The sequence below is a fragment of the Neomonachus schauinslandi genome, chromosome 4 (assembly GCF_002201575.2).
Source record: "Neomonachus schauinslandi chromosome 4, ASM220157v2, whole genome shotgun sequence".
In the NCBI taxonomy this organism is placed as follows: domain Eukaryota; kingdom Metazoa; phylum Chordata; class Mammalia; order Carnivora; family Phocidae; genus Neomonachus; species Neomonachus schauinslandi.
The window spans coordinates 27,482,630-27,547,770 of record NC_058406.1 but is presented as its reverse complement, the minus strand read 5'-3'; the positions used below and the strand labels follow the sequence as shown (position 1 = coordinate 27,547,770).

Below are 65,141 nucleotides of genomic sequence, written 5' to 3'. Positions count from 1 at the left end.
GATGGGTGGATGGGTGGATGGGTGGATGGGTGGATGGGTGGATGGGTGGATGGATGGATGGGTGGATGGATGGATGGATGGATGGGTGGATGGATGGATGGGTGGGTGGATGGATGGATGACTGAGTAAGGGGGTGAACAGAAAAAAGAGTGAGAAGGTAGGGCATAGGGGTGAGTGAATCAACAAATGCCTGAATTAAATAAACTGGGCATTCCAGGAAACATGAGAGGCCAGCCAGGGAGGTCAGAAAGGTGACAGAGGGCACCCGGGTGGCTCAGTCGTTAAATGTCTGTCTTCGGCTCAGGTCATGAGCCCAGGGTCCTGGGATCGAGCCCCACATTGGGCTCCCTGCTCTGCAGGAAGCCTGCTTCTCCCTCTCCCACTCCCTCTGCTTATATTCCCTCTCTTGCTATGTCTCTCTCTGTCAAATAAATAAAAATCTTAAAAAAAAAAAAGACAAGAAAGAAAGGTGACAGAGATGATACGTCAGGCCCTTCCCTAGCAGTCCAAACCACTCATAAGAACAGTTACAAGCACAAGGAGGTTGCAAAAGCCGCCACCCCTCTGCTCCCTGGTGCCCCACAGCCCAAAGGCTTATCTGTGGCCAGAAGCCCCCATCTGTGGCCCATGCATCTAGATTGGTGGGGCAGAGGACATGGCACAAGGGAGCACTGGATACCGCTGGGGACACTCTTCCCTCTCAGGATCCAGATGGAGAACCCCAGGAAGCAGGGGAGAATGCAGACCCCAGTTCTCATCACAGAAGTTATGGATCTGCCTTCACCTCTCTCTTGCCTTAAACGGGTTATCTGGTTTCTCCTGGACACTCTTCCTGGCAAGATTTTTTAGGAAAAATGCCCCTGTCTTGTCCCTTCCATGAGCCTACCCCAGTGCTGTAAGAAGGTGAACTAGCTGCCTGATCTAGCTCCCCCCATCCAAGGAAGCCCAGGATGAGGGCAGTTGCTGGCCTGGCTTGTGGACTCTCCCCTTTATCTGGCTGCCCCCCACCCTGCCTGCCAGCCACAGGGTTGCAGAAGGAATAGGTTTCCTCCAAGCCAAGATAAGTATCTGAGCTTTATCTCCCCTCAGCCTCTGATCTTCCCACACCCTGCCCAGGACTGAACCTCCTCCCCAGCCACACCATGGAGAGCAGAGATAAGGCCCTCCTGGCCAGCAGACCACAAGGGAGGATGGGGGGGAGGTCCTCCCTTTTGCCCACCCAAAGCTCGAATTCTGCTTCCTTCCCTAGAGGCAGGCCCCAAGAGAGCATCTGGACAGCCATCCCAGCCCCTTCACAGCCTGGGCCCTGCACTCTGCACTCTAGCATCCAGCACTGATTACATCCTAACTGACTCATTTCTCATTTGGGGGCACCAATCAAAGGGAGAAAATCCAGCCAATCTGAGCACCAGGGAAGCAGAATAGTGGAGTGCTGGCTGCCACAGGGTGGCAGAGACTCCTCCAGATTCTTGGCAGGAAACCTGATGGCTGCTGGGGACACCTCAGGCCTGAAAACCCGGGTCCAACATCCCAATTGTTCAGCATCCTTTCACGGACACCTCCTCTATGCTAAGTCCCGTGCTGGGTACTGGAGTCACAGATCAAGTCCCTGCCTTCACAGAACACCTGGGAGCCCAGGTGAGCAGCAGCTAACCCAGTCTGGGAAATCCAGGGAGGCTTCACAGAGGAGGTGACATTTCCCCTGGGTTTTAAAGGATGAAAGGAATTTCTTTAGACAGAAATAAGGGGAAGGGCATTCCAAGCAGAGGGAACAGTGTGGAGAGGTCTTGGAGCTGTGAAAAAACAGCACATGATTGAACAGTGGTAATAACTGGAGCAGCAGGGCTGTCGGGTCCATGAAGGGGAAGAGGAGGCTTAGAAAAGGAGCATGAAGAGGGATGCCTGGGTGGCTCAGTCAGTTAAGCATCTGACTCTTGATTTTTGCTCAGCTCATGATCTCAGGGTCGTGAGTTGGAGCCCCGTGTCCAGCTCTGCGCTCAGTGAGGAGTCTGCTTGGGATTCTCTCTCCCTCTGCTCCTCCTCCCCCCCCCCCCCATTGCTCTCTCTCTAAAATAAATAAGTAAAATCTTTAAAAAAAGAAAAGTATGGTGGGGAGCGTGAAGAGATGAGGCTCCAGCACCAGGAAGGGTGAGAGGCTGGTTTTGAAGGGCCTCAAAGGCCAGGAGGCAGACTTGGGACTTTATCCCATGGATAACGAGGCACCAACGGAAGGTTTTCACTGGGACAGTGGCGAGCCGGGACTGTGTTTTGGAAGAAGCTGAGCAGCCAAGTATAGCAAGGGCAGCATCGCAGGAACGAAGACGGGGAGAGCAGGCGGAGGCTGCTGCCGTGGTCCCGAAAAGCGAGGCTGGTGGCCTGACTCCCGCCAGCGTTGGCAGGGAGGTGGGAGAGAAGGACCCACACAAAGGGCTGACCGGCTGGACGTGCGGCAGAAGGGACAGCAAGGAGTCCAGGCTGAGTCCAGGTTTCCAGATGCCATTCACCGGGACAGAAAAGCAGGTTGTCAGGGGAAAACGTGGAGGAGCTCAGTGGGGGGACATGTTTAGCCTGGGTTATCTCTGGAGTATCAAGGGGCAGATGGGGATCTGAGAGGCAGGCCTGTGAGGTGTCACCCGGGGACATAGAGAGTCAATGCCACCTCTGGGGCTAGAATGCAAGCCTGCCCTACCATGGTTCCCGGGCCAGTGCTGCCTCTTCCTACGACGGCCTCCATACACCCTCTTCCTGTTCCCGGCCTCTGTGCCTTTGGTCTTGCTGTTCCCCTGTCCAGAGTACCCCTTCCTCCTCTGTATCATCCCACTCACCCTCCAGTTCCAGCTGGAGTCCCAACTTGGACCTCAATTTAGGGGCTGGAGCACAGATCCAGTCAGAGGTGAGTGGGGTTCAAAAGAGGGATGGTGAGTATGACAGGATGCACAGAGACCAGCCTCAGAGCCCAGCTTTGCCGCAAGCTGGCTATGTGACATGGGACAGGTCACTTTCCCTCTGTAGGCCTCAGTTTCCTAACCTGTCTCAGGTGAATAAAGCAAGGTCCTTGTCCCCAGGGAGCTCAAGGTCTAGAAAGGGCCACAAGGTAAAACAGGACCATTGATTTGGAGGTGTATCACGTCCCATGAGCATGCAAGCCAGGAAAAAGTTTATGGAGAAAGACTTAATGGTATTTTCTCTGAGCCATGAAGAATGGGTACAATTTCAGCAAGTGGAGAGAGGCCGGAGAGGGCCCTGGGACAGAGAGACTGGCCCCAGCAAAGGCCGGGAGGCACAGAGATCAGGGTGTGTTCAAGGAAGAATGAGTGTCCAGATTCTGGTTTCTCTCTGAGTCAACAGCTCAGGCACTTTTTGTAAGCAGGCAGTCCGAGGCAGGCAGCCTCCAGTAAACACCTTTTTGCACAATCGAGGTCACACACAGGGACGTGTTTGCACAATGACCTGTTTGCACAATCTCAGCCGACTGCTATATTCCAGCCAAACCAGCCCAGGGCAGATGAGCACAGCCTCCACTTCCGGACACGCACCCCGGCTGGCCCACCCATTCCTGCCCCTTGGGGACAGGCAGCTCCGTGACCCACTCAAGGAGCCCCACGCACCACGGGCAAGGACAGAAACTGAAACGATCCAGCCCGCAGATGGGCTGCTGAGAGCAGGGATCCTCCCCTGGGCTCCCTGCCTGGGCTTTCCAGCCCACGGAGGTCACTCTGTCTGACGGAGGAGGGGGCCAGGACCAGGAGAGCTGAAGGAGGAAGTATCCACAAAGTAGACACTGTGTGTGATGGAGGGGATGACCACATCTGTCTCGTGCTTTTCAGCTCACCAGAGTAAACACTTCTTGAGCACTTACTGTGTACCTGGCTGTGTTCCACGTGCTCCACATGCATTATTTCACCAGTTTCTCTCAAAAAACCCGTAAAGGAAATACTACTATCCCCATTTTAAAGATGACAAAACTGAGGCTCAGAGAGGTTAAACATCTTGCCCGGTGTCACACAGCTAGTAAGTGACAAAACCCAAGCAGTCCGACTCCTCAGCCCTGCTCTTAACCTCTCAACGCTCATGGGGCGCCTGGGTGGCTCAGTCGTTAAGTGTCTGTCTTCGGCTCAGGTCATGATCCCAGGGTCCTGGGATCGAGCCCCGCATCGGGCTCCCTGCTCCACGGGAAGCCTGCTTCTCCCTCTCCCACTCCTCTCCCACTCCCCCTGCTTGTGTTCCCTCTCTGGCTGGCTGTCAAATAAATAAAACCTTTAAAAAAAAAACCTCTGGATGCTCATATAATGTCTCTAATGTCTCTCCCCTAAGGAAAGTTCTTCCTTAAATCTAACTTTCAATTTCAGCTGCTGAGTTTTGTTTCCTGGTGCAGGTCTTCGGTGGAGAATGGAGCACAGACAAGATCAGTAAAATCTTGCTCTGAAATACTGAACTATGCACTGGGGGGAAAGGAAAGGAATTTTACTGAACACCTACCACACTGAGTTTTATACCTCCCATAGACCATTTAATCCTCACAAAACCCCTGGGAGGACTTATTTTCCCTGTGGCAGGTAAGGCAACAGACAGAGGCTTGGAGAGGAAGATTCTACAGTCCAGGAGATCCTCTATGAGGAGGCTGGAGGGAGAGATGAGATTATGGTTTCCGGGGCGTCGTGGCTCAGTCATTAAGCATCCGCTTTCGGCTCAGGTCATGATCCCAGGGGTCCTGGGATAGAGCCCCGCATCAGGCTCCCTGCTTGGCAGGAAGCCTGCTTCTCCCTCTCCCACTCCCCCTGCTGTGTTCCCTCTCTCGCTTGTGTGTATGTCTCTCTCTGTCAAATAAATAATAAAATAAAATCTTAAAAAAGAGAGAGAGAGAATATGATTTCTGCCCTCAAGGAGTTCACAGTCTAATGGGGGAGGCAGCCAGCCAAGGGTCTGCTGCAGTAATACAGGATCGCCAAGGAAGGAGGACACCTGAGCCAGCCCGGAAAGACGCTCAGCACAGGCTGGTGGTCTGAGCAGGGTCAGAGGCTAGAAGCAGCCAGCCAGAGGTGACAGGAGGTCAGCAAGAGCAAACACACAGAGGTGTTCAGAGCCTGGGGCAGGTAGGTAGACTATGCTGCATGACTACAGCCCCCAAAGAAGTGGGTCTGGGGAAGGGGAGGCAGGCAAGGCAGGAGAGGGAGGTGGGGCCTTGATTGTCCTGTGAAGGAATTAGGATGCGTCATAGGGCCTCCGAAGAAAGGGGACCAGCATGGTCAGCCGTGCCTGCGTGTAGGAAAGCTCACTCTGCCAGGTGCTGACAGAGGGTGGGGGGAGAGAGCCTAGAGCAGGGAGCCTACGGGGAGCCCCAGTGAGGGCTGGGGAGACCTGACAAAGGCAGGGGGAGGAGATGAATTCCAGAGTTGTGGACAAGACAAAAAGCTCCATAAAGGCAGGAATGAAAACTGCTTTTGGTCACCATTATATCCCTGCACCTGCTCTGAGAACACGTTTTTCTGAATGATGAACCAAAGGCCCATTCTCCTTCATTATGGACTGGTTGGATATGGGAGTGTGGAGAAGAGGGTGTGAGGAAGGACTCCTAGATCCCTGCGTTGGGTGACTTGAGGAAGTGGGGATGGTGATATATTTTACCAAGATGAGGCACATGAGGACAGGGGACAGGTTTAGCGAAGTGGGGAGAAGATTCATCCATTCAATCATTCATTCAGTACGCACTGAGGGCTCACTAGGTGGCAGGCAGTGTTGTAGACAGTAGAGATAAAGTTTTGAACGGACTAAAACCCTTGCCTTCATGGAGCTTCCATTCTAGTGGGAGGTGGAGTGTGGGGAAAGCCAATGACAGATGATGAAAAGGGATATGGGAAAAGAGAGAGATCGGGAGTAGGGGGTGCAATTTTTTTAAAGGGTGGTCAGAGAAAGCCTCAATGAGAAGTTGATATTTGAGCAAAGACCTAAAGAAGGAGAGGGAGTGACCCATGTTATTATTTGGGGGGGAAAAAAATCCAGGCAAAAGAAACAGCAAGTGCAAAGGCCCTGAGGCAGGAGGGAGCCTAATACATTCAACAAACAAGAAAAACAGAGTAGCTGGAGCAGAGCAGCAAGGGGGAGAATAATAAGAGAAAGGCCAGGGAGGGAATGGGGCCCCTCACGTTGAGTGGGGCCTTGTAGATCATTGAAAGAGCCTTGACTTTGACTTTGAGTGAGATGGGAACCACTGGGGGTTTGGGACACAGGATGACATGAACTGACCTGACATGAACTGACTTTTTTTTTTGGTCAGTATCATACTGGCTGCTGAAGGTACAATAGACAGATTTGGTGTGGGACAAGGATGAATGGAAGTAGGAGACTAGGAAGGAGACTACTGCAACGATCTAAGTAAGAGATAAGGGTGGTTTAATCCTGACTGGTATTGGTTTAAGTGATATTTATATTTTCAAACTTTTTATCATGAAAATATTGAAACATAGAGCCAAGTTGAACTCTATAGGGAATACCCATCTACCCAAGATTCTGGTTATATTTTGAAAGAACAGTCAATGGGATTTGCTGAGCATGCAGGGCCTATAGGACATCTTGGGGACGTTGCCACAGACAGGTGGGTATTTCCATCTGGACCCTCCACTGCAGCCCAGGTCTGCCACTCACACCAGACTCAGAAGCCCTCTTTTCCTAAAAAGGATCATATATGTTATGGTCATTCTGCTAGTCGGTTGGTACCTAACCTTACTGGGTCATAAATCCAACAAACTATGAACAGTCTGAACCCTCTTTAGAAAAATGCACAGAAAATTATTTGTAAGCAGTTCCAAGGGGCACCAGGGTGGCTCAGCTGGTTAAGCGACTGCCTTCGGCTCAGGTCATGATCCTGGAGTCCTGCTCAGGGGGGGAGCCTGCTTCTCCCTCTCCCTCTGCCTCTCCCCCTGCTTGGGCTTGCTCTCGCTCTCTCTCTCTGTCAAATAAATAAATTTTAAACAATCTTTATAAGCAGTTCTGGGGCAATCATGGATACAGACAATGAAAGACACAGTATTTGGTCTACTGCACTCAATCAAAAAAACATTCAGGGTAGCAGAATTGTTGAGAGTAAACCAATTTCAAGGTAGCATACGAAGACCCTGAGCCTCCCCAGGTCATCCCCCTGTCTTGTTTCCAGAGTCCCCATTTCTCCACTGCCAGTCAATGGTGGAAAATATGCAGTCAAGAGCGGCACAGTGAGTCAGGTACAAAATTTCCCATAACCGGGAGGCTGCCCCGAGTACCGTGAGGATCGGGGCCCCAAGGCTAGAGCCGAAAAGAGGCTTAGGGCAGAGTGAGCCTTCGAGCCAGGGTCTGCCACCCACTGATGCTCCCCCAGGGGTGGGGGCATGGGAATGGCACCCAGGCAGCTTGACGCCTGGGCCCTGGCCAGCCACAGAGCTTTGAGGTCAGGAAATCCGGAAGCAGAGGAGAGGGACACCGTTGCCACACTGCCTGGCCCCTTTGAGACCCCCGAGGCAGGAAGGCTGCCTGGCCTCACGAGCTTCCCTCCCAGCCTCCTTCCTGGGAGGAAGGGGCTGCCCTGTGCTTCAGTGGCTGACTGACAGTGCAAGGGAGGGAAGGAGGCCGGGCAGGTGTTGCAATCGGCAGCCCCTGGGCCTGTCAGAGACCGAGCCATTAACGACAGGGCTGGGGAGAGAAGCTGGACCGCGGCTGTTTTCAGGAACTTGCCCTCAAGAGGAGAGCAGAGACCAGGGAGGCCAGGCGGGTGCCCGCTGCAGGCTCCAGCGTAAGTAGGGGATCTGCAGGGAGGGCTGTACCTTGGGCCTGGCAGGACCCTGGAGTCCTGGGTCCACTCCCCCTAGCTCTGCCAAGTGCCCATGCGCAGGCCTGGGACCAGGGCTCCTGCCTTTAGCGTTGGTCCCTGGGAACCAGGAGCCCCAAACACGGAGTCTCTTTTACCAAGGCTGCCCCCACTTTTTTGGGGGGGGGTGTGCATTGGGGAAGTCACAAACCACTGAATATCTCTTTGAGGACACGGCTGGGCTCAGGGAAGGGCATGATCACCATCCCTCTCCACGTCCCCGTCTCAGACACTATGTTTCAGCCTGTCCCTGTCTCCCCTGTTTCTGTCTTGCCTCCCCAGCCCCTCCCTGGCCTATCTGGGCTCCAGGTCTCTGTCTGTCCGTGTGTCTCGGAGTCTTTCTGTGCCTTTCCCTGTGTCTCACATTTCCCTCTCTCGAATCTTAAACTCTCCTGGGGACCTCTTGCTTCTCGGCCTTGAGCACCTGGGTCAGCGTCCTTGTCCCCCGGGGGCTCTTTCTCTCTGCGCCTGTCCTGCCCAGGCTTCCCTGCCTGCATGCCCGTTCCACATTCTCACTCCTTCTGCAGATCTGCCTCCCTCTTTCTCGGCACCACATCTGGGAGGGCCTCTCCCTCTGTTCAGTCCCAGCCCCCTCCTCCCACAGGAAGAATCTCCCTGAAGGAGACAAGACACAACAGGGCAGAGAGGGTGTGAGCCGGGGCAGCGAGAGCAGGCGAGAAGGCTGAGTGCAGGGAAAGGAGAAGAGAGCAGGAAGAAGTGGGTGATGGCAGTGCCTCCAGGAGGCAGCGGGTTCTGCTGAGACTGATCGGGGAGAACCGAAATGAAGGGGAGACTGGGGGGCCAAGGAGCTACAAGGAGGGGACCCAGAAACGGGGCTTTGAAACCATGCAGAGCGACACAGACGAAAGCAAGGTGGCAGTCCTAGGAGGCTGTGACCACACAGCCTGCAAGGGGGAGAGGAGGCCATATGCTGGGTTCCATGATACGGTGTCCCACTTCAAGGCGCATGAGAACAACTTACGGTCACCAAGTGCGCTTTTATCCCATCCCATCTCGGTGCCTCCTCACTGCCACCCTGAAAAGCGCGTGCTAATGTTTTCCCTCTTTCACAGATGGGGAAACCGAGGTTCAGAAAGGTGAGGTAACTTGTCCAAGGTCACAAAGCTGGTAAGTTGCAGAGCCGGGGTTCAAAGCAGGTGGTCTGGCTCAGAGCTGGGCTCCCACCCTCTCCACATACTGGCCCTCAGAGAGTGAGACCATGCTCCAACAGGTCCCCGATCACACTCAATGGGGATGGGGGGCACCCCGGGGTGCTGTAGGGGACCAGGGACTGATGCCAAACATGCCAACACTCAGCAACCCAGGGGTAGGATGCTGGGGCCTCTCAGAGTAGGGTTTGGTTGCCCATTCTGGACAGAAGCCAGAGGAGAGGAATGAAGTAGTACTTTGCTGGGCATAGACTAGGCCTGATGCTGACCCTCACGGGGGCAGCAGGGTTGGGATACGATCAAAAGCATATGGAAATGGAAACCACTGTCCCAAAGTCTGGGCCTAGGAGGTTAAATTTTCCCCAACAAGTGTGCATGGGGGATAACCAAACTACTATGCTATAGTAAGAAAGTTGCCAACCACTGATTGGTAGACGGGGATGCTCGGAACAGTTGTGCAGGTTTCTCACTGCACTAAGCTGCCCAACTGAAGAGCAAGAAGAGGCTGAAATTGGGCACCTGGGTGGCTCAGTCGTTAAGCGTCTGCCTTCGGCTCAGGTCATGATCCCAGGGTTCTGGTGTTGAGTCCCACATCGGGCTACCTGCTTGGCGGGAAGCCTGCTTCTCCCTCTCCCACTCCCCCTGCTTGTGTTCCTGCTCTCGCTATCTCTCTCTCTGTCAAATAAATAAACAAATCTTTAAAAAAAAAAAAAAAAAGAGGAGGCTGAAATTCAGCCTATTCTTCAGTTGCCAGGTCTTAGTGTGGGGCTACATCTGTCCAGAGGAAGGGGCACTTTTTTCCTGATTTGCAAAAAAAGTGACTTATGGGCTAGCAGTCTCCTGGCATCCTGATATGGAAATGTACATGAATAGCCCAGGGGTTGGGGTAAGGCCCCCGCGAGAAGGAACAGCCTTGGGTATCTTGGGCAGCTCTTATTCACACCTCTGTCTGGGAGGGAGAGAAAAGGGAGAGAAGCTTTCCTGCCTCTAAGCACAGGGGATCTGCTGGGACACCACCTACGTGCATGTATGTGTTCCTGTATATACACGCAGGCTAGTCAGTGATTTCCACTGACCTGTTGCCAAGAGTGCCAATTGGTGCTGGAGAATCAGATGCCTGGTCCCAAGACCCCCATGGGAGCAGAATGGAGGGTGAGGCTAGATGGGAGAATACTTTTGCATAGTGGGAGAATACTTTTGCATAGTTCCTGAGACAGGAACTAATGCTCCCGACATCCAGACACTGTCGCCATGACTACAGGGCACCTGGCACCTGGCCCCAGAAAACCTCCAGAGCTCTGCGCCCAGACCCTTCTGGCATGGCTCGTCCAGGAGCGCCTGCCTCATACTCATGCGTGTGCAACCTGGATGCGCCAGGAAGTTAATACCCCAAAGAACATCCCTTGACCGATGGGGGACAGAAGTCAGTAGGTAAATGTTCCCATCCTCCCTCCTGTTCCAGGGATAAATTTTCCCTGGAGTGGATAGTCCTGAGGCGTGTTCTACACGGCTCCTTGGAAGGTTCCAGCAGGATGGAGCCCCTGTCGTCCATAGAGATGACCCCAATTCCATGATGCACCCTTGTGCTGGCTTTCCCTCCTTACCTGTTTCATTCTCCCCAACTCCTCCCTCTGTTCCTGGGATCTTTCCAAAATAAACTACCTGCATGCAAGCCCAGCTAAGATAAAAGGGAAGTGGGGAGAATGCTGTTCCTTGATGTTCCTGTCCCTGCTCTCTCCTGGAAGGCAAATATAATAACAACAGGGGCTGTCACTTAGAGAGTCATTTCCTATGTGCCTTGCATCATTTCGTGTCTTCTTCCCAAAGTCCGGTGCAGTATAGGCTGTTGTTACCTCCATTTTGTGGACAAAGACACCGAGGCTCAGAGAGGTCAAGTTGCCTGGCCAAAGCCACACTGTGGCAGAGCAAGGGTTAAGCTCAGCTCTGACTCCAAAGCCCATGACCTTCACCATCCCCCTCTGCCTCCAGGTGAACACCAAACTGGTGCTATGGCAGGGCCGGGAACCTGGAGCCTGCCCGTGGCCACCGTGATTATCCTGCTGCTCCCCAGAAGTGAGTACGGCCGGACAGGGGTGCGGTGAGGAGAGGGGAGTCACAGAGATACAGCGGGTAGAGGAGGGAATCATTTGCCTGCACCGCCATACTGCTCCTGGGGTTCCCAGAGACTCAAGGCTGGGCCCACGATGTGGGGTAGCCAGGCCCCCACCCACAGACCTCTGCAGGCAAACCACCACCCATGCGGAATGGCCAGAGGGCCCGGGCTGGTCAGCCTGGAAAAGGCCAGGGGACCCAGGTCTTGTCTGCAAATCTCTGCCAGGCTTGTCAGAAGGAAGCTCTGGGTCCTCTGAAGCCTTCACGGGCAACAAAGGAATCAGGGTGGAAGCCACAAGGAGGCAGGTTTCCTCCTGGAATAAGGAAGCCCAGGCAGAGCTCTCCAACTATGGAAACTATCTTGAGAGGTGGAGAGCTTCCCATCTCTGGTGGTATGCAAGCTGAGGGCAGGACTGACAGGGATGCTGCATAGCAAGGGTCAGCAAACATTGTTTGATAGTCATATTTAGGCTTTGCAGGCCACACACAGTTTCTGTTGCATGTTCTCATCTGTTTTCTGTTTTGTTTTCTCCCTTTAAAAATGTAAAACCCATTCTTAGCTGGCAGGCCATACAAAAACAGGCCATCCTAGCCCTGCTGAAGAGGATGCAATGTTAGGTGGAGTTCTGAAGTAAACAGTTTTGTGAGGTTCCTTCCAGTCTGAAATTCTGAGTCAGTGAAGCGATAGGAGCCTCATGCTGAAAATCATGAACTTGCTCTGTGATCCCGGGCAAATTCCTTCTCCTCTTAGGGCCTCAGCATCTTCATCAGCAAAACAGGCCTCAGACCACATGACAGAGGAAAGAAGGCCTGGTGGGCAAAGTGCAGTGCTTCCTTATTTGTTTATGCAATAAATATTCACCAAGGGCCTATTCTGTGCTAAGCTCTGGGAATACAGTAATGAGACCAACAGCCAAGGTCTCTGGCCTCACGGAACCTCTGGCCTAACTGGGGAGAGAGACAAGCAACTAATCACATGACTCTACAGTTATGAAGGAGAATAAAAGCTTTGGGAAAGTTCAGGGCACTTGGCCTGGTCTGGTTGATCAGGGCCTGGTCTGGTTCCCCCAAGATGCTAAATGTTAATCAGGTGAGCAACATGAAGGTGGGAACTATTTTTCATCCCCATTCTACAGATGAGAAAAATCGAGGCACAGAAAGCCCCAGTAACCTACCAGGGTCATATAATTAATAAGCAGTAGAACAGGCTCTAACCCCATCCGTGCTCTTATCCAGCACACCACTGAAGTGCGGGAGAGCTGTGGTCCAGATGGGGTAAGACAATCAGATTTGGATTCTGAGAGCTGTGTGGCTGTGGGGTTCTTATCATTCCAATCATTGCTTTCACCACCTCTGGGGAGGGTGCTGCGGAGAGGCCTAGTCTCTGCCTGGTGGCGTGCTGCTGCCGGCTTGCAAGACCTAAGCGTGCACGTTTCCTCCCATGTTCACGTTCAGTGATGTCACACTGATAGCTTGAAAATCAGTCTTGGTGGGAATATTTATACCAGAGAAAGCAGCTTATACTACCAATTAGGATCTGGTTTTCTCATAGAGCCAGTTGATAAACACTGACACATCACTAGCTCTCTCTCACTTCCGAGAGCCCCTCACCATCCCCATAGGCATTCACCCCATTCCAGCCCCCATATCTTAGGGGGTGAGGCGAGGAGGTAAGGGCCTTGAGTCTAGGAGTACAAAGGCCTAGGTTTATAGCTCAGCTCTGCCAGGCAAAGGAGGGACTCATGGCCCATTCTCCTCGACCCCAGGCCTGGAGGAGTGTGGGCGCATCAGCCTCCCAACCCCCACTGTCCACCTGGGGGACCCCATCACAGCCTCCTGCATCATCAGCCCGAACTGCAGCCACCTGGACCCCGAGTCACAGATTCTGTGGAAATTGGGAACAGAGCTTCAACCCGGAAAGAGGCAGCGGCGTCTGGCGGATGGAAGGCAGGAATCCACCATTACCGTGCCCCGCCTCGACAGCCCATGGGTCCTTCTCTCCTGCTGCCTGCGCTGGGGCAACAGCCTGCAGATCCTGGACCAGGCTGAGGTGCAGGCAGGCTGTAAGTGCCCGCAGCCATCCACCCACTCTGCCTCCAGGCCCTCCTGCCATCACTCATAACAGCTATTATTATTTACTGAGCTCTTGCTCAATAAGCACGTTATGGGCATGGCATCAGATAATCTTCCCTACCATTGGATAGTGCTGCTTAGCCCCATTTTGCAGACGGGGAAACTGAGGCTCAGGGAAAGTAAGTGATTTGGTGAAGGTTACAAACTGAGGATGTAGCTGAGATTTCTATCAGGCAGTGTGGCTCCAAAGTCGGTGGAGTAACCACTCCTCCATGTGGCTGGCAAGTAAGCCCAAATACCCAGCCACTGGACAGTGTGCCCACGAGGACACTTGACCAGCTGGGCCTACTCCTCGTTTCTCCCCATCGCGGTCTCAGCCTTCTAATCAAACCGAGAAGCGAGGACTTTCTGCCAGGCCAATGCATAAGAAAAACACTAAGACCAGTTTCTTTGTTAAGAGTCACTTATAGTACTGCTAACACTTACATAGCACTTACCACATGCCAGGCATGGCTCTGAGCACTGCGTAAATAGTAAGTCATTCAGCCCCCACAACCCCAAGGGGTAAGCATATTACCATCACCCCCGTTTCACAGATGAAGAAACTGAGGCACGGGGCCGTTAAGTGACTTCCAGATCGCAACGGCTAATAAACGGCAGAAGCATGATGAAAAGCGAGGTCTACGCTATCCCTGTCCAAGGGGGCAGAGCTGAGGGGGTGGGAGGCTCTGTGGCGCTTGCCCCTGTCCTGGCCGGCATTTGACTTTCCCCAGGGCTGCCCCTCCAGGGTCACCCGATAGGCAGAGAGGGAATAAACAAGGTGACCCCAGAGGGAACAACCCAGAGCAAGGAAAGAAAGCTGACTGGTTCCAGTTGGAGCTTTCTGAATGGTCCTACCCAAAGCCCTCACTCTCCCCCCGCCATGTGCAGACCCTCCCGCTGCACCCCACAACCTGTCCTGCCTCATGAACCTCACAACCAACAGCCTCATCTGTCAGTGGGAGCCAGGACCCAACAACCACCTGCCCACCAACTTCACCCTCAAGAGCTTCAAGTAAGTAAGGGTCTCTACACTAGCCCCCGGTTCATTTGGGTCCTAGGGTGGAACGTGGGTGGGACTGTGGGATGGGGGAACCAGAGGCAAACACGGGAGGGAGAAGGGAGGCTCGCTTTCTTCTTCTGCTAGACACCCAAGCCTGGCCTCTTGGCAGGAGCCGGGGCAACTGTCAGACCCAAGAGGACGCTATCCCCGACTGCGTGCCTAACGACGGCCAGAACCACTGCTCCATCCCACGCAGACACCTGCAGCTGTACCAGAGCATGGGCATCTGGGTGCAGGCCGAGAACGCGCTAGGGACCAGCAAGTCCCCACAGTTGTGCCTTGTTCCCATGGATGTCGGTGGGTGACGCTGGGTACGGGGGAAGGGAGAGGCCCCCACAATGGGCCAACCCAGAGAGGCACAGAGAAGAAATCACAGACCCAGACACAGACAAGGAGACACCGGAAGACCTAGAGACAGAGGCAGACAAGAGAGACAGAGACAAACTAGAAGGCAGGTGGGGACGGAGCTATGGAGACGCAGACACACAGACAAGGAAGAAACACAGAGGCAAGGAGACATGTTCATTAATTCTTTCAGCAAGTTTCTTTTTTTTTTTTTTTTTTTTTTTTTTTTTTTTTTTTTTTTTTTTTTTTTTTTTTTATTTGAAACAGAGAGCATGAGAGGGAGGAGGGTCAGAGGGAGAAGCAGACTCCCTGCCGAGCAGGGAGCCCGATGCGGGACTCGATCCCGGGACTCCAGGATCATGACCTGAGCCGAAGGCAGTCGCTTAACCGACTGAGCCACCCAGGCACCCTCTTTCAGCAAGTTTCTTAAAGTGCCCACTAATTACTAGGCATTGCTCTAGATGCTGGACATACAGCACTGAACGAAATGTCAAAACTCCTGTCCTTGGAACGTTACATTCTAGGGGGCAAACTAAATAAAATGGAATGTCAGGCGACAAGACGTGTGACGGGGAAGTTAAAACAGGGAAGGGGTAGGGAAAGCTGGGGGTGGGGGACAATTGCCCTTTCAGTAAGGTGGTCAGGGGTGGCCTCACTGAGAAGGTAACATCTGAGAAGATCCTTGAAGGAAATGAGGGAGCAGGCCACTGGATATCGGGAGGAGAACTCCAGGCAGAGAGAACAGTAAGTGCAAAGGCCCTGGGGCAAGAGGATGAAACAGACCTAGAGGGAGACAGACACATATACAGAGACAGACCTGGAGATAATGAGACACAGAGAGACAGAGAAAGAGAGAGACCGACGGACAGAGACCCCAGGGATGGAGACCCAGGGCCGAAAATGGAGCAACAGGTAAAGAGAAAAGCAGGAGTAAAGAAGACCCCCTACAGGATGGGGCAGGGGACGTTTCTGACAAGCCCCTCTCCTTGCAGTGAAGCTGGAGCCCCCCACACTGTGGGCCCTGGCCCCTAGTCCTGAGGTGGCCGCACCCCAGCCAGGTTGTCTGCTGTTCCACTGGGAGCCGTGGAAGCCAAGCCTGTACATAGAACAGAAATGTGAGCTGCGCCACCAGCCACAGCTTGCAGAAGCCAGCTGGGCCCTGGTGAGGCGGAGGGCAACCTCGAGAGCCTGGCATGGGGGTGGCTGAGGGGAGGGTGGCTGAGCTGGCCCTGAAGGGCACAGGATCCAGGCTCAGAGCCACGGCCGCCCCACCAGGTGGGCCCCCTGCTCTCCCAGACCCTCCAGTATGAGCTCTGCGGGCTCCTCCCATCCACAGCCTACGTCCTGCAGATGCGCTGCACCCGCTGGCCCCTGCCTGGTCAGTGGAGCGACTGGAGCCCTAGCCTGACGCTGGCCACCGCGCAACGGGGTAAGTGGGTGGTGAGGGGCTGGGAGCAGCTATCGGGGTAAAGGCCAGCCTCCAGGGCCCTCCCCAATCCTCTTGCTCCCTCCACAGCCCCCATCGTCAGACTGGACACATGGTGGCGGCAGAGACAGTTGGACCCCAGGACAGCAGACGTGCAGCTGTTCTGGAAGGTGACCCATTCTGACATCCCTCCTCCCCTGAGACTCCTTCCAACCCAGACAGATCCCTGTGGGCTGGGGCTCCGGACGAACAGGGGCACAGGGTAAACAGGGGAAGAAGGAAGGAAGGGAAGAAGGCTGGCTCTCAGCCTGTGGGGCTCCGTTCCTATGACCCATCCACCCCATCTAGAAGTGCCCTCCCCCCACTCAAGATGACCTGTGCAGCCCCCTTATCTTCTTCTTCCTGTGCCCACTGCAGCCAATGCCCTTGGACAAGTACAGCGGGCAGATCCAAGGCTACCTGGTCAGAGCTCCAGACCAGGCTGAGGCTGTTCCCCCCCTCTGCAACACCACGGAGCTAAGCTGCACCTTCCACTTGCCCTCAGAAACCCGGGAGGTGGTCCTTGTGGCCTATAACACAGCCGGGACCTCTCATCCCACCCCAGTGGTCTTCCTGGAGAGCAGAGGTAAAGGGGGCTGGTGGCTCATAGAGCGTTGTGGTTAAGCACATAAATTCAGAAGCTAGACTGCCTGGATTCACATCTAGTCCTGTCACTTGCTAACAGCGTGACCGGGGCAAGTGACCTAACCTCCCTGGCCTCTGTTTACTCACCTAGCAAAGGGGGATGATACAGTGCCTACCTCAAAGCATTGTTATGAAGGTTACATGCGTTCAAACATGTGCCTGGCACCAAGTTACTGCTCAATATGTCTTAGCTACTATTATTATCACAAGCCAGAACCAAGTTAAGCTGGTGGTGGTAACACACACACACACACGCACACACTCACGAGTGCAGACGCTCATAGACATACACTCCCATAAGCACGCACACAGAGTCGATTCTGCCAAGGAAAATGGGAAGAAAGCCCTGAATTTTTCCAGCTGAAACACGGTCCCTGAGTTAATTGCTCATTCTCAGGGGATCAGCCACCACCATCACCCCCAGGTTCCCCCGAGCATGGGTCTTCACCAGGTGAGACTAGCGATAACAAGAGTGAATATTCCAACTTATTAGCCGTGTGACCTTAGACAAGTTACTTAATCTGTCTCAGTTTTCTCCTCGATAAAATGGGGCCAGGGTGGCGGCTCTCCCACAGGACTCTTGGTGGACTCAGGACATTAACACGCACCAAGGACCACAGTGATACATACCACGAATTACACCGCATTAGCATTGATCACCGTCAGGCACTCCTTGGCACGGGGCACTGTGCTAGGCTCATCCTATGCATCATCTCATGTGATCAGCACCAGAACCCTTGCACATGAGCAAAATGAGGTCCTGAGGTTGATTGACTCAAGGTCACCCAGCCTGTAAGTAACAAAGCCAGGACTGGAACCCAGACTTTGCGCTTTGTTCTCTCACCTCCTACTCTGTCTCCAGGCCCGCCACTGGCCAGACTCCACACCTTGGCTCGAGATCCCCACAGGCTCTGGGTGGGCTGGGAGCCCCCCAGCCCTCGGCCTCGGGGCTATGTGATTGAGTGGGGCCTGGGGCCCCCCAGCCCCAGTGGCAGCAATAAGAGCTGGAAGATGGAGCATAACGGAAGCATTTCTGGGACCCTGCTGCAGGGTGAGGTGCAGGGTGAGGCGGGCCCAGGGGGCAGGGCAGGCTGGGGGGGGGGATGGGGGTGGGTTGGGGGGGCTGGGCCTGGGAAGCAGGGAGGCAGTGAGGTCTGACGGCAAAGGCAGCCTGAACCACCCCAGAGAAGTGGACTCCCCAGTCTTTCTAGACTCTTTACTGTCATTTCCTATCCCCAGAATCAGGACATTCTTCTCCCAGTCTAACCGGACTCTCTTTTCACAGCCCTGACCCTGCCACTTTCCTAGCTTTCCCACTTTTCTGCCCTTACCCCCCATCAAATGATCAGAAGAAGAGATAGAAGAGGCTAGCTCTGCAGCGTGAGGCCTGGGTTATCCCCAGCTGGAGGTCTGAGGTTAGCTCAAGATCATCTGCAGAGGTCAGCCCCTCACCAGGGGGCCTGCCCCATCTTCTCTCTACAGAGAACATCAGGCCCTTTCAGCTCTACGAGATCACTGTGACCCCCCTCTACCAGGACACCATGGGACCCTCCCAGCACATCTATGCCTACTCCCAAGAGATGGGTGCGTCAGCCACCTGGCCCCTCCCAGATTCCTCTCCTCTCAGTGCCTTCCTGGACCCCAACACTCAGGACGATGAAGGAACATTTCCTCCCTCCCCCACTGCTGGCCCAGAAGAGGCTCTCTCCAACCCCAAGATTACCCCTGGCTTACACTGGACCCCTGCAACCAGACAGAAGTCAGGTGGTGGGGTGACAGAAATTAGGGAGTGGGTTTGGCAGAATTCGGGAAGCAAGTCTGGCAAAAATCGATCAACTGCCCTGACAGAAATCAAGTGTCATGTGTGGCAGAAATTAGACAGAGGGACTGGCATAAAGTCAGAGAGCGAGCGGCAGAAATCAGACAGTGACCCCAACAAAATCAAGCCTGGCAGAAATCAGGTGGCGAGGCTTTGGAAAAGAGAAGCAAGTTCAGATCCTGACTCAGCCATTTTTTAGCAGTCGATGGAATTCAGTCGAAGGTCCTGGCAACATGAGGCTTAAGGCACGAGTCCCCTTGGACTCTCTTTCCTTACCCCCCACCACAGTGTGTCTCAGTTCTGGCATCTGGGGAGCCACAAGACGTCTCTCCACTCTGTCTTGCTCCACATCAACCCCTGTACCTCTCTCTTCCGGCAGGCCCCTCCCACGCCCCAGAGCTGCATCTAAAGCACATTGGCAAGACCTGGGCCCAGCTGGAGTGGGTGCCCCAGGCCCCCGAGCTGGGGAAGAGCCCCCTTACCCACTACACCGTCTTCTGGACCAATGCTCAGGACCAGTCCTTCTGTGAGTCTCTCCTCAGCACCCCACAGCCCCAGAAGGCCTGGGAGGGGGGACACGGGGTGGGGGGCACTCAGCAGCCTCGGAGGGAGCCTCGGCATCTGGGCCCAGGCTGACCATTCTCTTGCACTCCCAGCCATTGTCCTGAATGCCTCCTCCCACGGCTTGGTCCTCCGCAGCTTGGAGCCTGCCAGCTTGTACCATGTCCACCTCATGGCTACCAGCAAGGCCGGGGCCGCCAACAGTACAAGCCTTACCCTGATGACCTTGGCCCTAGGTAAGAGCAGAAGCGGGCCGGCCAGACAAGGCTGCTGGGAAGGTTCCTCACCCAACGGATCTTTCATTTGGAGGCTTTGTCTGGATCCACTGGTCTGAGGGAGAAGACCCAGCCCTGCCCATGAAGCTCAGCCTGAGGGAGGCGGCCCAATCCTGCCCTCAGAGCCTAATCTGAGGGAAGAGACCCAGCCTTACTCGAATGCACTCTAACCTCTTCTGGCTTTCCCCTCACCCCAGAGGAGTCTGAGCTGCATGTCCTCCTGGGCTTGTTTGGTTTCCTGCTTTTGTTCGCCTGCCTCTGTGGGGCGGCCCGGTTCTGCTGCAGACCCAGGTGAGTCATTTCAAGAGACCTGACACTTAACTACCCCTGCCCACAGGGAACTGCAGGCTGGAGTGGGCCAATCCAAGTCCCTTTCCCCTTCTCAGGCCTCAGGGCCCATGTCTGGATCAGGCCCTGCACCAACTCTTCTCTGCCCAAGGGGCCTTCAGCTGCTGGGAGTGGGTGGGAGAAAGAATGGAAAGATGGGAGGGCATGCCTGACCCAGCCTTCACCTGCCCTCTTCTGCAGCAGGAAGAATCCCCTCTGGCCAAGTGTCCCAGACCCAGCCCACAGCAGCCTGGGCTCCTGGGTGCCTACCATCATGGTGGAGGTGAGAACCCCAGAGGGAGAGCGAAATGGGGCTGGGGGTGCTGGTCCAGGCTCAAAGTGAAAGGATACTCCTCTGAGGATGAGGACTCAGGCCTCCCCATCACTTCCTAGCCAGGTCCTCCCCCTCTGGAGGAAAGCAGATCTGAGTTTGAATCCCAGCTGGTCCAGGCTCAAAGTGAAAGGATACTCCTCCGAGGATGAGGACTCAGGCCTTCCCATCACTTCCTAGCAAGGTCCCCTCCCTCTGGAGGAAAGCAGATCTGAGTTTGAATCCCAGCTCTACCCATTTCAAAGCCTCGGCCATCTCACTGTGAAATGGGACGTATCTCACACAGAATCGCTGGGGACATTCACCAAGCTAAGTCTGAAGCACACAGCATGTGTCAGGAAAGTATGAGGCGCTTTACAAGTGTCATCCTTTGGGTTCCAGCAGAGAGCAGGAGGAATAGCCCCACAACTGTCCCAACACAGGAAGGGGCGGTGGTTGGGATGAACATCTGAGATGAATCATGCCCTCACCCTACGTCCTTGTGTCCAGGAGACCTTCCAGCTGCCCAGCCTTCGGGACTCCGGCATGCCACCCATCACCAAGATCACGGTGCTGGAGGAAGAAGAGAAGAAGCCAGGGCCCTGGGAGTCCAATGACAGCTCAGGGACCTGTGGCCTCCCCACCCTGGTCCAGGCCTATGTGCTCCAGGGGGACCCAAGAGCACCTTCCACCCAGTCCCAGCCCTCGTCTATCACCAGTGACCAGGTCCTTTACGGGAAGGTGCTGGGCAGCCCCACAGGCCCAGGTCCAGGGCACTACCTCCGCTGTGACTCTACTCAGCCCCTCCTAGGGGGCCTTACTCCCAGCCCCCAGTTTTATGAGAACCTCTGGTTCCAGACCAGCCCCCTGGGGACCCCAGAGCCCCTCGTCCCAAACCAGGAGGATGACTGTGTCTTCGGGCCATTGCTTGACTTCCCCCTCCTGCAAGGGCTCCAAGTCCATGGGGTGGAGGGGCTAGGGGGCGTCGAGTGCTTCCTGGGACCCCCTCCTGGGCCTGCCTCTTGAAAAGCCTGGGCTGTCCAGAGGAGAGTGTCAGTAAGCCCATCATGAAAAAAATCACCTAGCCCCAGAAGGGCAGAAAGGGTACGGGGATCTCCCTAACTCTGGCCCCCAGCACCGTTCCTCTATCTCCCCAGTGCCCACAGGCTGGGCCTCTCACTTGAGTGGCCAGAGAATGTTTCATCCAACCCTGCCCACTAGCCTCTTGTGCTTATTTCCTGTAATTTCAGTCTCTTAAACCATTGATCCATGATTTGGTTTGGTTTGATTTTGAGAAACTCTTGAGTGTGCCTTTGCCTCTGTTCTTTTTCTTTTCAGGGCCCTAGCAGTGACGGGGGTACTTATCAGAAGTGTTCATTTGTGTACTCCTTCCTTCACTCATTCACTCCACCAGCCCTCACCTAGCATGTAGGCTCTGTGCTAGAAGCAGGGATTCAAAAATGATTTGGCTCAGTCCACCCTCAAAGGGCTCCCACTCTAGTGGTAGAGACTTGAAGACTGGCCATTAGGGCACAGTGGTCAGGGTTGAGGGGGGTCACAAAGTGCTGTGGGACATGGGGAATAGACCTCAGAAAAGACTAACCCCTGCTGGAGAAATATAATTAAAAACAAAATCTACAGGGGCACCTGGCTGGCTCAGTGGGTGGAGCATGCAACTCTCGATCTCGGGGTTGTGAGTTTGAGCGCCATGTTGGGTGTAGAGATTGCTTAAAAATAAAATAGTAAAAAACATAAAATCTCCTGCCAACCTAGAAAACCCCTCCAAGAGGGTAGAAGAGGGCAAAATCAGTTTTAGTACTGAATGAACGTCAAACCAGAGCAAGGTTCTCTCCCTCTGTGATGTGATGTGCATCACCAGCAATCCCCTAAAGAGTTTGAAAAGACAGAAAGAAATCTTACCTTTGTATATAGCCAAGTGGATACAGGTTATTGCATGCATTTTCTCAAGATAAATAATACCTAGTCCTCAAGCAAAAGGACTTTACGGCACCATCTGTCACACAGAGTTCATCCTAAATTCACCCGGTAAGTGGGGTAGCCACCCGTGTTTGCTAATTGCCTTTATCCCAAAGAAAACGAAATTTCTCATATCTTTATGAGAAGAGGCAGGTTGGCAACTTAGAGCCAGGCAGAAACTGGGAGACAGGGCCACTGTCTTCCTAATGATTACATTTCAAGAGATGGCTCCTAGATCCTTGAGAAGAACATTCCCGTGCTCTAAAACCAGCAAGAGCCTTATTTAGTTTTTGAAAAGATTTACATAGGTCTCGGGCGCCTGGGTGGCTCAGTTGGTTAAGCGACTGCCTTCTGCTCAGGTCATGATCCTGGAGTCCTGGGATCGAGTCCCACATCGGGCTCCCTGCTCAGCAGGGAGTCTGCTTCTCCCCCTGACCCTCCCCACTCTCATGCTGTATCTCATTCTCTCTCTCAAATAAATAAATAAAATCTTTAAAAAAAAAAAAAAAAAAAGATTTACATAGGTCTCAAAAGGACAGAGGAATAATTCACAATTACAACTTTTCAAAAGTAAATGCTTTAAGAAAAGTGAGGGGGAGGAGAGCTTTTTCCCTTTTTGCACCAAGGGAGAATTAAAATGTTATTTTTATTTCATTAAAAATTTATTTTTCCTGCTTTTAATTTGTAGTTGTCTTTACACCCCCATTTCACAAATATTATCATAGCAAATACTTACTGAATGCCTACTATATAGCAGGCAGGTCCCTTGCACACAACTGCCTCAGTTAATACCCCAACAATCTAAAGAGTAGATACTGTTATTCCCATTCCCATTCCCGTTTGATGAATGAGTACACCGTGGCCCAGAAAGGTGGGGTGGTTTGCCCACAGGATCACAGTGAGTAAACAGCTGAGCTTCAATTCCAGCCCAGAGCTGTCTCATTCCAAAATAAACGACCTTCATCACGAGGCTTACAAGGCTGCCCGAGAGGAGGCTGAATGAAACCCAGTAGCTCTTACGGGGCCTCATCCTGGAATGTGGTGGGAGAGGAGGTAGAAAGACTAGGTTGGGGGAGAAGACTAAGGCAGGCCCTAAAGAAAACCTCCAAAATAACCGGGGCTCAAGGTCAGGAACATAGAGTGGGATTAAGGGTGGGATGCATGCCGAAGGAAAAAACGGCATCTTAGAATTCATACAGCACCGCACACCACTAACCAGGCCCGCAACCACCCAGCCTCCTGCCCTGCGCAGCTGCTAACCAGACCTCTCCCCTGGACCCAATCCCGCCGCACCCCGAGTCTCGCCTTTCTAATCCATTGTCTCGGTCCTCATCTGCTCCGGTCTCGCAACTGCGCTCCATTGGTCGAGCCGGAGTCAGCATGGCGGCGCCCATGTAACCCGGTCCGTGCCACGAAAGGGACGGCGGCCGTGGCGCCGGCCCCGCGCGGTCACAAGTCACCATGCTGAGGACGGCGTGGAGGGCGCTGAGGTCGCTTCGGACCCAGGCAGTGGCCCAGGCCCCAGTCCTTGGGCTGCCGGGCGGAGCGTGTGCCAGGCCTCCCTCCTTCCAGTGGGGCCTTCCCTCTCCTCGCGGTGAGGCGCGGAGAAGCGGGGCAACGCGAGGAGGGAAGTGGGGTTGGACGGAGATGGCGGATACGGGGGACGAGGATAGGGGAGAAGAGCAGCGGCAGGATGAGGGAGAAAGGCCGGTGGATGGGGAAGAAGTAAGACGAGGTGGGAGAGGCGTGGGGCAGCGGGGTGCGGAAGAACTGGGGCGGCGGTTAGGCGCCGAGGCGCAAAGACCATGCAGGAAGGGTAGTGCAGGGGCCATAGAAAGGAATGGAGGCTGGGCTAGTTAAGGAGATGGCCTGAGCCCTCTCTCTTCTGCGTAGGTGTCATCCTCCCGGCCGTTCGCGGATATGCCACCCAGAAACCAGGTAGGAGCTCTCGGGTGGGACTTAGGCGGAGAGGGACTGCCTGGAGGGGAGCCGGGTGGCCAAAGGGAGGGAGGTGGCTAGTTAGAACCACCTGATGGGGTGGGCAGACGCGTAGGCCAGAGGGCCTGAGCAGAAGACCCCCACGTCCGCCTTGCCACCAGGCTGTAGCCTGAAGCCTGTCTGGCGTGGGGGAGAGGCGGGGGGGGGGGGTGCGGAGCAGGAGCCTGCGGACGGGGTTTGAGTGAGAATGAGCTAGCCCGAGGGAGGGCGTGCTGGCACCACCCAGGTCTACCTAGAGTATAGGTAGGCGCTTTGTGTCCTTCTGAGGTGGAGGGCTTGGTTTACCCATTCCAAGGCAGTCTGCATGGTGGGAAGATCTCTCTTCCTAGGTAAATGAGACTGGGCAAGTTACTTTCTCTCTCTCAGTCTCATTCTAAAACGATTATAAAAGTATCTGTTTGAAAGGATTGTTGTTAGGATTCAGTGCTAACACGTGAAGAGAGCACTCTTCGCACTGGGTGCAAAACATGAAGTATATATTAGCATTTACTGCTGTGATTACATAGCGGCAGAGCAGGGGCGGACTGGAGAGGACCAGTTGATCTCCCTCGTGCCTCTCTCTCACCTCCCAGGGAATATGACACACACCAAGGCTTAGAGTTTTCTATATGTGGTCTTTGGTGCTTCCTGTGTCCTAAAGTTCAGGGCCCTCCTCAACCCCCTTATTTCATTCATGCTGTCAGCCAGCAAGTGTTTGTTGAGTGTCTGTTTTACATGAGGCCATAGACCAGACCAGGGGATTCAAAGAGAGTCAAACTCAGGCCATCCACAAAAGGACCCATTCTGGTGGGGAATCTAAAGTGGTGTGAGAGGTAAAGGCACAATATGGGACCTTAGGAAAGGTCATCTACTCCGAGTGTGAAATATCAAGACAGTTGCCTACAGGGTTTGCAAAGGAGAGGCTGAGCCCAGAGATCTCTAGTGCCTTGCTTGAGGCCCTGGGTGTCTGTGACAGAGTTGGTGAAGAGAGTCAGGACAGGGAGGATGGGCAGTGAGAGTTGACTCTGGGTGTTTTTTTGTCCCTACACTTGACAGTCCAGCCCAGCCAAGAAGATGACCCGCCCCCTTCCACGCTGCTCAAAGACTACCAGAACATTCCTGGAATTGAGAAGTAAGCAGAAAGAAATCTCTTTGATGAGGCAGGGGGCCCTAAGAGGATTGGGGAGGAGAGAGGGAAGACAGTGGCTTCAAGGCCTGGCCCGCTGTATCTGAAGCTTGATGATACAACCGGGCAGAGAACTACTGAAGCCCAGGCTTGATGAGGGGCAGCAGGGGCAGAATGGAGTTCATGGAGCTCAACTGCTTGCCTTTTTTTCTACTGTGGTTCAGATAGAGGGAGGCAACATGCAGGGCTGAAAGACACCAAAGCCAGGATCCTTCTGCTCAGCCCCTGCCCTATACAGCAAGAGCTGGGCAGTCCCTTCCACCATACCGTGTGACAGGGGTAAAAAACAATGATTATAGAATTGAAATGTCTCGGGGCACCTGGGTGGCCCAGTCTGTTAAGCATCTGCCTTCGGCTCAGGTCATGATCTCAGGGTCCTGGGATAGAGCCCTGCATCAGACTCCCTGCTCAGCAGGAAGCCTGCTTCTCCCTCTCCCTCCGCCTGCTGCTCCCCCTGCTTGTGCTCTCTCTCTGTGTCAAATAAATAAATAAAATCTTTAAAAAAAAAAAAAAATTGAAATGTCTCAAGACAGACTGACTGAACCATATTCTAGCTGAAACGAAAATCCTCCCTTTGGGGGCGCCTGGGTAGCTCAGTCGTTAAGCGTCTGCCTTCAGCTCAGGTCATGATCCCGGGGTCCTGGGATCGAACCCCAAATCGGTCTCCCTCCTCTGTAGGAAGCCTGCTTCTCCCTCTCCCACTCCCCTTGCTTGCGTTCCCTCTCTCGCTGTGTCTGTCTCTATCAAATAAATAAATAAAATCTTAAAAAGAAAGAAAGAAAATCCTCCCTTTGCCTTCCCAGTGAGGAGCCTGGAACAGTCAAGCTGACAGCCCCAATTTTGTGCAGTTATCACATCATTCCATGTTCTCAGCACAGCAAATCAGATTCTGGCTGACTTTTAATCCCTGAGAAATGGCTCCCCACTTCCACAGAGACACTTTTGTTATAAAAGAAATTTTCAATCATTCTTGCTTTTCAAACTAAAATGGAACCAGCACTGATTCCCTTGTCCCCTCTCCCCCACACCTGTCTCTCATAGCTATGCTTTTCCCACAGGTTTGACGATGTCGTGAGAAGACTCTTGTCTTTAGAAATGGCAAACCAGGTAAGTGACCTGTGCCAAACCTTGGCCTCTCCCAGTCCTCTCCTCTGGGACTCCCTCCTAATGTGGTAACACCTCCATCCCATGCTTCTCAACTCACAGCATTTATCCCACTGTCATTCTGGGTCTTCTTGTCCATCCCCCAGACGAAGCATGTCTAGGGCAGGGACTATCTTGTTCTCTCGTTGTATCCCTAGCACCCAGCACCCAACAAACAGTAGGTACTCAGTAATGATCTAATGCCTGAATGATTGAGCACGGTTTGGAGATCCTCATCTAACAAGCTATGTCACCTGTCATTGGCCTTGGGCTCACCTAGGTGTGAATAGCCATGGGCTGACCAAAGGCCATGCCCTGGTGAACAGAGTGAAGCCAGGCGCTGAGCTTTATGGCCTAGTTTCTATGACTGCAGCCAGGGCCTTCGAGGTATGAAGGCTAGTTCTTAGTGGGTGCCAGACCTCACAGATTCCCTGTCTCTATCTTCACAGAAGGAGAAGCTAAAAATCAAGCAAGAGCAGCTGATGAACAAGATTGTGGCAAACCCTGAGGACACCAGTTCCCTGGAGGCTCGAAGTTGGTCAGGGGGCCCTTGGGGAGTGGGAGTGCAGGGGAGTCTGCTAGCTGGTACTCCATCCAGGGCCCTTGTGTACAAGGGCACCAGGTATTAGATGTGGCTTGATGAAGCGAGAGATAAGAAGGACCCAGGGCAATGAAAACTGGACTCTGTGATGCTGGAGTCAGCGCCCAGGTCCCACCTCATACCTCTGTTGTGAGCTCAGGCAAGTCTCCTCAGAACCAAAGCTTGTCTCTCTCTCTCACTCTGCAGCTAAGGTGGTGCCAAGGGCCAGGTGATCAGGGCCAAGGTTCCACCTCACTCTACAATGCTGCCAAAACTCATTGTGTATACAGGAAGGGCCTGCTGTAGTGAGAGCGTCTCCTTGGGGCCACCTTCCGCTTCTGCCTTTGCCTCCATCTTTGCAGTACAGGCAGGAATCAAACAAGAGGCCAACTAAGAAAGGATATTGCAGGGCTTTAGGAGAGGAGTGGGAGCTGATTAATTCTGAAAACTCATTAGTGAAAACAGAGTTAAGGGTGGCAGCTGGAAGGGGAGAGGCAAGGAGTAGACCCTTGACATTCTGGAATCTAATCTTCCTGCATTGGCTAGGACCTCCAGCACAGTGTTGAATCATTAAGAACGATAACGTGTATCGTAGACTAATTCCTGACCGTAATAGGAATGCTCTGAAGTTTTACCATTAAGAATGCTGTTTGCGGGGCACCTGGGTGGCTCAGTCGTTAAGCGTCCACCTTCAGCTCAGGTCATGATCCCACGGTCCTGGGATCAAGCCCTGCCTCAGGCTCTCTGCTCAGTGGGGAACCTGCTTGTGTTCCCTCTCTCGCTGTGTCTCTGTCAAATAAATAAATAAAATCTTAAAAAAAAAAATGCTATTTGCTATGGTCAGGGGATACCTTTATAAGATTAAGGAACATTCCGGGACACCTGGGTGGTTCAGTCAGTTAAGCAGCTGCCTTTGGCTCAGGTCATGATCCCAGGTTCCTTGCTCAGCGGGGCTCAGGTCCTCGGGCTCCTTGCTAAGCGGGGAGCCTGCTTCTCCCTCTGTCTGCCACTCCCCCTGCTTTTGCTCTCTCTGTGTCTCTCTGACAAGTAAAAAAGTAAAAGCTTTAAGAAGATTAAGGAACATTCCTTCCTTAGGGTTTGCTTTCTGAGGGAAAGATAATCCAAAGTCTTTTGAGATCTTGAAATTCAGAGTGCTTTGGGAATTGTAGAGAGCTTCGCCAGAGCATTGGTGATTGTTATTCCTTGAGGTCTTAAAACATAACCCAGGCCCGGGCCCTTCCTTCCTCTGTGCCAGCTCTCATCCTCTGTGGTTTGTGGTTTCAGTTGTTGCCTTGACTGTCAAGATCCGCAATTATGAAGAACACATGCAGAAACATCGAAAGGTAAACCTTAGGCATCGCTCACGGCTAAGCACCAGCAGCTGGGGGAGAGGAGTCTAAGAGGTGAAGGGCCCTGGGTCCAGAGAAGCAGCTGGAGAAGCCAAGTGGCTACAACACCAGGGTGCCCACCCCTCAGCTACAGTGGGGAAAACATTTCCCTCCTGCCTCCAGTAGGAAATGGGAGCCTTACAGGGCAGCTCTGAGTGTCACCCACGGTCAAGAACACAAACTTCAGGACGTGGTCGCAGTGTCTGGCACGTAGTGGGTGCTCAGTAAATATTTCTTGAATATTCTTGGACTTGGTTCAAATTCTCAGCTTTGCCATTTCCACTAACCAGATGTGTGACTTTGGGGAAGTTACTTTACGTGCCCAAGCCTCAGTTCTCCTGTGTGTAAAGTGGGGATCATAGACGTACCTGCTGAGAGGATTGCAAGGACTATGTGGAATAATAAAGCACCAGCATGGTCATGTGAAGTTCTAGGCCTTGTGCTGAGTACTTCACATACATCAGCTCGTTTAACCCTTATAACTACCCTATTCCATTTTACAGGGGAATGATCCTGTAATGGGGTGGTTAGGTTCTTTCTGAAGGCACAGCACTGGGAAATGATGTAGGACTTGAAACTGGGGGTCTTGCTCCAGGGCACACACTCTTAACCATGATGCCATATCCCAGCACAGCACTGGGCACAGAGCTGCTGTAATTAGGCAGCTGCAGGTATTTTTAACAAACGCACCATTGTAAGCCAGACTGGTCCGAGCACCATGCTGGGGTGGCACCTCTGTGTTCCCTGGAGCCGGCTGAGCATGCTCTTTGGAGATGAGATTTTTGCTCATTCGGAGTATGGAATAGCAGCCCCACTGCAGAGGTCCCTCACAGAGGAGCCCCAGGCCTTCTCTGCACCCGAGCTGACGGTTGGCCGAGCTGTGGGGAGGCTGTGCAGGGGGGTGGGAAGGGAAAGAGCATGAGATTTGGAGTGAGACCCATAGACGCAGATGGAAGACCTGACCTCACATAAAGGCCCTACCCTGCCCAGTTCTAGCACCTTATGTGAATCAGATGGATATCTTTGAGCCTTTTCTTTGCCCTGTCTATAAAATGGGAATAACAATGACGATACCTACCGCAGAATTACACTAATATTTGTGTCCGATTGTCGGGAGGTTCCAGTGAGAGATAAGGTGACCGTCCTTTGTTACCGTAAAGTGGCATACCACTTATTTATATAATACTAAAAGTAATCCACCACCTCTCTCACAGGACAAAGCCCACAAGCGCTATCTGTTGATGAGCATCGATCAGAGGAAAAAGATGCTCAAAAACCTCCGGAAGACCAACTACAGTGTCTTCGAGAAGGTATGCAAGGAGCTGGGGATTGAGTACACCTCCCCCGCTCTGTACCACCGGAAAGGCCACCGACGCTGGGCAGCCAAGAAGGCCCTGTGCATTCAGGTATGAGTCAGAATTTCTCTCTCTCTCCCTCTGCTACTCTGTCTCTCTCTCTCTCTGTCAGGTAAATAGATAAAATCTTTAAAAAAAAAAAAAAAAAAGAATTGCTGCTTTGGTTGGCCCCGCTCTGGGACTGTGGTGGGGAGAGCAGCAGGAGGGTTTTCTGTTCCTGCCTGAGGCACGGAACTGGCCCCAGACCCTGAGGAGACCCACAGGCCATCACCCCCACGGAGAAAGGCTGGCGTGCCCGTCCAGGGAGGTCCGTTCCCGCCCCACCTGCGCCAAGCCGGAGGTGCTGCATAAGATTACAGTCTCTTCCTGCTCCTTTTCATCCCCAGGTCTTCCAGGAGGTACAAAAGCTCAAGAAGCAAAGAAGGGCCTTAAAAGCTAAAGCAGCAGCGGCCCGGAAACAGGGCCAGAAGAACCCAGAGAGCCCTTCCAAAGCTGGACCAGAGGCAATCAAAGAAAACCAATAAATTGTATTTGAGTTCTGTCTTTCTGCCTTAACGGATAATAGGAGAGAAGGGGGGCTCTGTGTGGCTTGAGGAGGAGGAGGAGGAATTTCTTTCATTCAGCTCCGAGATCCCAGTCTTGTCGGAGGCAGAGCCTCTGCCCTCACACACCAGAGGACACATTCTCACAACACACCTCACACACACTCATGTAAACAGCACCCTGTGGTCCAGGTGATGTCCCTGCAGAGGTGAGGCCGAGCACCCAGCCGCACAGAGGAAGTGGGGCCAGCTGACTGCCGGGTGAGTAGGCCAGCTATAAGAGCTGCCTTCGGGACTGGACCCTGAGGGATGAGTGGAAGTTCACCGGGCAGAAACGGGGTGGGAAAGCATCCTGGGCAGAAGGCATTGCAAGTGCAAAGGCAGAGAAGTCCACAGGTGCATGCCGTGTTCAAGGAGCAGTGGGACCAGGAAGTAAAGCTTGACAGGTAAGCTGAAGCTGCTCGGTGAGAGGCTTGATGTGCTGGCTGCCCTCTAGGGAGCGGGGAGACAGTTAGGGTTTAAAACAAAGGAGTGATAATAGCACCAAGTCTGTGTTTTAGATGGTTAAGCAGCAGCAGTGTGGAGGGTAGATGGGAGGGGGAGACATCAGAGCAATTTATTGTTTGGGGGTCAGGGGTACTGGTGTTCAGATTGAGAGTCTGATAAAAGCTACAAGTCCTATCCCCAAGAAACTGCGCATATGCAAAACATTCCTTATAAATTCTGGGGAGTTATGGATACCCCTTTTCCTGCAAAACTCACCCATCCACACCAAGTGAAATGTCAAGGCCTTGATGTCTGAGTATGCTTGGCATGTTTGAAGAACCCAAGGAAGACAGTGTGTCTAAAACTGAGTGAACAAAGAGAAGAGTAGGGAGAGAGAAGGTCAGAGGGGAAAGCAAACACCAGATAATAATAGAGTTTTCTGGGTGTATTGGTCTGCTCAGGCTGCCATTAAAAACCATAAACTGGTTTAAACAACAGAAACTTACTATCTCAAAGTTCTGGACGCTAGGAAGTCCAAGATCTAGGTGCTGATCAATTTGGTTTCTGGTGAGGAATCTTTCTGGCTTACAGACTGCTGCTTTCTATGTCCTCACATGCAAGGGGGAGGGGGAAAGATCTCTTCCTCTTGTTATAAGGGCACTAATCCCATCGTGAGGACCCTACCTTCATGACCTCATCTAATTCATTACCTCCTAAAGGCCCCACCTCCAAATACCATCACGTTGGGGCTTAGAGCTTTGATACACGAATTTGGGGAGGTATACAAACATTCAGTCCACAACAGTGGGGAAAAGACTTTGGGCTTCATTCTGAAAAGGAAAGCCAAAATGGGGGAAGGTATATTAAAGTGACATCCAAAACACAGTTGGAAACTTAGATCTGGGACTACAGTGAGACTTAAGCTAGAGACAGGCTTAGGGGTTAGGTTTGGATGGTGATTGAAGCCATGGGTGTGAGTAAAATTGCCCAGAGAAGGAGTGTAAACAAAGAAAGGGCATGTCAGGATGGGAAGGATGATCTTAGGAGCAACTGAGGGTCTGGCGGGGGGGGGGGTTGTTGAAGTAAGGATAGAACAGAGCGTGGGGTCCTGCAGAATCAGAAGTGAGATGAGAGGCTCAGTACTGCAGACTTGCTGTTCAGATGTCACCCCCAGGAACAGTAGGGAAGGCCCTTTATGGGGCAGGACTTTGAGTGGACACAGCTACGTGGAGATCCCGCACTGAGGGGCCGGGTGCCATCATTTAGGGGGACCAGTGGAGAAGGTGAGAAAAGGGACACCATGGAGCAGGCACTACAGGAAAGGCATCATTGTAAGTGCTGCCTTAGGCACAGTATCTCATCTCCTCCTTAAAGCCACCTTCCTTACCCATCCACCCCATATTGGCATGATTATCCTCATTTTACCATGCAAGAACTAAGGCTCAGAAGTTAGGTAATTTGTCCAAGTTCACACAGCTGGTTAAAGACAGGCCTGGGAATCAAGGCCATATCTGTCTTTACTCCATGCCTGTGTTCTGCTCATTATACCACACTGCCTAGGGGCAAAACATGATCTGAGACGCTATGGGCGGGTTCTATGCTATAGCATACTAAAATGCCTTTAGCAATCAGGCAGGTCATGTATGAAGACCAGGTATAAGATAGTGATGCTAAGCTGCTTGATATATCCCTATCCTAGTTATTGTCCCTTTTAAAACTGCAGAGACCAGACAAAATCAAATCAAAGCCTTGGACTGCCAGCTGTCAACTACTGTATAGTATCCAATGCTGATATGTTGGCTAAGGGGAAAAAAGTCTTCATGGTAAAGCAGTTTCAGTAGGACGGAGAGAGCTGAATCCTAGCTGCAGTGACGTAGGGAGTGAAGATGTTAAGGAAATTCAGGTTGTGAATGTAGAGTACTCAAAAACTTGGCTGGGAAGGAAAGGGGGCCAGAGAAGGTGTGGGAACGACTTGAGCTTGGCAAATGTCAGGGCAAAACTGCGGTGGTAGGTGTGGTTAGGAGGAAGAGGTGATGTTCCATTGAGGGGGCAAAGCTGATGAAGTAGATGAGTTCAGCTGGATTAGGGAGCAATGAGGGAGTGCTGAAGAGGTCTCTAAAAAGGTAGTTGGAGGGGCATCTGGGTGGCTCAATCCGTTAAGCATTCAACTCTCATCTCAGCTCAGGTCTCAAGCTCAGGGGTGTGAGTTCAGGGTCCATGTTGGGCTCCACAGTGGACATGGAGCCTACATATAAAAAAAATAATAAATAGAAAGGTAGTTGAAGTCTGAGTGGAGAGTCTTGAATGCCATGTTGAGGCATTTAAACTGTGATCTGGCAAATAGTTGGGAGCCACTAAAGGGATGCCTCATATTGACAATGGCAACTGCTGAAATTTAGCCTAGCAGCCGGTGCCTGTGGTAGACAGAAAAGAGCAGTAACACGGAGGAACATACTAATGCAGGCAGAAAAATAAATGGAAGAGATAAATGTGAGAACGATTTTGGAGAAAAAAGCAGAAGTAGTGACTGATAACTGATAATAGCACCCAGGGAAACACAGTTGGAAGCCAAGGCCCAGATTTCAAGCCTGAGTGGCTGGAGGGAAAGATGTTTTGTAGGTTTTAGAAGTATTGAAATTTACAGAAATGGTTGCTCATCGAAGTAAAAATGTACAGCAGATTATAGGAAGGTGATGCTGGAGCTCAAGATGGGGGTAAACTACAGGACGCCCTCAAAGTAAAGAAGTAGGTGGGAGGCCTGCTCAACAACGTGAAAGAGCTTCGGAGAAGCCCCAGCACGCGTCCTGCGGGAGCAGGACAGACAAGAACAAGCCTGGTTTGATTCACTCCAAGTAGCTTTTAGGAAGGAAACGCAAACTCAAGGACTTCCGGCCCTCCCCCCATTCAAAAGAAAAGTCCATTATCATTTTATTGAGCGCCTTCGTGGCATTTTGCACATCTCATGGATTCCCCTCTGCACCCATGAGAGGTGGGTCACCCCTCCACGTTCCGTGCCCAGAATCGCACAACTAGGAAAGGGCGGAGCCGGGATTCCACCTCAGGTCCGGCCGCCCCGAGCCCGCTCGGAAGTTCTGCTCGGGCCTTCCTCATTCTCCGGCCGGGGGAACGGGAGGATGTCCGGCGAACCTGCTGCACCAGGCCCCGTCCCTACCTCTGCCTCCGCGCCGGAGGGAAAACCACCGCTAGCGTAGAGCCGGGGACCCAGCCTACCGCGGAGGCCGCTGCCACCGGCCCAATCAGCGTCCGCCCCGGGCGCCTCCCAACAAACGGCCCGCTGATTGGCTCGTTCTGCCATCCGCCGCGTTGCCCTGGCAACCAGGCGACCGGACGCGGAGGCCGGCCTCCGGCTACCCAGTCCCGTGGCCCTTCGCCTCCTCCGCCCTCATCTGGCACCATGTCGCTGCGGACACTACCGCTGCTCTTCTTGAACTTGGGCGGGGAGATGCTTTACATCCTGGACCAGCGTCTGCGGGCCCAGAACATCCCGGCAGACAAGGCCCGCAAAGGTGAGAGGCGCCCGGCCCGCACAGCCCACCCCACGCCCGGCAGCCCGTCCCCCTCACTGCCGCCGCCGCGCGCGCAGCCGGAGCTCCACAGCCAGGCCCCCCTGCAGACTGACCAACACCCCTGCACCCCGCGCTCCTGTAGCCAGGGACCTTTCTCACAACTCCACAGCGCCATCCGCTCAGGGCCCCTCGGGAGTCAAATTCCCCAAAAGATGTTTTCACAGCAGAAGGATTTAATACCCGCGCTAGGGTATATTATTAGGGAACCTGACACACGCACACACACACACACACACACGCTAGGGTATATTATTAGGGAACCTGACACACGCACACACACACACACACACACACACATGCTAGGGTATATTATTAGGGAACCTGACACACGCACACACACACACACCATTTCCTCATCCCCTCAAATTGGAGAGATGATTTCCCTATCTCTCTTGACAACCAGTCCCTCCCAAATGTAGGAGACCGAGCTGCCCACCACCTATAGAAACAGTTTGCTAGTCCAAGCAACCTCTTCCCCCCGCCCCCCACCCCAACAGGTGCTGATTCTCCTGTCCTCTGCATGGTATCCTCCATGAGCTGGAGGCCAGTTTTGCTAATTTCAGAAGCTATTTCTAGAAAGGTGGGGCTCTGAAATAACAGATGAATAAGAAGACATAAGAAAGTTACGTTATTCCCTTCACAATTATTGGAAGAGAAGGCAGTTCTGGAAATAATTATATGAGAGCTTATAAAATGCAAAATCTGTCACCCATATACACCACATCTAATCTCCAGAGAAATGACCACCCAGAACTCTCTGCCACCATTTTCTTCTTCTTTTCCTCCCTTCTCAACCAACAACTGCTTTCACCAAGTTTCCTGGGATTAAGTAGGGAAGAAATATATATTTCAAGGTAGAGAAAGATATGGTATAAAGGTAACTGACATGACCCCAGATTAAAAATGTATTCTATCCAGCAATCCGTATGCTCAACTGATGTTAAACGTACATATTCAGATGTTAAGCATACATATTCAAATATTCACTATTGTGTCTGTGCAATTGAGTCCATGTCCATGCACAAAGAGATCAAAAGAACCCACTATCCCATACCCCCTCCATTCATTCTGCACACTGCTGCCCATGGGCTTGCTAAAATGCAAATCTGTCCATACTCCCTGCTACTTAAAACCCTTTGTCAGCTTACACTGATGTTTGGATGGAGACCAAGTCTTTGGCAGGACATTTCAGGGCCCTTGCTGACCTAATCTCTCTCCACCTCTGCAGTCCCACCTTCCACCACTGCCCGCCTCCTACTTTGTATCCTAATACCAAACTGCTTATAGGCCTACATTTAAAACATGTTCATTCACGTTTCCATGCTAATAATCCCCATTCTACCCCGAAGCTCCCATTTCTATGCTAATGGTTCCTCGTCCATTCTGCATTATTCAGCTTGAGAATCAGCTCCTTCAGGAAGCCTCCCCACACCGGGAAAGGGTCTGAGAATACTCCCATAGTACCCCATGCATGCCTCTCCCTATCTTATCACTGGCCAGGTTATACTGAAATGGTCTGTGGGTGTCTCCCCCGCACGTGATTATCATCTTCATCTTTGTACTCCAGCACCTAGCATAGTGTCTAGACCAGAATAAATTGGTGTTCAGTCAGTGTTTGTTGAACTGATGATCTAAATTGGCTGTTTTATATGATGTTGCCATTTCTTCCTCAAGAGGGTTCTGTTTTCCTTGGCACACATGTGTTGTCATTGCATTCGGGCTAATGGCACCACTGAGCTGACCTTGCACTGGTGGTCTGCATCTTAAAAAACGGTATAAATTAGCAATTAAGAGCATACTCTGCAGCCATGCAATTGGGTTCCAATTCCAGCTTTGCCCTTTAACTAGCTGTATGTCCTTGGAGTGTAACCTCTTTAAGCCTGTTTCTTTTTCCATAAAATGGGCATCATACATACTCACAGCAAAGTTGTCAGAATTGAATGAGATCATGTTTTCAACATGTTTAGCACAATGAGTGGCAGGTGTTGGCTTTCAAGAGGGGGTCTGGGCAAGACCCTGTGAATATGAAGGGACTGGTTTCCTTTGTCTTCAGGAGCTACAGTTCTTCTGGGTTTGCTAAATACAGCTTTAGGGAGTTTCAACCATTTTTAGTAATTCACATTCACACACTCTTTCCCCCCTTCCACAGTTTAGATGAGTGTCAGACATCATGTGAGATGCTGGATGGAGCCTGAGCCAGCCCTTCTGTACATTCACTGGAGGTAGGGCTTTGCATCAGTCTCATCCAGTAACTGCTTCTAAAACCGGGGGACATATCTTCCTAACAACACCAACATTTATTAAGCACTTACTGTCTACCAAGGACTTCTCTGAAGACTTTAATCCCCACAACTATACTATCATGTAGGTAATACTATCCCTATTTTACAGATGGGGAAACTAAAGTTAATTTGCCTGGGGTTACATAGTCAGTAAGAGGAAGCGTAAAGAATTTGAACCCAGGTCATCAGGCTCCAGAGCTCACACTCTTAGCCAGTATGTCCTTAAGTGCTACACTATACTTCCATATTTGGGGGGACTGTATCAGAATCTTTGGGGGTGTGGGGAATGGGAGGTCGGGAAGAGAGGGGGAGCCCTGAAGAAATTGTCCAATGGACCCACTGATTTTATGAAAGAAATGACAGAAAGTAACTGGCTCATGGGGACTCGTAGAAGATAGCGAGAAAACAGGGTGGAGAGTGCAGGATTCAGAAAGCTGAGAAACACCCATCTATCCCACCATGTAGAGCTGGTGTAGCTAAAGGAGCCGCTGTGACAGTTGCTGGTGCACAGAGACCTATAAAACACGAGACACTGTAAACGAGTCCCCCGTTGATGCTGTGAATGGAAATCATATTTCTTCAAGGTGTTTTCATTCTCTTACACAACTAATTGGTCTGGAGGCCATGCCATTACCACGAGGCTATTGCAGATACTGCAGTTTTTCCCCACAGTGGAGGCCTCTAGTTTGGCATTCAACAGAAAGGAAGTGCTCTCGCCATGGGGCAACTTTTGAGTGTTGCATATGAATGTTGTCCCCCGTTTTAAGCAATAGCAAGAATAATAAAAGTGCCTTTGCCTCACTCCAGTCCTCTTAAAAATACTCATAAATAAGACCCTATTACTTGTTTACATTCCTCATTTTACAGAAGGGGAAACAGACACACAGTCAGTAAGTGATTTTTCCAGGAGGAGCAGATCACAGTGAAGTACTGAGCAACCAAATGGTAGTGAGGTTCTGTTTTTATTCTTCTAGTTCCAATTTAGCAGGCAGCTCTGGATAGCCTTGGGCCTTCCTCCCACTCAAAATATAACTAAAGTGAAATTGGCATAAGCAAGTCATCTGGAAAAATAACAGAAAGACAGAACATGGTTTACTTTCCCCTGGATCCTCGGGAGGACCGGGGCGGAAGCGCGCAGCACTCCAGCGACCTCTGCTGGAGCTGAGCGTCATTGCCCTCAGGAGGGCGCCAACGCGGGACATGCTTTTGCCAGCTCAACAGCAGGTAGCCACTGTCCCTTAGAGTACTTGAGCCCCTTGTGGCACCACCGCCCCGGTCCTCCTGAGTCAGATGCTTAACTGACTGTGCCACCCAGGCGCCCTTGTAAAGCCTTCCTTTGAATGAGGTGTATTCTCATAGCATTAGAGAAAATGACTTCTCGGGCCTTTCAAGATAAACCCAGGGGAGCTAGTTCCGGGTTTCCTCTCCCACGAGGTTCCTCTCGGGAAGGTATAGCCTCTCCAGGGCTTTTTGGGAACTTGTTATTTACCCGTCATCCTTTTCAAAGTTTCAAATGGAAGGCAGAGAGTATTTGCATTAGACATTAATGCAAACATGCAAAGTAAAGTTTCATAGACCAGATCATTGGAATTTCTATTTTTAAAGCCTCCTTGAAAAGAATGTTCTTGCTTCATGAACTGGTGTTTTCTTTTTATATGCTTCATGTAGATGAATGGACAGAGGTGGACAGAAAACGAGGTATGCTATCTCTGGGCTGCATGCGTTCAGTCTGCATCCACAGGCTCACTCGGTCCTTTGTCATTGGGCTTACTGGGGGACCACCCTAAATATGTCTAAGAAAGACACAGGCGTGAGTTTCTCTTTAGCCAAGAGACTGGTTGTACGTTGGAATCTCTTACTTAAATAAATACAGCATGTCAGATGAAAACCAAGCACACTTTGGCCGAAGGACCATATGGCACCTGAGGTATTTGTCCTTTCGTCTGTTCCAAGTTTTGCAGGGCATTAGCTACACTTCTGGGTCGGCTGCCCTATTTGATAGTCCTTAAAATAATTCTGTGACAGTATCGTGCAGCCAAAGAATTGTGCTTCGACACCAGGGCTCCTCCCTGAGCCATTCGCTCAGCACCCAGAGATCTCTACCGAGCAACGGAGGGACATGAAGCAGGTGGCTGCATGCGAAGCGCGCATGCGCTATGGCCTTGTCATACTGAATCTTCCATTTTCCCTTCACCCACGACTACTTGAATAAAACCTTAGCCTTTCTTACCCTTAAATGTCGCAAGGGCCTTCCATCACTTGACATTTGGGTGCAGTTGATGCATGTCATCAGCCATTATCCTCAATGTTTTCAATGCTCTCAGCCTACCAAGTGTGCTGAGGAGATGACGCGTGTAATATGTAAGAGCACGGGCATTAAAATCAAACACCCCATCCTAATTTCACTTCCACCACCAGCTGTGTGACCTTGGACTTTAACCTATCTAAAACTCAGCGTTCCTCCTTGATAGAATAAGGAGAATAATTCAGAGTTGTCTTGGGGTTTAAATGAGAGAATGCATGGAAACTTCTAAGGCCAGTGCCTGGGACATAGTAAGGATTCAAAAGTCGTAACCATCCAGAAGTAGTAGCTTTCCCTTTTACCCTGGGTTCCAAATTGCATGTTCCCCAAAACAAATGTATAGCGGAGGTAGCTGGTAAAAACTCAGTTGCTTTCATCAAGAGAATTATTTCATCAGGCCAGGCTCAAAGAAAAACCCAACTGAAGTGCTTGATACACTTTTACTGTCTTTTACCATTTCCTGTGAGCAATTTTTGGCCCATCTCTTGACGCAGGGCGGAATTTCAGGCAAGAGGTGTGGATTATGAAGGCTGTTAGCATACATAATTGAATCATTGGAATTTATTTTAACTTAGGCATGACAAAATAATGAGGAGAAACTGACTTCAGAACCCAGGACGAGCAACCTTATCTGTTAAGAACTCAGTTACTAACACTTCTGATGCAACTGTGAAAATTTATTTCCTTCCCTGCCCTTAGTCTCTGTCCCTCAAAACCTGGCTCCTAGTGCATTCCTGCCTCATGAAATTATGCAAAGCTCATGCGAGTGCCAAAAACTAACACCAAGACTGACTGATAGGTCTGCTTAAACCCATTTCTCAGGTTTAACTTAAATACGACCTGGGCTACTTCTCTAGGGCAGGGATAGCTGCCAGTTCCGCTTTGTGCCCTGGTGTTCATCTCACATCTGGTACAGATTTAGGCCCACCTCAACCAAGTGCTAGGTAAAGCACAGGGTAAGACGTAAACTTGTCAATTTGTGCCCCCATAGTCTTTCCAAAGACTTAAATTCGAGAGGCGGGAGCTCTGGGTACCAGGGCCCAGTCATCAAACTGCCATTTCCTCTGTGGGGTCATTTGTGTTCACTGCTCGGCCCACAGGGGCAGGGCGTGCTGTACTCTTAACAACAGGAGAACTTTCTGGTTGTTAGGGTGCAAGGAGCCGTGATGATATATAGCCTATTCACTTCCCAGGGGGAAAGGCTTCATTTTGCTTTTTACTTTGCCAGAGTGACTAACAATCCCCCTGCAATTTTCTTTCTTATAGAACTGATGTATTTGGGTCTAAGCTATATTCATAGATACTGCTAGGGACTCTTAAAAGACTCTAGAGAAATGGCTCAGCACCCAGGCGAATGGCAGCTTCTGAAAGCATTGACATAATCGGAGCTGATGCGATCCTTCAACGGGAATTCTTCCTCTTGGGCACTCCTCTTTGCCCTACATAAATCTGGAGAAAGTTCTTCAAATTCTTTCTCTCAAGGCCTCATGTGTGGCTTTTCATTTGTACCTATTTCCTTGCAAATTCTGCATTTGATATAGGCTATGGTAAGAAAAAGGTAGAAAACCCAGTTTCTTACCGGTCCTTGCTTGCTTAGGTCAAAGACAAAAGACCATTCATGAAGCAAACCCAGAAAAGTTCCTATGTCTCCAAGCTGTCCACACTGGGGAAATGTTAGTGCACATTAAGGGCAAGCTGCGATGGGTTCAAATTGTCAGATGTGAGAGACAACCTGTGTTGGTAATGGATTAGGTTCTTCCTCACAAAGAGGATGGAGCCTCAAGTAAAGTCCAAGGTCAAGTGTGAGTTCAACACATCTGTAGGGAGTCAGTCATTTAGTTCTTTTGTGTCAAAAGGTGGGGAATCCCCTCCCCTCCCTCTAAATTTAAATACAATGAAGAAGCTCCCCCTTCTCCCCAAAAATGCTCTTTGAGATGCTTTTAATATTTTATTTGTTTGTTTGTTTGTTTATAAGTAGGCTCCACACCCAGCGTGGAGCCCAACACAGGGCTTGAACTCACCACCCTGAGATCAAGACCTGAGCTGAGATCAAGAGTCAGACTGAGCCACCCAGGCACCCCAAGATTTTATTTTTTTTAAGTAATCTCTACACCCAAAGTGGGGCTCAAACTCACAACCCCACGATCAAGAGTCGCATGCTCTACGAACTGAGCCAGACAGACACCCCAATGCTGGCCTGGCCCCCAGGGTACTTCTATCAATTACTTAAAGCTGGAGAGGTTGCCTGAAACCATGACCTGAATGAGCCACCTTGCCTTCCGTCTCTAAAATACACAGTCACAACCAATCACCTGGTGCAACCTTTGGCATTTGTATCCTTCAGTGATAATCACTCATGTTTAATAATTGATTTTGTATAATTATTGTAAGTTATCAGTTTTCTTTCAAATTTTAATTACCGTGAATGTACATTCTCAGCATCCTTATCCTGTCACCCTTAGGCCAGGATATATCTGGCTTAATTAAGAATAATCTGTGTTCATATATACCTGTTCCTATTTCTTGTACCAGAGGGTTTTCCTAGCCTTCAATTAATATTATTTGAGTAGCACAAAATATCGAAATGAACAAGTGAATAAAGAACTAGAATTATAGACACTTTGGTTTGCACATGCCTTAGGATTTTTATTCTCACCAGATGGAAATTTTCCATTTGAACAACAATATGAGACACATCACCACAGTGTAATATCAATATTATAGATCAAATGTAGAAATTAAGACATTCTAAAATGGTGCTAATCTGAAGTACATGTCTGTAGAAACATTAGAAATGTTTTCATCTCTAACCAGTGGGTAGATTTGTCTATTTTCATAAAATGTTTTTTCTTTAAAAAGAGTCAATTACCGTTATTGGTCCCACTTTTATGAAATTTAATTTTAAGTAAAAACATTATAGATTAGCTAAACAAACCAAAAAAAGAGCAATGTTGTTTCTCATTTTAAGGAAGAGATCTAATCTAAAATGTTCATAGGAATTTTTTTAAAGAAACATCTCCCCTATCATCAAGTGAGATAATGTATGTGCAAAAGTGGTTTGTAACCACTGAAGCACATTGTCACATTTATGTTTGCTCAGAGACAGTCTCATAAAGCACTCTGGACCCTACTTTCTATTGCGATACCTGTGTGGTTTCTCCCAAGGGAGCAGATCTCACCAGCACATCAGCATCCCCACTCTGCATAGATCCAGCTCCTGCATTCCATTCATATACAGACAGCATTTCCTGAATAAAGCTTCCTCCGGTACTTGCTTAGCTGTATTCTCTCTTGTCTCTATAGTTCTGAATGACATCATCTCAACCATGTTCAATCGAAAGTTTATGGAGGAATTGTTCAAACCGCAAGAGCTCTACTCCAAGAAGGCCCTGAGGACTGTCTACGACCGCCTGGCTCATGCTTCCATTATGAGACTAAACCAGGCCAGCATGGATAAGGTGAGCAGAGAGCTGCCTCTGTCCCGCTGGTTGCATTTCTTGTACCTTTGGTGCATGAGCACAGACTGGGTCAAATGAGATGATGTATGCAGTGGTGCCTTGCCAAAAAAAGACACTTGTAAGTATCAGTTGTTGGTATTGAGTTCCAGAGTTAGAAAGGACCTCAAGTCATCCATCCCAACCCCTCTAATGTTCATGTTGTTCCACCTGCCCAGAGAGAGAGCTGGTGTTCATGCCCATATTCAGGAACACACACCTCGACCCAGTGCAAGTGCCTATCCCTAAAAACTTTAATTCTGCTTCAGAACAAATCTCAGCTCTGTGATGAGGAAACGGGGCATTTTTAAAGCAAATTCAAAACTACTCAGTCTTTACTTAGAACATGAACATATTGGGGCACCTGGGTGGCTCAGTTGGTTGGGTGTCAGCCTTTGGCTCGGGTCATGATCCTGGGGTCCTGGGATCAAGCCCGTGTCAGGCTCCCTGCTCAGCAGAAGTCCTTCTCCCGCTGCCTCTCCCCCTGGCTCGTGTTCTCTCACCACACTCTCTCTCTCAAACGAATGGATAAAATCTTTAAAAAAAAAAGGAACATGAACATATCTGTTTCTTTCTTTCTTTCTTTTTTTAAGATTTCATTCATTTATTTGGTGAGAGAGAGCACAAGCACGGGGAGTGGCAGGCAGAGGGAGAGGGAGAAGCAGGCTCCCCACTGAGCAAGGAGCCCGACGTGGGGCTTGATCCCAGAACCCTGGGATCATGACCCCAGCAGAAGGCAGACGCTCAACTGACAGAGCCACCCAGGTGCCCCTGAACATATCTGTTTCTTTGGGACACAAATTATTGGGGCACTCTGCAAAATCTCCTATTCAAAAAACTCTCCTGTTCAGAATATAGGTACTCCCCTCTCCCTGTGTGGGGGCTATACTCAGTGACTTCCTTCCAAAGGGACAGTATGGAAAGGGAAGAGAACAGCTGACTTACAGTGGAAAAATGACAAACACTATAAGGTCAATGACAATGGTGGTAAGTCACATTGGTTGTGTGTACCCTGATATAGTGTGATGAGGATAGCACTCTACCTCTGTGGTCTTCCTCCTAAAAACCCACACCCCATTCTGATTGTGAGAAAAACATCAGAGAGATGGGGCACCTCGGGGGCTCAATCGGTTAAGCGTCTCCCTTCGGCTCAGGTCATGATCCCAGGGTCCTGGGATCGAGTCCCACATCGGGCTCCCTGCTCATGGAGAGCCTGCTTCTCCCTCTCCCTCTGCTGCTCTCCCTGCTTGTGCTCTCTTTATGTCAAATAAATAAAATCAGACAGATAACATTTGGAGGTCATGTTACAAGTACCTGACCAGTACTCAAAAATCTCAAGGCCACCAAAAACAAGGACAGTTAGAGAAATCATTACAGCCAAGAGAGGCCTAAGGAGACCTGATGACTAAATGTAACTGGGGTCCTGGAACAGAAATAGGACATTAGGGGAAAACTAATGAAATCTGAATAAAATATGGACTTCAGTTACTTTTAATATAGTAATAATAATAATTTTAAAAGAATTCATTTTTTAGTTTCTCCATTATGTGAATGTTTTTAAGTCCTGAGGACTGACAGTGAGTGCCAAGTATACAAAATCCGTGCTCACTTCCAGCTGGTACCTGGCAACCTCAGGGAGCTGTCTCCCTTTAACTGTGCCCTTACCTCCTCTCACTTATTTCTGGAAAGCTCCTTTATCTCCTTGAGCCTCCATTTTCTGATCTATAAAATGGGGATAATAATAGCTTTTTCATCAGTTTCAGGAGGATTAAGTGAGAAAACATAAAACATCTAGGCCTGGCACATAATAGATGTTCAATCAATGTTGATCATCTCTGCTGCTTGCTCTTCTTCTGCCTTTGAGAAGGTTTAGGTTTCCATGGAGAAAGGACACAGAATTTGGAATAAAAAAACCTGGATTCAAGTCTTAGCTCTACCATACTAGCTGTAGACTCAATTTACTGAATAACTCTGAACTTTCATTTCTTTGTCTTCTACCTGGTTTTATCCTTTATTCCTCTCATGGGGTCCTGTCGATAACAGGTGCTTAACGTGTGATAATGATGGCAGAGAGTCCCAAGTCTGTATCTTTAGTTTTATACATTCCCCCCACACACACCCCAGGGTGTTCCTGGGTATTCCGCTTTCCAAATGAAATATTTAGCTGCATGTTGGAGAAATGGGATCATGTAGAAAGTTCTAGCAAATGCCTTAGGATCTGAACGTCCTGAGTTCAAAGCTCATCCTGCCATTTATTACCAGCTGTGTGAAATTAAGCAAGTCCCTTCATTTTTAAACTGGGCTAGCATCTTCGTCATAGAGTCCATGTGAAGATTAAATGGGACCAAACAAGGTGATGTATGTGAGTGCGCTCAGCACTACACTCCGTGGGTGTAGATTATCCTCCATCCTGCGTCAGTCACGCCCTAGCTTCTCTCCCAGACCGGTTCCTTCCACCCCCATTTCCCAGACTGCCCTGCCACTGTCAGCGTCGGCCTTCTCCCAGGCACTAGGTGGAAAACACTGTGGTCATTTCATTTTTTTTTTATTTAAAGATTTTATTTATTTATTTGAGAGAGAGAATGAGATAGAGAGCATGAGAGGGGGGAGGGTCAGGGAGAGAGGCAGACTCCCTGCTGAGCAGGGAGCCCGACGTGGGACTCGATCCCGGGACTCCAGGATCATGACCTGAGCCGAAGGCAGTCGCTTAACCAACTGAGCCACCCAGGCGCCCCCACTGTGGTCATTTCAGACAGCCCTCATCTTCGGCCCCAAACCTACTCAGGCAGTCGCCATATGTGACAGTTTGTGTGAACCTATGCCTGCAGCCTTCTGCTTCCACAAAACCTATCTTGACCACTTTGGTCCTCACCAGTGTCTCGCCTCTGATGGTTCGTGGACGGCCAGACCGCACGTGGGGCTTGCTGATATCTCATTAAGGATTGTTCACCATTTAAAATTGCTCTTACATGGTTGTAGGATTTCACACTTGCCACATGCACACATACTCTCCCCTTGACTCCTCTCAGCAGTTTAGCAACGACAGGAAATTAGGGAGTAATTCTTTTAAGATTGTATTTATATATATACTTATTTATTTGAGAAAGAGAGCTCGAATGGGGGGAGGGAGAATGAGGGAGAAAAATCTCCAGCAGACTCCACACTGAGCAGGGAGCCCAGACCGTGAGATCATGACCTGAGGCAAAATCAAGAGTTGGCCACTTGGGTGCCTGGGTGGCTCAGTCGTTAAGCGTCTGCCTTCGGCTCAGGTCAGGGTCCCAGGGTCCTGGGATCGAGCCCCGCATCAGGCTCCCTGCTCGGCGGGAAGCCTGCTTCTCCCTCTCCCACTCCCCCTGCTTGTGTTCCCTCTCTCGCTGTGTCTCTCTCTGTCAAATAAATAAATAAAATCTTTAAAAAAAGAACAGGTGGCCGCTCAACCAACTGAGCCACCCAGGTGCCCCAGGGAATATTTTTTACAGATGAGAAAATTCAGGCTCAGAGAGGCAAAGGGACATGGCCAGGGCCATCCACAACACATCGACCACAACAGCAGAGGGCTGGTTTTTGAACTGGCTCTCCCTGAGGCCAGCACCCAGTCCAGGGCCCCACGGCTGCCAATACTGTTCCAAACATGTTCCTGTCAGCAGCATACGTAAGCTGACCAGAAATCCTGGCTTTCCCGGGAATGCCCTGGTTTATACCTGTTGTCCCAGCTTCATTATTCACATCATCCCCTTTTACACTCTTGGTTTGAGTAATAACCGACTTGGTCACCTGAGCTGTATGAGATGCCCAGAACTGGTTTTCAGTAAATGCTTGACTGGACGATTGTGTGGAGGTGCTGATGTCTGCTTCTATTTTTTGTGTAGCTGTATGACCTGATGACCATGGCTTTCAAATACCAAATACTGCTGTGTCCTCGGCCCAAAGATGTGTTGCTGATCACTTTCAATCATTTAGACGCCATCAAGGGTTTCATCCAAGACTCCCCAGCCATCCTGCATCAGGTGGAGGAGACTTTCCGGCAGTTGACTGAAGTAAGTGGGGTGCCGGTTCATCACCTCTCAGCCCCATTCTTGTTTTCATTCCCCTGTTAAAAACAGCCAGATTCGGGGCACCTGGGTGGCTCAGTCGTTAAGCGTCTGCCTTCGGCTCAGGTCATGGTCCCAGGGATTGAGCCCCGCATCGGGCTCCCTGCTCCGCGGGAAGCCTGCTTCTCCCTCTCCCACTCCCCCTGCTTGTGTTCCCTCTCTCTGTCAAATAAATAAATAAAATCTTAAAAAAAAAAAAAAGCCAGATTCTATGACAGAACAGGTTGACGGATGCCAAAGCCTGCCACTCTCCTGAAGAATCCTAAAAATCTACAAGTATCCATTTGGTCATATAACAGGCATTACCGTCTTAGGCCCTCTCACTGTGGGCTTCCACATGCGGAAAGCAACGACACAGGGCATGGCCATTTCCTCTTGACTTTTCTGAAAGGGAGCTGGAGGGGGGAAGGGCCCCTCCAGGTCTGGGCGGAACAAGAGAGGTGAAGTGTCCCCCAACTTGGTTGTGGCCCACTGGGGTCGGCCACACTGGCTCTGCCGCTGCCCCTCTCAGCCCCAGCAGCTGAGTTCCCTGCCTGCTTCTGTGGCTCCCGCCCCCCAGTGCCCGCCTAGCCCTGCCCGTCTGCACTTCTCACCTCACTTCTGGAAGTGAAGCGCTTCTCTCTGCTTTGCATCCGGCAGATATACGGGGCACTGTCTGCGGGGGAGTTCCAGCTGATCCGGCAGACGCTCCTCATCTTCTTCCAGGACCTGCACATCCGGGTGAGTGAATGGGCGGCCCAGGAGCACGCTGCCACTGCCGTCCTAGGGAAGCAGGGTGCCAAGTGGTCAGGCAAAGGAGGGCTGAGGTTGCCCAGTAGTGATTCCTCCATGGTTGGCTCCATGATGATAAACTTTCTGATAACAAATCTCAGCAGTTTTTAAATGGACCAAGGAAGACAATGATACCGCCATTCCTTCCCAGTTACTTTATGTGTTCCTTTATTTTTTTTTTTAATTTTTTTATTCTTATGTTAATCCCCATACATTACATCATTAGTTTTAGATGAAGTGTTCCATGATTCATTGTTTGTGCATAACACCCAGTGCTCCATGCAGAATGTGCCCTCCTCAATACCCACCACCAGGCTAACCCATCCTCCCACCCCCCTCCCCTCCAGAACCCTGTTTGTTTTTCAGAGTCCATCGTCTCTCATGGTTCGTCTCCCCCTCCGATTCCCCCCCTTCATTGTTCCCCTCCTGCCATCTTCTTCTTTTTTTTTCTTTTCTTAACATATATTGCATTATTTGTTTCAGAGGTACAGATCTGAGATTCAACAGTCTTGCACAATTCACAGCACTTACCAGAGCACATACCCTCCCCAGTGTCTATCACCCAGTCACCCCATCCCTCCCACCCCACCCCCCACTCCAGCAACCCTCAGTTTGTTTCCTGCAATTAAGAATTCCTCATATCAGTGAGATTTATGTGTTCCTTTAAAATATGATTTATTCTCTTCTCTGGAGGAAATGTGTTCTCAAGGCTACCAGCCTGATCTCAATGAGAAAGCCTTTTCTCAAACCGTTAGCATCCTTGACCTCTCCAGTATCTGCCCCTGGCAGGAGGCTGCCCTCCCACTCCATGAAACCCACTTTCCTGGACTCTCATGGCGCCAGACCATCCTGGCCTTGCTTTACCCCTCCCAGCTCTGTGCCCCTCACTCCTTCCTCCCCCTTTCCTTCACCTTCACCTAGGACTTCGGAGTCTCACCTACACCCTCCCCTTGCCCTAGCCCTGCCACCTAGACCCACATCTCCACCTGCTTGCTGAGCTCTCTGTGAGGAGGCACCCAGTGCCTACAATGTAAGGTCTGCAGTGAAACTCATCTCCAAAATTCCAGTCCTGCACCACTTCCAGCAACCCGATTTCTTGTGAGGGCCCCACGACTTCTTCACTCACTCAGCTCAGAAGCAGAGCATGACCTTTGATTCCCCTTCTCTGCTCTTCATCTAAAGCTCTCCCGAGGCTGCCTTTTCAGGGTCCACATCCTCCTTCCCCTCCCCACTGCCCCCAGGCTGGCTCAGGCCCCCCTCTGCCTGTTGGCTGTGGCTCCCAACTGACCCTGCGTCCTGACCCTGTCAGGCCTACTTGGGACAACTCCACACACTGCTGAGCTCCTGAATGTGGGGCCTGTCTCTCTTGGACAGGACTTCGTTCCTCTGCATAACTTAACACGATGCTCAGGGAAGGATGGGTGATAGGGCCAAATGAGCCGAGGCTCTGGAGTCAAACATCCTGGCGTCTGAATCCCAGCTCCAACACAGCTCCATGAGCTTGGGCAAATTACCTCTCTTGAGCCTTACCTTCTTCATCTGAAAACTGGACATGATGATGCCTTATTGCGAGCGTATACTGATGCATCGTGTGTAATATGTGTGGATTTGCTTGTACATTTCCTTCCAGAAACTGGTCACAGTGATTACCTCCTGGTTGTGGAGAACTGCATGGAGGATGGGAACAGGACAGAGACTTATGTTCCATCATATATCTTTTGAACCTTTTGAATCTTGTGTAGGCGTAACATATTCACACAATAAAATTCAAAAAAAAGAAGCAGTAGGATGCACTTAGTGCCTGATCATTATTTCCCTTCCACGGACCAGGGAAGACAAATAGATTTCAACTCAGAGGCCAATTTTATGTTTAACCCTCATGAATAATTTTATTTGCTATGGATCGAGTAATAATAACACCAATATAAATTAAGATCTCTAATAGTCATCGATTAAAATAAAAAATATGAAACTACAAATAAGATTAAGTTTTGCATTGCTTTAAAATATTGAAAACTCTGCATCAGATTCTTATCAAAATGGTGCCTATTTGGACATTGTTTTATGGATTGTAGCAATATGAGCAGCCATATTGATTTCTCAGTTCTGACAAGATAAAATTCATTATAATGAAAAGACACTCCTAGTAATAAGTTTATAACAAAATCATTAAAATACATTAAACTACAAAATATATTAAGCTTTAATTGCTAAATAGGCAAGCAATGAAACATCAGAATGGTGATGAAGAAAAATAGGAATCACATAACCTGACGATATTCAGCCACCGCTGTGACACTTGGCTGGTCTTCCAAATCTGGTCTTGAATGGTATTTCTGCTCAGCTGCAATTTGTGCTTGCCAAGGCAGATTTTCTCTGTTTTCAAAACAGCCTTGGTAGTCTTTAGATTTGTTAGTAAAACCAACTAAAAGTCAAGAAAACACTGGTCTGATCTAACACTCCCTTGCTTACTGTTTAACCAAAGCAAACACAAAACGCCGCATCCTGATATCCACAGCTTTTTGTGGTATCAAGAAACAACCTGAAGTGGTCTGAATGTGCTCAAGGCCCTGACCTGCACCCAGGCCTGGCCACAGACCGCCCAAAGACCACTTCCACGTGGAATCCTGAGCAATTCTTTACAACCATTCCAATCCCCAACCCCCTCAGCCCTCCAGAGTCCTTCCAGAGTTGCCTCCGAAAGGGTAGGCTCCTCAGCTCAGCTACCCTCTCCTGTACTCTCATTCCCATTCATGCTTCCTTCCCTCAAGGACTTTCCTCGTGTGCCTCCCGTTGTTTCAGTTGTTGGAAAACATCATGCCATCTTTGCCTCTTCATAGAACATTTCCTATCCCTCCCCTCCACGACCCGCTCTGCTTGGAAACAGTTCATCCCTGTGACACTCGTCAGTCCACCACAGGTTTATAGAGCGCACCATTTTCAGTGTTAGAGATACAGAAGTGAACAAGACCGAGGCCCTGCCTTAACGAGGTTCTATGCCTAGTAGGAATAGACAGGGAGGATAAGTAAGTCATGTTCTTGTTCTGATAACTTTAGGAAGATGGCAAGATAAGGTAAAGTTATAAAGGGCAACAGAGATGGGATGTCGCCTGCGACCAGCGCTGTCCAATAGCCCTTTCATGATGGAGAGTGTATCTGTGCTGTCTAGTACAATAGCCACTAGCCACAGGTGGCCACTGAGCACTTGAAATATGGCTAGTGTGACCGAGAAACTGAATTTTTAATTTAGCTTAATTTTGTTTTTTTTAAGATTTTATTTATTTATCTGTCAGGGAGAGAGAGAACACACGAGCAGGAGGAGGGGCAGAGGGAGAAGCAGGCTTCTCCTCGAGCAGAGAGCCCAATGCAGGACTCGATCTCAGGACCGTGGGATCATGACCTGGGCCAAAGGCAGACGCTTAACCGACTGAGTCCCCCCAGGTGCCCCTAATTTAGCTTAATTTTAATAGCTGCACTTGACTAGTAGCTACTGTACGGGACAGCACATCCTTATGAGAGAGTTAGAGTCGAGTCAAAGGCAGCCTTTCTGAGGACAGACATTTTAGTTGAGAACGTAACTAACAAAGACCTCAGGGAAGCACATCTAAACGGAAGGGACAGCAAGTTCAAAGGCCCTGAGGTGGACAAAGCACGACGGAGAGGAAGCCAGTGTGAGTGAAGCGCATGTAGGCAGGAGTGCTGCAGTTCACAGGTGTAGTGTGCAGGGGGGGCACTAACGGATCAGGCCAGACGCCAGTCATAACCGAACTGGCACCTACCAGCTGACTTTAGCTTTATACCCTAGTGAGGAGTTTAGTTTGTTCTTAGAGTAAAGAAAACATTTCAGGCCTCCTAAGGTAAGTGGTAACATGATCTGATTTGTGTTCTGGAAGATGAACTGCATGGGACAGAGTTGGAGGTAGGACAGCAGTGAGGACACTATTGTAGAAATCTAGGTAGAAAATGAAAGTTCTTGGCGTAGGTGCTGCCACTGGAGATAGCGAGAACTCGTCACATCTGGGGTATCCCTTCAGGGCAAGAGCAGTAAGACTTACTGAGAAATTGAACGTGGGGAGGAAGGAAAAGACGAATGAAGAATGACTACTATGTTTCTGGCCTGAGCAGCTGCTGGTGCCTAGTGCCATTGACTGAGAGGCAGAGGGACTGAGGGAAGTGTATTTGGGTAGAAAAATTAATTAACTCTATCTAAGTTTGATTTGCCTATTAGAACTCCTATTTGGCGATGTCAAATAAGCAACTGAATATGCAAATTGAGAGCCCAGAGGAGAGATGGTCAGCATACATCATAGAGATGGCATTTGAAGTCTTCTGGCTCTTGGTGGAGATTGGTCATTCTCCCTCATCCACCGGTAGGGTGTGAGAAGCAGGGTCGGCATTCTGCCACCTGCCCCCTCACTTTCAGATCTTTATTCTCCTGCCCTCACCAACGTGGCCCTCCTCTAGTGAGGCCAGACCAGCCACTACAACACCGTGCAAACCCTGCACTCAGCACTCACTGCTGAAACTTCCTGCCAAGCCACTCACCTGTGTTCCCAGAGTGTTCACATCCCTGGCTCACTGTCCTCCTGGCCACCAGAGCCCTGTCCCCACCCTCGGGAACACGCCTCATCCAGCACTCTGGCCCCACAGCTCTGTGACCTTCATTTCCTCTTTCCATAGGAAACATGCTTCCTGCCCTCAGGAACTCATTAGAGAAGGGGAAAAGGCACCAAGTGCCTTGCAGATGTTTGATTTTAAAACAGGAGAGTATAAAGAGAGAGGCCACAAAGGAGGGAGTGGTCAGTTCTACCTAAGAGAATCAGAAAAGTCAGGGCGCCTGGCTGGCTCAGTTGGTGGACCGTGCGACTCTTGATCTCTGGGTTGTGAGTTCAAGCCCCACGTTCAGTGTAGAGATTACTTAAATAAATGTTTTTAAAAAGAAAAGAAAACAAAAAGTCTTCATAGAGGATCTGACATCTTTTTTTAAAAATGGGTTTTCACAGGCCCATGGGAGATAAGGGGAGGGGTTACCTGGACACCCTAGGTGAAGGACACCACCCCAATAAGGGCATGAGGCATGTAACCGCCTGGGGTATTTGGTGGTGCAGGGGGTGCAGAAGGCTGCAAGCGTTTGGGTATGGGTGGAACGTAGGATTCAAGGAGGAACATGGCTACAGAGAAGAACAAGGGCCAACTGGACATTATCAGGCAGGCAGTAGAGAGCCACTGAAGCAGGGGAGGGACATGGTCAGATAGAAGTTTAGAAGAGTCTCTGCAGCAGCCCATTGGAGGAGGGATCACAACTGGGTGAGAGGGCAGGCAGCGAGGTCAGTTAGGAGGCACCTGCAGTGGCCAAGTGAGAAACAACAAAGGTCTGCACCAGGGACCAGGGCGGAAAGGAGGGGCCAGATACAAGGAGGGATACTGGGGAGGCAGGGCTTGACGACTGAATAGACATAAGGTGAGGGTCAGGGGAGCTCAGACTGCTGGCTTGGTGCCCTCATGGTGTCATCCACTACGACTGGGAACACCAGAGGAGGATCCACGATGACCCCTGTTCTGAGCAGGGTGAATTTGAGGTGCATCCCACGGAACCTATAGGTGGACACATCTAATAGGCAATGGGATAGATGCATCAAGTGCCCAGGGAAGAAGGCTAAGTGGCAGCTCGAGATCTGGGAGCCATCAGCACGGAGGTGAACACTGGGAATACATGGGATCAGCTGGGGGAAAAAAGGGTGGAGTAAGAGGAGAAGGACAGGGGAGAGTCGCACTTACAGCTGAGGGCCAGCAGAGGGGCTGGGCAAGCAGACAGACCCAAAAGTCCTGTCCAGCCAAGGGCAGGTTGTTGGGTCAAACACAGCTGCACGTTGGACTGAAGTGTGTCCATTTCAGACCTGCTGTGACATAGTCAACTGTGTTAGAATTAGGCTCACAGAGGGTCCAGCACATATATATACATTCCCACGTCTCTAAATTTTCTTTCTCTGTGCTTGTATTCACATTCTTGGTCACAGAATCTCAAGGGCAAAAATTCCTTAACAGTTGTCCAGCCAAACCCTCCAATCAAACCAGTTTACACATTCCCCCGAAAACATACCTTCTGCCCTCCCATCTCTGCTTCTAAAATGTCTTCACACCCACCTTCCTCTAGGACCAGCTCCAAACCCACAGTTAGCCCTACCACCCCCATGCCTGTGGTCATTCTCTTCAGTGGGTCACTTAACTATGCATATGCTACCCAGCATCTCCTGCTTTATACTGTCCCTTTTTCCCATTTTATGCTTGGGTCCTGTGTCCAATTAGACTGCAATACTGAGAGTATTAGCTACCATGTATTGAGCACTTACTGTGTGTCAGACTCTGTGATAACTGCCTTTTCATTATCTGATTTAGCGGGTAACACTTGCCCATTAAATAGATGCTATTATTACCCCTAGTTTACCAAAGAGAAAACCAATGCACAGAAAGGTTGTGTAACTTACCAAAAACCCAGAGCCAAGGAGTGGCCCAGGCGGGGCATGAGCCGAGCCAAACTGCCAGCTTATGAATTCTTACCGCTTCCCATTGTCGTTTGTTTGCACGCAACAGACGCTTACTTTTGATGATATTACGAATATAATCTTGTAGCATTTTAGAGTTAAGGGATCTTCAAATTTATCTCATTTTACAGATGAGGAAGCTAAGATCCAATAAAACTGATTAACTGCTACAGCCTTTATGGGATTTAATCTGACCCTGACCTCGACATGAAGTATGCAAACCAGGGGGTGCCCGGCTGGCTCAGTCGGTAGAGCAGGCGACTCTTGATCTCTGGGTTTTGAGCTTGAGGCCCATGTTGGGTATAGATATAGAGATTACCTAAAAATAAATAAAAATAAATTTTTTTAAAAAGTACACAAACCAGGGAGTAGAAATAAGCATAATGTGGTGTTTTCAGTCACATAGAAAAACTTCAGACTCTAATGCCAACCGTATCCACGTGCTCTGGCCTCTTCCCACCAGTCCAGCACATGGCCAAAAGATTGGGCTCCAGAGTCAGAAACACAAGGGTTGAATCCTCAGCTCTGCCCCCTGTGAGCTGGCTGGCCTTGAGAAAGTGCCTCAACCTCTAAGCTGCCAATTCCTCACCTGTAAAATGAAGGTTCAGATAGCTCAAGCCTCACAGATGTATGGGAAGTTTGGCAGGGAAACAAGGAATGGGTGTGGAATTAGTTTTGAATCGTGGCCCTGTCTCTTACTATTCTCTTCGGGCAAGTCACCTCACTCTGGGAGCCTCAGCTTCCTCATCTCTAAAATGGGGGTAATACAGTTCACCTGGAAGACTTGCTGTGCACTTCAAAAGGTCTGTTTGTAACAACACCGTAACTCTGCAGGGTTATGCTGAGTCTTTCTGTCTCGTTGTTATAAACTCACTAGGTAACATCCCCAAGCCATTATACATCTACCCATCCTCAGAGTGCTTGTGTCTAGAAAAATATACCAAAAAAATGACAATAAGTGTATTTTTTTTTCCAGGTATCCATATTTCTAAAGGACAGAGTCCAGAATTCTAATGGTCGCTTTGTGTTGCCCGTGTCCGGGCCTGTTCCCTGGGGAACTGAAGTTCCTGGACTCATCAGGTGAATTCTCAACTGTAACCGTCAGACCAACGTTGGGGTGCCAGGGAACAAACACGTGGGCCACCACAGAGAATGCGGCACTGCTGGGCGCCCCCTTCCTTCAGTAAAGCACGGCAGGTAGAAGGTCAGGTTCTCATCCCAGCTGTGCCACTGAGCAGACATTTGAGGCCAAGCACCCAGTTCTTCAGGATTCACTTCCTCATCTATTAAATGGTTGCTGTGAGGGTGAATAAGATAATAATGCTCTAAAGTGCTTGCACAGCACCTGGCACATAATATGCGCTTGGTAAATATTATTATTATTGTATTATTATTATTATTATTGCTTCAGCCAGCATCTTTATCTTGAAGGAGTGCACGAATTCCTTTTTGTCCCATAGTACAAAGAATAAAGAAGCCTCCAGGACTCCCCAAGCTTGGAGAACATTCCATCATGTCATATTTGTATTGTAGAATGTTCAACGACAGAGGCAAAGAAGTGAAGAAGATAGAGTTCAAGCATGGTGGACACTATGTCACTGCACCAAAAGAAGGTTCTTTTGAACTTTATGGAGACCGAGTCCTGAAACTGGGAACCAATATGTAAGCAAATTCTCCCTCCCTGAACGAATTCAAGTCTAAGGGAGGTCACTTCACTTAAAAAACCAGCTTGACTTCCACTCTGAAAATCCCTGCTGACAAGTGAAATCATTTCCCCTCTCAGATACAGTGCATGCAGAGCGCTGACAAATTTGAAAGGGCCCCCAACATTTCCAAACATAAGGCAACGCACCAGACTGAAAAGATAAATAATTGTCAGTAGCCATGGAAGAGAACTAGCCCAAACCTGTGTCGCAGTGGAGGTCAGAAAGGCGAGGCCTTCACATAGTGTTCACATTTTCTGCAGTAAAATATGTTCCTTTGCCAGAAGAGCCACTTCCACGCAGCCTCGCAGGTATTTTTCTTTGGGAAAGCATGAAGTCTGTGTGGTTGGCACCCACTCAGTTATATTCTGTACTCCCAGCACATTTCTGGATGCTTTTTAATGTCTCAAAATAGAAGTTACACGCTCTGTTTATGAATTAGAAGGAAGTCAGTGTGAAAGGGCTGGGCAGTGTTTTCACAATTTTCCGTTGATACCAGGTACAGTATGAACCGGCCCGTGGAAACCCACATGTCTGGAGCATCCAAAAACTTAGCTTCCCGGACACAGGTGAGCTGCTGCCTTCCTTCTTCATCTTCAGAGCTTACTTCTCGACACACAAATCTAGACGGGGAGACGGGTGGAAACTCTAGACTTCAAAGCTAGCCAGAGTTTTTCCCTCATTGTCTGCCATCTTCTCAGTTCAGCCTTACAAGGACAAAGGTTTTTAATTGCAGTTTCTCATGAAGACTTCCAGTGATCTGACTAATTAGGTAATTTTAGGCTTGGCTCAACCACCATTAACTAAGCCGGAACCACACACCAGGCCACGTGAAATAGCATTGTGCCAGCGCCCCCGGGTCTGTGGTTGCGGAGTCCAGCACTGCCGTGTCTTCTGATCATGACAGCAAACCCTTCTCAGTGCTGCCCTCTACAGTGCTGCGGTAGCTACGTTCAAAACGGGGTTTTAGATTCTCTGAATTCCATCTTTGTAAATTCTCACGCGAGTCGCTACTAGCTAGCTCTAGGACAGATCAGGAAATATTCAGTTATTTGGCAAACATTTACTGAACTACTGCTATGGGCTGGGAACCCAGGGACACAAAGCTGGCTTAGAAGGAGAAACGGGCATGCAGACCAAGGTGTCAGTATAAGTAAAGGCGCCAAGGGACAAAAGAGCAGAGTGGTATTTGGGGGAAGCAGGGAGGCAGCGTCTCTCCCGCATGGCTAGCTCATAATGCAACTGAGGCAGGTGGCCAGAGATTTGCCTATACCGGGGCACTGGGGCTTGATTCCAAAGAGGCTTAAGCAGTTTGGACTTTGCCATTTCGGCAGAAGGCAGAGGGGGTTTATCTCCAGCAAGGAAGAAGTAAGAGGAGAACTCTACTTTAGATAACTGGCGGCAGAGTGACAGAAAAAAAAAAAGACAGTGAAAGAGGCAGAGCAGGGGGGCAGCTCGGTTAGAGGAGCGGGCTTGGAAGGAGGGGTGAGCGTTGAGTGGGCCAGACTGCAGCAGGAGAGACTGGATCCCGGGTGTGTTCACCACAGTCACCACCTGAGGGCAGTGTGGTAGCTCCGATGGAAGGAGGGCCCTGGGCCCCGGGATATTTGCTGAGGCTACTTGGAAATGCCCAGGGAACTAGATTGACAGAAGAGGAAGCAATGTTCTTCTCCTTCAAGGAGAAGGTCGTCGGAGGAGAATGGGGATGCCTGGGGCCCTCCACTCATCTTGAAAGTGTGAGAATCTCTGGTTTGCTGCCTTGCTAATAAGGGTCCTTCTGCTTCTGATGTGGACTTTTTCTGTTTGGGTTTAAGCCTGTTTTCTATGCTTTATTTGGACACAGTTCTTCCTAGGATAATTTAAACAGTTATTGTTTTGCCTGGTTCTATAATACCACCGTGGGTCTCGAGGGTCTCAGCAGGAAATGTGATCACCTTCATGTGGCTAAAAATCATGAAATTGTTTCTGCAGGAAAGCATTGCTCCAAACCCTCTTGCTAAAGAAGAGCTGAATTTCTTGGCCAGGCTGATGGGAGGGATGGAGATTAAGAAACCCAGTGGCCCTGAGCCAGGATTCCGGTTGAATCTCTTTACCACCGATGAAGAGGAGGAGTACGTTTTAAACCTGTTTCTTACAAGGCATATCTAAAAATCCTAAGTGTGATAAGAACCAAAAAATGGCCATTATAAGCCAGTAACACTTATAAATATAGATGTAAAGGTCACAGAGGAAAACCCAGCAAATTAAATAACCTAGTTAAAGAAGAATCCACCAGTATTAAATAGTCTGAACCTTCTGGATTCATTCAAGAAATAGTTCTAATGTTTTACTTAGCAAAGCATAGCTGAACAAGAAGTATTGGAAGTCAAGATAATCATAGTAAGAAAAATCTGTTAAGAAACCAGAGGGGAGTCAGAGCATGATTGATGTCTTTGGGATAAGACAGTCTCCCCCAAAACCAATAGGAAGAGTCATCCACCCAGATTTATACAGAGCTTTCCAGTTTATAGAGCACCTTTGCACCATTATCTCATGTGACCCTCCTCACAACCAAATATTTGGGGTGGGGGTTGCCTTCCAGTTCCATATCCACTGAACTAACTTTGGTGCACCTGTGTGCTTACATGGTAAGTGCCGGGGACACAAAGATGGGAGTGTAAGACCTAGAGCCTGTGCTCAGGAGCTCGCAGGGTAGGAAGAGAATGTACCGGACACAAGTTATTTCAGTGCCATGTCATAAATGCGCTAAGGGAGGACTCAGCGATTGACTTTGCACCGGCAGATGGAGGGAGTTGGCATCTGGGCTTGGTGTTGGAGTTTGCCAAGCAGAGGAAGGGGAAAAACATTGTTGGCCCAGTTCAGTACATGCAAAGGCACAGAGACAGATAAGGACTTGACTTTCCGGAGCATCGGGTGCACTGCTTGGGGAAAGGGCAGAAAGCTGAAGGGAAGTGGCAGAAGGTGAGGCAGAAAAAACAGGCAGCGAAATTATCAGATGCCAGTGCGCCACACTGGCAGGGAGAAAACCCTAACCTTTGACCCGTTTCTCTACCACCTCCTGCAGACAAGCAGCGCTAACCAGGCCAGAAGAGTTATCCTATGAGGTTCTCAACATACAAGCTACTCAGGTGGGTGCAGGCAATTACACAAGCCAAGCGTCAGTCCCCTCCTCATCTCCTGCCAACCTCGAACGTCCCACGCCCTCCCTTCTCTCTCACCAGCATGTATCCAGAGTCCCTATTCTGACACGCATCACAGTGGCGGGACAAAAATTCAACACCATCTGCTCGGAGAAGCCGCCTTGCTGAAACACCCTTCTCAGCCTTGCCCTCTCACTTCTCCAACAGGACCAGCAAAGGAACGAGGAGCTGGCTCGCATCATGGGGGAGTTTGAGGTCATGGACCAGCCGAGGCAGAGCGCCAGCAAGGGGGATGATCTGCTTGCCATGATGGATGAGTTATAGCTGTGCTGGCCCGGCTCGCCCCCCCAAACGCCCCCTATGGGACAGGCTGCCGGATAAGGACCCTGGGGATGCTCCAGGGAGCAAAATGATGCTGCGAGTTTTATACTGAGCGTTAACTCCCATTTCTGTCTATGTTGTAACGAACTACGCAAGTCTCCCTCAAGGAGTGCCATGTCTGGAAGGCACACACATACGGAAGTTTTCAGCAAAATAGATTCTGGCTTTTAAATTGGACCTTTTCTGTTTTCTTCTGGCTTTATGGCAACCACCCAAAGCATCCTGGGCCATAGGTTCAAGCACCAGAGTCGCTGAGGGGGCGCACCTGTTGCTGCTCTCAACTGTACCTTTCCTGTGGACACGTGCAGCCCACAGATGCCTGTCTGTGGGTCATCACGAGACTTCAGAGCTTCCTGGGACGTACTCAGCCTTGTGAGTGAGTTTGAAATAGGTGGGAAAGGCGGTTGGGGCCCAGTTTAGACAGTCCTCCTCTGCCCTGGAAATTGTAACCTCAGAGGCTGAGTAAGCCAAGCTGTGACCGGGAACACGCAGCTGGGCCCCACGCGGAGCAGGTGGGTGTTCTCTGTCGTTCTCTGCACATCTCACTATCTGTATGTGGTGTGGGCTTATCCCATATGGAAATGTGTAACAAGGAAACGGTTTGCTTGATATGTACGCCTCACCCCCAGAGTCTTCCTCTGCCATTTAGTGTTCTTGCCTTCTAAAGACCCCCCAGCATGACGTGCCATGATATCCCTCTCCACTTCACCCTCAGGGACCAGGCAGAGCCGTAAGTGAATGGGATACGTGGGAGGCACTCGTGGTGTGCCACTTTCCCTTCCACGGACCAGATGAGTTACTTCCCCTGGCAGGAGGCCAAGTCTAATTAAGATCCATGTAAAATATCTCAGGCCAGGGCTGCCCGAACTGCTTCAGAAAGGAGCATTAGCCCTCCACCACATGATCCTCCTGGACTGAGTAACTGGCAGGCTCAGGGCCAGCCAACATCTAGAGGTCAAGGTCCATTGAGTCCCATGGAGGGAATATCCAGAATGGCGGAAGGCAAGAGAGAAATGGAGCTGAGCTGGTCATTGCCTGGGATGGAGCCAACCACAGGGACCACTCTGGCCCCTCACACCGCGACAAGAGTGGAGGCAGACGTACTTCTGGAACGTGAGGGCCAGGGAAGTTGTCTTTAGCCTGCCTAAGGCATAGCATTTGGATACAGAAAGATAAGTCACCAAATGAACTTCACGTTGCTTCCTACCAATGAGAGTTACACTTCTTACCTGCAGAACCCCACAGAAGGTCTCCTGGGGAGGAGAAGCATAGCGTGCCATAAGCTGCTTGTTACAGCTTATAAAGTACCCTCTGTTTTAGTCTCTTTTAAGCCATCTGGACACTAGTTGGGGTGGCCTGAAAAGGTGACAGATGAAGGAAAAGGTTCTATCCTGTTCTGAGTCAGGTTCTCACCATGCTGCTACAAACCCAGGCTTCACTGCTTGCTCCAGGCCTGTCCTAGGGCCTTGGAGGTGGGCCACCAGCTGCCGAGAAGCAGCCTCCTCCCCTCACCTATCCCAGAGCCATTCGGATGATTTCAAACGTGTCTGTTCCCTCAGTAAATAAACAAGATACAGATCTCCGGTAGGGCAGCCTTGTGATGAGGCAACCTTTGACTTTCATGTCTCTGTACTTGCACAGATATTGAGAAAAACAAGTTTACCTGTGTGGTGTTTGAGGGCATGCAGAGAAAGGAGGCAAGAGGAGGCAAAGAAAATGGAAGACAGGGATTGCTTTGGCAAGAATGTGGGCTGGGTACTAACAACACAATAGTGTTCATTTAAAACCAGGCCCCCGCGTACGAGAGTATCCTACCGTAGTGCCCAGTGCACTTCAGGGGAAGGTGGCCTGCTGTCAGAGTCAGGACACTGGGCTCTGGCCCCAGCCCTGCCCCAAATTCACTATGACCTCTTGGGCAGTCACTCTCACTGAGCCTTGGTTCCCTCACCTGGAAGAAAGAGAAAGAACTTGTTCACGGGCTTAAAGCCGGCTCGCCCAGTTACAGTGATGAGTGTATAGATTGCTAGGCCCTGCCCCAGGTGGGAGCTGAGAACTGGGATTTATACCCACACCGCCCCCCACTCCATGCTTCAGGGGTAAATTTGCTCTCTTTCAGCTCCCCTGTGACTAACCTCTTCACAGCTGAGTTTCAAACTATTCCATTCCTGTTCATATAGTGTTGGCATGCCCTACAGATTATGGAAGGCAAAGTTCTAGAAAAGTCTTCTGAACGAAAGTTCTTTAATGGCTCCCAGAAGAAAGGTGTAAAAAGTGAGAGTGAAGGGGAAAAAGAAAAGGGGGATAGGTGTATTTAGCCCTGCCCTCAGTTCTAAGAGGAAAGCCACCTAGTCCACATATGTATCTAGCAATTCTTTTTTTTTTTTCAAGATTTTATTTGTTCACCTGACAGAGAGAGCACAAGTAGGGGGAGTGGGAGAGGGAGAAGTAGGCTCCCCACTGAGCAGGGAGCTCAACGTGGGGCTCAAACCCCAGACTCTGGGATCATGACCTGAGCTGAAGGCAGACCCCCAACCGACTGAGCCACCCAGGCACCCCATGTATCTAGCAGTTCTTAAAGGTGAACTCACTTTTTCCATCCCCAACATGGTAACCAGATCCCGGAGATCCTCAGGTCTAAACAGGGTCACAGTCCCTCATCCACTTGCACCTGCTTTATCACCGGTTTATATCCAGGATAGAGGTCAACTTAAGCCATGGAAAACCACAGAAAGAGAAATGCAAACTTTAGAAAATATATCTATTTACCATAGTACCTCATCATAAAGACCCAAATTAAAATCTGAAAACTAATACAACCTTTATTGTAACCTTCACTCCCTTTGTATTGTGCCCTGGGTAACTCCTCCTCAGCTGCCAAATTCCTGGATGGCTGGCAGGAGAGGGGGTTAAAGGAAGTGTTTACCAGGGGTTGGAGTACGGAAACCCCGTCACAGTTGGATCTTGCCCTCACAGCTTTGTGACTTAATGTGAAATAAATTCTCAGATCATAACTCACCCTTTTCAAATGAGAACGTCAAAATGCATTCCAAGGGCCAATGGAAATTACTCTGAATTATTTGATTAACACTTCCCCCCACTACTCTCTCACACACACACACACACACACACTACATTCTTTTTGTTTGTGGCCAGTGGTGCCTCTGCTGACAAAAATAACATTACCTTCTCTGTCAGTTCCCCAAACCACATGAAACCCCAATTGCATTAGTCATGGTGAAGCTACTCCGCTAAGAGCTGGGGCAGGCCCAGGACTCCTAAATCCGAGACACGCACATTTGCCTCAGATCACTCTGCCCTCCTTTGTCTTTATAAAACTCTCTAACTTTTGAAATGTTGAGGCCATTGTTTTTTTTGTGGGGGGCGGTCCAAGGGGAAGTCATGGTGTCCGCCAAGGACCTTTGATGCAGGTTTTCTGGATGTCCTATCCTAAAGGCCTCTCAGCTTCAGTTACCACTTTTTTTTTTTTAGATTTTATTTATTTGATAGAGACACAGAGAGAGAGGGAACACAAGCAGGGGGAGTGGGAGAGGGAGAAGCAGGCTTCCCGCCAAGCAGGGAGCCCAATGCGGGGCTGCATCCCAGGACCCCGGGATCATGACCCGGGCCGAAGACAGACGCTTAACGACTGAGCCACCCAGGCGCCCTTCAGTTACCACTTTTTCATGTGCTTTCCTTCATCTCTCCTCCCCACTTCAGCATATCTTTGCTCTGTATGTACCCTTTCTTCTCTCAGTCACACCCAGCCTTCTTTCTGCACCTCAGACATGTATCTGAATGGCTGCTGAGGATGAACTCCCAGCCAAATGCTCCCACCCACACCTTGGGACTCTGCTTCTCCAGGTGGTCCTTGTTCCTCTGTTCACTCAGCCACACTCCAGGCTTCCTGTTCACCTCCCGCATCCCCCCAGTTCTCCAGCTCCTGTCACCACACAGATCCTTCTCCCTTCTCCTCCAGCCCTGACTCTGTGACTCTGCCCGATGCAATGGCCTGCTCTCATCCCCATTCCCCTGGGCCTTTGGAAGGCTCTTCTTGACCCTGCTAAACTCCATTTTCGGGGCGCCTGGGTGGCCCAGTCATTAAGCGTCTGCCTTCGGCTCAGGTCATGATCCCAGGGTCCTGGGATTGAGCCCTGCATCAGGCTCCCTGCTCCGCGGGAAGCCTGCTTCTCCCTCTCCCATTCCCCCTGCTTGTGTTCTCCCTCTCGCTGTGTCTCTCTCTGTCAAATAAATAAATAAAATCTTTAAAAATAAATAAGTAAATAAATAAACTCCATTTTCTTCCTCAAACTCTCTCCCCCTTTGGCCACAGTGGCTCACATCCTACTTTCTGACCACACTTCCTCTCTCTCCCTCAGTGGCTCCTGATTGAGGATTGCCCTGCATGGTACAGATGTTGCTGTAGCCATTTTTAAAAAGTCTGTCAAAATGGCCAGGTCAGGAGCGCCTGGGTGGCTCAGTCAGTTAAGCATCTGCCTTCAGCTCAGGTCATCCATCATTCAAGGGACCTGGGATTGAGCCCTACGGTGAGCTCCACACAGCGGGAAGTCTGCTGTTCCCTCTCCCTCCACCCCTCCCTCCGGCTTGTGTGCACTCTCATTTTCTCTCTCTCTCAAAATAAATAAATCTTAAAAAAAGATGGCTAGGTCAATTGCCAGATGGCCCCTGTTTCACCCCCCGCTTCTCTCCCCATTCCTCACTCTCTTCTCATCTCCCCCCCTCACCCTGCCCCCCAGACCACAGGCTCTCCTGTGCCCTGCAGCTCCCAAAAGTGTTGACATCACTTTCTTCCCAAGAGGCTGTTATTTTCAACTATTACTATTGACTCGCAAATCTCTGTGACCCCCTCCTCGCCTGGACTGCAGGCTCACTTTCCCTGAGATCTTCCACATCACCTCATAACTCAGTGTCCAACACTAATGTCATTTTTACTTATTTGGTACATTTACCTTTCAAAAGGCTAAAGAAACTTCTAAAATTAAATATAATACAGGGGCGCCTGGGTAGCTCAGTCAGTTGAGCATCTGACTCTTGGTTTCGGCTCAGGTCATGATCTCAGGGTCGTGAGACTGAGCCCTGAGTGGGGCTCCGTGCTCAGCTGGGGGTCTGCTTCCCCTCTCCCTCTGCCCCTCCCCCGGCTCCAGCGTGCACGGTCTCTCTCCCTCTCTCTCAAATAAATAAATCATTAAATGTAATACAGAATAGGACAATTTTCCACAGAAAGGAACTAGACGCAATGGGTAGAAGTTACCAAAAACATCCTAACAATGGACTCAAACACCTGGGAGCAAGTGACTGTCGAGGGGTTTGCACACTGGGTGCTGACTAGGAGCAGGTGACCTGGGAATTGCCCTCTCGGGATTCTGTGACCCTCTGACAATTAGAAACTGAACCAGGGGCGCCTGGGTGGCTCAGTTGGTTAAGCGACTGCTTTTGGCTCGGGTCATGATCCTGGAGTCCCGGGATCGAGTCCCGCATCGGGCTCCCTGCTCGGCAGGGAGTCTGCTTCTCCCTCTCCCGCTCCCCCGTCTTGTGCTCTTTCTCTCTCTCACTCTCTCTCTCAAATAAATAAATAAAATCTTTAAAAAAAAAAAAAAAGAAACTGAACCAGAACAGCTCATCTAAAGGAAACAGAGACATTCAAGCTCCTGAAATGAACGCAATTCAAGAGGGCCCAGTACTAGGCTAGGTGTTGGGATTGCAAAAACCTGAAACCAATTCTGGCTACTTAACTAGAGAAGGAATGTACTTAAAGGGCTTCAGGCAACTCACGGTTGTCAGGAAGACTGGAGAAGCATGAGAGGGCGGCCGGGAGCCCAGGAAGGGCAGGGCAGCACAGGAGAGGACCAGCAACGAGGCCTGGATGGCACAGACCCCGGGATGGGGCCTGAATAGTCCCTGCTGGCTTAGGTCACAAGCACACGCCATAACTGACGAGGACCAGAGACAACATCTGGCCCTTAAATCACCTGTAGTGGGAAGCAGAACCCCGCTTGCCACCGAAATGCATAGAACGTCAGATTTCCCCAACTGTGGGGAAAGGAGATTAATTGGCTGAGTAGCCAAAAAATGAGATAGCCCCCACAGGGTCATTCCACCATCTCTCAAGATACCCAGAGTTAAAATTTAAAATTTAAAATCATCAAGGGACTCCTG

At 50.3% G+C, this 65,141-nt stretch overlaps 3 protein-coding genes across 6 annotated transcripts; all 3 read left to right on the top strand.

Annotated features, from left to right (window-relative positions):
- Positions 1 to 7,573: 7,573 nt before the first annotated feature.
- Positions 7,574 to 22,374, top strand: CSF3R (colony stimulating factor 3 receptor). Of its 3 annotated transcripts, none has more exons than XM_021683714.1 (17): positions 7,574 to 7,762; positions 8,911 to 8,965; positions 10,996 to 11,079; positions 12,885 to 13,065; positions 14,177 to 14,245; positions 14,403 to 14,590; positions 15,631 to 15,800; positions 15,914 to 16,067; positions 16,155 to 16,234; positions 16,482 to 16,689; positions 17,611 to 17,799; positions 18,231 to 18,332; positions 18,947 to 19,093; positions 19,224 to 19,364; positions 19,601 to 19,694; positions 19,932 to 20,013; positions 20,551 to 22,374. In XM_021683714.1, the coding sequence occupies exons 3-17, from the start codon at positions 11,016 to 11,018 to the stop codon at positions 21,064 to 21,066; spliced, it is 2,385 nt and encodes a 794-aa protein (XP_021539389.1). In that variant the 5' UTR covers positions 7,574 to 7,762; positions 8,911 to 8,965; positions 10,996 to 11,015; the 3' UTR covers positions 21,067 to 22,374. The 3 variants fall into 3 exon arrangements, with proteins under 3 accessions (XP_021539389.1, XP_021539388.1, XP_021539383.1); XM_021683713.1 differs by having other exon boundaries at positions 12,885 to 13,181; positions 14,122 to 14,245; positions 19,935 to 20,013; XM_021683708.1 differs by having other exon boundaries at positions 12,885 to 13,181; positions 14,122 to 14,245.
- A 908-nt stretch (positions 22,375 to 23,282) lies between these two features.
- Positions 23,283 to 30,189, top strand: MRPS15 (mitochondrial ribosomal protein S15). The gene is made up of 8 exons (XM_021683707.1): positions 23,283 to 23,611; positions 23,911 to 23,955; positions 25,051 to 25,126; positions 26,239 to 26,287; positions 26,773 to 26,857; positions 28,188 to 28,246; positions 29,506 to 29,697; positions 30,033 to 30,189. The coding sequence occupies exons 1-8, from the start codon at positions 23,479 to 23,481 to the stop codon at positions 30,168 to 30,170; spliced, it is 777 nt and encodes a 258-aa protein (XP_021539382.1). The 5' UTR covers positions 23,283 to 23,478; the 3' UTR covers positions 30,171 to 30,189.
- Positions 30,190 to 34,074: 3,885 nt separating this feature from the next.
- OSCP1 (organic solute carrier partner 1) lies at positions 34,075 to 59,133 on the top strand. 2 transcript variants are annotated; one of them, XM_044913967.1, is made up of 11 exons: positions 34,090 to 34,201; positions 38,212 to 38,241; positions 42,149 to 42,303; positions 46,209 to 46,376; positions 47,070 to 47,150; positions 54,720 to 54,823; positions 55,277 to 55,405; positions 55,946 to 56,015; positions 57,418 to 57,557; positions 58,511 to 58,574; positions 58,794 to 59,133. In XM_044913967.1, exons 1-11 carry the CDS (start codon positions 34,090 to 34,092, stop codon positions 58,908 to 58,910), a joined length of 1,170 nt encoding a protein of 389 aa, XP_044769902.1. In that variant the 3' UTR covers positions 58,911 to 59,133. The 2 variants fall into 2 exon arrangements, with proteins under 2 accessions (XP_021539381.1, XP_044769902.1); XM_021683706.1 differs by lacking the exon at positions 38,212 to 38,241 and having other exon boundaries at positions 34,075 to 34,201.
- The last annotated feature ends 6,008 nt before the right edge of the window (positions 59,134 to 65,141 follow it).

Coding starts and splice junctions, on each gene's coding strand:
- OSCP1 (XM_044913967.1), top strand. CDS start 34,090: ATGTCGCTGCGGACACTACCGCTGCTCTTCTTGAACTTGGGCGGGGAG. Junction 47,151..54,719: donor TCCAGGACCTGCACATCCGG/GTGAGTGAATGG, acceptor TTTTTTTTCCAG/GTATCCATATTTCTAAAGGA. Junction 57,558..58,510: donor ACCACCGATGAAGAGGAGGA/GTACGTTTTAAA, acceptor CACCTCCTGCAG/ACAAGCAGCGCTAACCAGGC.
- CSF3R (XM_021683708.1), top strand. CDS start 11,016: ATGGCAGGGCCGGGAACCTGGAGCCTGCCCGTGGCCACCGTGATTATC. Junction 15,801..15,913: donor CAGAAGCCAGCTGGGCCCTG/GTGAGGCGGAGG, acceptor CCGCCCCACCAG/GTGGGCCCCCTGCTCTCCCA. Junction 16,690..17,610: donor GGTCTTCCTGGAGAGCAGAG/GTAAAGGGGGCT, acceptor CTCTGTCTCCAG/GCCCGCCACTGGCCAGACTC.
- MRPS15 (XM_021683707.1), top strand. CDS start 23,479: ATGCTGAGGACGGCGTGGAGGGCGCTGAGGTCGCTTCGGACCCAGGCA. Junction 23,612..23,910: donor GGGCCTTCCCTCTCCTCGCG/GTGAGGCGCGGA, acceptor TCTTCTGCGTAG/GTGTCATCCTCCCGGCCGTT. Junction 26,288..26,772: donor CTTTAGAAATGGCAAACCAG/GTAAGTGACCTG, acceptor CTATCTTCACAG/AAGGAGAAGCTAAAAATCAA.